This window comes from Myripristis murdjan, chromosome 4 (assembly GCF_902150065.1).
Source record: "Myripristis murdjan chromosome 4, fMyrMur1.1, whole genome shotgun sequence".
NCBI classification, from domain to species: Eukaryota; Metazoa; Chordata; class Actinopteri; order Holocentriformes; family Holocentridae; genus Myripristis; species Myripristis murdjan.
Genome location: NC_043983.1, coordinates 4120996 through 4192196, shown reverse-complemented (window position 1 = coordinate 4192196; position 71201 = coordinate 4120996). Strand labels below are relative to the sequence as shown.

The 71201-nt window shown below is 41.5% G+C and overlaps 5 protein-coding genes across 7 annotated transcripts; 2 read left to right on the top strand and 3 right to left on the bottom strand.

The window, feature by feature from the left end:
- Positions 1-26273: 26273 nt before the first annotated feature.
- LOC115357960 (prostaglandin E2 receptor EP4 subtype-like) lies at positions 26274-28216 on the top strand. Its single transcript, XM_030049722.1, has 2 exons — positions 26274-27086; positions 27881-28216. Exons 1-2 carry the CDS (start codon positions 26274-26276, stop codon positions 28214-28216), a joined length of 1149 nt encoding a protein of 382 aa, XP_029905582.1.
- Positions 28217-33130: 4914 nt separating this feature from the next.
- On the bottom strand, positions 33131-45685 carry slc35e1 (solute carrier family 35 member E1). Its single transcript, XM_030049163.1, has 6 exons — positions 45294-45685; positions 43460-43530; positions 40469-40606; positions 39235-39360; positions 37823-38068; positions 33131-37479 (listed from the first exon to the last, which is right to left on the bottom strand). Exons 1-6 carry the CDS (start codon positions 45619-45621, stop codon positions 37252-37254), a joined length of 1137 nt encoding a protein of 378 aa, XP_029905023.1. The 5' UTR covers positions 45622-45685; the 3' UTR covers positions 33131-37251.
- Positions 45686-47642: 1957 nt separating this feature from the next.
- On the bottom strand, positions 47643-53394 carry LOC115357605 (mediator of RNA polymerase II transcription subunit 26). 2 transcript variants are annotated; one of them, XM_030049161.1, is made up of 3 exons: positions 53071-53142; positions 51193-51270; positions 47643-51097 (listed from the first exon to the last, which is right to left on the bottom strand). In XM_030049161.1, the coding sequence occupies exons 1-3, from the start codon at positions 53140-53142 to the stop codon at positions 49502-49504; spliced, it is 1746 nt and encodes a 581-aa protein (XP_029905021.1). In that variant the 3' UTR covers positions 47643-49501. The 2 variants fall into 2 exon arrangements, with proteins under 2 accessions (XP_029905021.1, XP_029905022.1); XM_030049162.1 differs by having other exon boundaries at positions 49502-51097; positions 51193-51267; positions 53071-53394.
- Positions 53395-56684: 3290 nt separating this feature from the next.
- On the bottom strand, positions 56685-59377 carry smim7 (small integral membrane protein 7). Of its 2 annotated transcripts, none has more exons than XM_030049540.1 (5): positions 59256-59371; positions 58977-59018; positions 58823-58878; positions 58598-58688; positions 56685-57034 (listed from the first exon to the last, which is right to left on the bottom strand). In XM_030049540.1, exons 1-5 carry the CDS (start codon positions 59279-59281, stop codon positions 57019-57021), a joined length of 231 nt encoding a protein of 76 aa, XP_029905400.1. In that variant the 5' UTR covers positions 59282-59371; the 3' UTR covers positions 56685-57018. The 2 variants fall into 2 exon arrangements, with proteins under 2 accessions (XP_029905400.1, XP_029905401.1); XM_030049541.1 differs by lacking the exon at positions 56685-57034 and adding an exon at positions 58441-58483 and having other exon boundaries at positions 58546-58688; positions 59256-59377.
- A 1367-nt stretch (positions 59378-60744) lies between these two features.
- tmem38a (transmembrane protein 38A) lies at positions 60745-70887 on the top strand. The gene is made up of 6 exons (XM_030049539.1): positions 60745-61350; positions 64880-65036; positions 65767-65951; positions 67663-67750; positions 68582-68699; positions 70120-70887. Exons 1-6 carry the CDS (start codon positions 61227-61229, stop codon positions 70324-70326), a joined length of 879 nt encoding a protein of 292 aa, XP_029905399.1. The 5' UTR covers positions 60745-61226; the 3' UTR covers positions 70327-70887.
- Positions 70888-71201: the final 314 nt, after the last annotated feature.

Below are 71201 nucleotides of genomic sequence, written 5' to 3'. Positions count from 1 at the left end.
GGGAGCAACCTACAACCACTGAAACAGTCGAATAAACTCCAGTTTCTAGATCGCCTGCACTGCAAGTAACCAACAAATATCATGTTAATTAACCAACAGTAAGGAGGGGGCAGATTGGTGTTTTAATGCTACACACACAGGTGCACAGGCACAAGTTAGCAAACCAGAGAGGCAAAGATAGATCTGCGGCCAAAGTATCAGTGAGAAAGCACTAAGTGGAGAGCATTCCTCTGCCAACACTATGAGACTGTCAAGATATGCCAATCCCACATGTTGGATAGTCAGCAAACACACACTCAGTCAGCATGAAAAGCTAATGTGCACTTCCCTGCCACATGACCAACCTTTCCACAAAGTTTCATTTTATGTGAATCAGACGCTTGGAATTCAGATTTACATGCGCTTTCATGTGAAGCTTTTATGTGCCACATCCCACTTTGGCCGATTGGTGTGAAAAGTTAATCAGTTCTTCCTTTCCCCGTGGCCAACCTTTCCAGTTTCATGCAAATCCATTCCTAACTTTTTTAGATATCCTGCTAAGAAGCAAAGGCAGAAATATGCCCCCTGTCCAACTCTATTGGAGGATATAATAAACAAGCATGTTGTTTTGAAAGCAGATGCCCTCCTGGTGGTGCTAGAAGGAAGGTCACAGAACGAACAAAATCTGTACGGTTTCATCCACAAAACAAGAAGAATGCTGTCACAGAATTTCATGTCAATTCACCAAATAGATTTGGAGATATGCCTTTTAAAAATCAAACTGCTGACCCCCAACTGACACAGTGACGTGCAGACCTTTTTGAATAAATTCCTCCCCCTAACATTTACAGTGTCACGGTTAGGGGTTCAACTCCCACTGATACCATCTAACTGTACATGTATACCATCATAGTGCTGTGAGGCACCTCAGACAAAAACTCCAAACTCCACTAAATTGCAGCTATTGTGTAAATATGAACATTACCTGTTTTGTCTGCTCTGATGAGCTCGGCACTGGACTGAATATGTCCAGGTCACCCGGGACCTTGAAGAGAAAAAGTGACATAGTAACCGTTTTGTTCCAAACATTTACAACAAACATAACTGAGCAAAAAGACCATCACAAGACAAAGGTGCACATATACACACAAGTAATATACAGCCATACATATTAATATAGAATGCAAATCATTTCATGAGTCGTTGCAGGGGTGGGCAAGAGAGGACCCGTGGGTCTTAAGACACCTTTTAAAAGAGTCAAGAGTTTCTGCTACTCTTATATTCTCAGGCAGACTGCTCCAGCATCTTGGTGCAGCTACTGAGGCGGCTCCACTTTTGATGAGTTGGAAGGAAAACAAAATTAGCAAAAAATTACTGGGTAAATATTAAATATTATATTAGTATTGGATTAGTATTTTAACAAAATTTTAACTTTGGCTAATGATCTTGTGGGTTTTTTCTTTCTTTTTTCAAAATAGTTATATAACATTTTGTACTACAATAATGAATAGTTTTTAAATCTTTGATTAATTTTTAAATACATATTTCATTTATTTAAGGAAGGCAAAATAAGCATGAATACTTTACCACCCCCTAATACTTAACAGGGGACGAATAAAGTATGTCTGTCTCTCTCTCTATGTCTGTGTGTCACATAATTGATAACAGTGATAACAGAAAGATATTTTGGTAATTTAACAAATCAGTGCAGTGAGTAGACTTCTCTCTGTCCTTACCTTTGGCAGAGAGGCTGAGGTGTCATCCAGAAGCAGCAGGGAGCTGTCCTGGAAATGAATAAAATAATAAAAAAAAGAAACAGGAGGGGAAGTACTGCAAGTGAACGCCTTGACAAATACAAAAAAAAAAAAAAAAAAAAAAATAGACACTGAAACAGATCATTCTTCATACTTGTGCTGGCTCCTCTGCGGGTTCCTGTGCCGTCTCCACGTCCAGACTCTGGCAGACCTCCTTGATGTCATCCAGGACAGGATCTGCCTAGCGAACAGAGAGGGACACCCAGAGCATACAGTCCACACCGCCTCCACTCACAGTCTGAGAGCTACATGGAGCTACCTGGTACCACAACAGCCTGTTTCCAACCAGCAGGTTAGAACACAGTCACTGTGATTAACAACTTTCTATCTGTTCATCATCCAGATTTTTTTCTCTTCCCTCTGCACAGCATGTATCTCCTGTCTTCCTGTTTTGCCCCCAAATGATGAAATCAGGATGGGTGAACTATGGAACACAGCTGACAAGAAGGTAACACGTTTGCAATATCCAGGGTGGAACTGCATTATTCGCCGGGGACGCCATGTTTACTGTGGACTTTGTCAAATAATATAACAAAAAAAAAAAAAATGTGCTGTGTTGTTACCAGGTTGGCCATCCTGATGTAGAAGAGGCTGTAGGTGTCCTGCTCCTTGTAGATGTAGGCCAGAGCTCTGGGGTCCGACTCGTCCTTCGTCAGAGAGCTGATCCTGCTGCCCTCGTGCTCATGCTGCACAACCTGATCAGAGAAACATTCACACATTACTGACATACAGCTGCTGCTCATCCTGTTTGCACGCATCTTAACCCAGTTGAAGTTGAATGCAGAATGTGTGATTTTTTTTTTTTTTTTTTTTCCTGTTGGCAGTCTTTGTTCGCTCAGGGTGACAAGGGCAAGGTTAGCTGAGGCTCTGAGAAAGTTCTGGAATGTTAGAAATTTAGATGTTGGAAAGCAAACATCAGGACCAAATCTTCCTGCTCCTTTTTTGGAGGTTTCTTGGGGCAAACATTTCCGTCATTGCAGCCAACACTTGTTGTTTGATACTCTGGTGTACTTTCGTTCGACATGAAATATTGGGTGCATTCTAGTCTGTATGTATTTGATAGATCATCTGTAACATATTATAGATCACTGGGGACAGCTGACAGATATCATGTTGTTCAGCCATTCACACACTACATATGAAACAGTCTCAGTGTCTGACAGGCCATCTCTCCAATGGTGCAGTCTTGCCTAAAGTGAAAAAAAAAAGACCACAACAGCTATGGGCAAAACTCTGACTGTGTGTTCAGACCAAATGAAAAGCAAGTTTTTCATGCTGTGAGATTACTCACTAAGTCGATGCAAAGACACAAATAGATGCAAATTCGTGCCAGTTGATGCAAGTTTATGCATTGTGAATGATGCAAATATGTGAAATGCACATGATTCAGGGGAGTTGAACATTTTCAACTCAAGGCAAAAATCTGCAGCCATATTTGCGAGAATCGGCAAGGCACAAATTCCGTTTCCGCCTGAACTTTCCAGGCCGATGATTTAAATGCATTTGTCTGTCTGTCAGGAGGATGTCAGAAAAACCTTTGGCCTGACCTGCGAGAAATTTAGTTGACAGATTCTTCGTAATCCTCAGGTTCTGTTTAGAGGGTCAAGGAATTGACTTCACCTAAAAACTAGAAGATTGCACTCAAAAACAACAACAACAAAAAAAAAAAACATACCAAATAAAAAATGTTTTGTCTGTCAGTCTATGGATGCAAGAGAGCAGTGGTGGTCAAGCAAGCTAGACAGTGAATTAAGAGAGAGAGAGTGGTGGTAGTGAGAAGAACCGTTTTTCAGAGGTCACACAGGTCTTGATCACACAGTCATAACTATGCACAAAAACTCCTGTCTCCTAGGCCCAGCAGTATGTGACATTAGCTGCTGACAGATACAAATACAGACACAGACACACACACACATATGACTAAAATCCAAGAGCCCCTTTAGGCTGCCACCAGGCAGACCCATGACTTTACAGGAATGATGCCTTCAGATGCAACAGCAACATGGAGAACTGTTCAGTGTTGGCAGTAGTTTTCACACTCCAGCGCCTTCTTGTGTCACTGCAGCCGACACTTGAACCAGAAATTGGTCCAGAACAGGGGCAGATAAGGCACCAAAACTTATAAATCCCAAGCATCCGCTGCTTTTGAATAAAAAACACAGAGGAAAGATTACGCAAATGCCTTTACTACAGTCACAGTTCATGTTTTTCTTAGATTACTTTATTTATTTATTGTCATTTCTGCTTTATTCTGCGGTCACAGTAGAGAGAGGGGATTACATGCAGCAAATGACCTGAGGTCAGATTTGAGCCCAGGATGCTGCGGTCAGGACTCGGCCTTCACATGTGACTCGCTCTCTTATCTGCTGAGCTACTGGGGGTCATGTTTTTCTCTGCTCAACAGATCAACGCTGCAGTGCCGCGGGATGAAAATGTTGAAGTGAATGCCAAAAACAATGCTTTCCAGGGAATGAAAACAGAATATTTATTTCTTAATTGAGGCCTTGGTGTTTGGGAAATTTCGGAATAGGTTTTCAACGGCTTCCATGAAGTCTCAGGTCATGGCGGGTGACCAAGACAAACTAAAGCAAGAAAAACATCAACATCGGAATTAATTAAGTTGCTCTCCAACAGTGCAAGGCGGTGCTACCTCTATGAGGCAAAATAATAGCTTTTTTTCCCGTAATGCATTGAACTGGTGTGCAAAACTCTTCTTTTCACCAGAAAACAAGACACTGAAGGCCAAAGACAACATTCTGAGCAACAGAGTGCAGTTTTGTGTCAACGATTCAGGTCAGCTGTATACATGCTCCCCTGTCCTTCCCAAAGGAATCATGAGAAACTTCTTATTTTTGGCAGTGAAACTCTAAGGAATGCAAAGAGCCTGAACCTCTGTGGCTTTTCAGTAAGGCAGTGCTGTTGTCTGACATCAGCGTGGTGATTAGGGCAGGAAAGTGACTTTTTGTCCTTCCAAAAATTGTGGTACACATGTCACAAAATTCACCTGCTACTTTCACCTGTTTGGTCAAATCGGACTTTAAAATGATGGCTGGCAGACAAACAGGCTGCAGAATGGGCGAAAAAGCTAAATTAAATTAGTTATAATTCACTTTCCCACTTCTTGATCCAATTCCATGGCACATTATGGTGTTTTGGGGAGGACATTTATTGAGCTATTTGCACTGGATATTAGAAAATACAAGGTTTCTATCACTAAGACTTAACTGCTGGAAACTGGCAGCTGGCCTTATAGAAGACTGTCCACAACCAGTGCTTCCTCCAGGGTCGTTTCTTAACATATTGGTGATTTTAATTTGCATTTGTGCTATGTGTTAGAGTAAGCCACCAGGAGTCTATGCAATAGTCACAGAATTTAGTCCGGTTTTTATAGATTTGTGTCCATAGACATGAATTGTCCATTTTTTTTCAAGCATATGCATCGGTAACAAAATGCTGCTGCACATGGCAGTACTGAATGTCAGGGTCGTTTCATGTCTTCTTACATGTATCTACTTTTCTCTCGTTAAAAACTCCTTCAAACTTTTTAATGCTTCTTCCATAGCAGCTTTTGGGCATTTTTTTCCCTAGCATGTTAGCAAACCAAGATCACAAGGAGACACACAGTATAAAGTCAAAGGAGAGGGACTTCTTTGTGCGCTGTCTCTATGCATACACATGGAGAGAGCAAACAGCGTTGGTGATGATGCAGCCCACACAACGGCTCTGGCATTTTCTGGAAATGATGCTGCCTCGCACAGGAAGTGTAGTCTGCTTCCTTGTGATTCCTCAGCACTGTGTGACACATGTGGGAGTGTGCTGGAAGAACTTGGAGAGAGAGAGAGAGAGAGAGAGAGCACCACTCACCCCGGATCTCTCATCAACAATCTTTAGGCCACTGGTGGAAACTTTCAGCCACACTCTCTGCTTGTGTTTCCCCTGACTTCTGGCTGCTGCCTCCAGGCCCTTAGAGTACGCACACACACACAGACACACACACACACACACACACACACACACACACACATTGAAATCATTAGGGTTATAGTGAAGGTCATTGGTATTGACCCTAAACTACATTTGTGTGTGTTTCTTTGGAAGGAGGTTTTTCTCTGTTGAATGGAAGCTCTGAGGGGTTAGGGTTAACTTTTTTTTTTTTTATGGTCACAGGGAATCAAACCTTGCATCCTCAAGTTACTGGACAGCCTCTCAAACTAACTGAATGTCTTCAAATTTACAGGTCATATCAATAACTACATTTTTCCATAATTGTTCTTCAAATATGTAATTTATCATTAAAATAATTTTACTGTCATCATAGGGTATAAAAACCACAAAACTGTTAGAATCTGGAGTCCTTTCTAAGCAGAGGCCTATCAGCTGATTTCTTCTCAGTCAGTCCACTGGTTTAAAATCTACCTTCACATGCCAGATTGGAGCCATCCAATCAGATCACTGCCTCAGTTTTTACTCATCAGAATCAAAGATGGCAGCCTCAACTTCTTTGTCAGTAATTCCAAGCAGTGCACATGCTGCTGTGTAAATGGTGACACTTCGCATTTTCTCATCTCTATGGAGGAAATATATTTATGAAACACACAAAGTAACACAGGTAGTGAGCATATTTCTTGGATGTACTGCACCGACTAAGAAGGCGAGGCTGCCATCTTTGATACTGTAACAGGATGAATAGGAAGCGAGTTTGCATTTCCTAGTACAGTGATGGAATTTCTAATTGACTGCACCTGATGTTAGCCATAACCAACTTATGCCTAACCCTAACCTTACCTAACCCAATAAGCCAACATGACCACCCAAAATGTAAAACACTTCTGTCACTGTACTAGGAAATGCACATTAGCTATTAGGAATGAATTGTGACCGAGAAGATTAAATGAGTACCTGAAGAATTCACTTCAACAATGCCATACAGTCATTTGCCTCTTCAATCAAGATCCTAAGACAGTTGCTATTTTGTCCTAAAATGGCCTGAAAATGCAATAAGTCACTTTTGGCATTAAGAGAAAAAGTAAATGGATATTCTACATTATCAGTTTGGGTGCCAAATATATGGGTCATTCTATAATTTTGGGACATTTTGAATTTCAAAATTTTTGAAAAAAAAAAAAAGGTTAATGTTTTCCAATATAAATATTTTTCCCTGACAAAGAAGTGTTTAAATGTTATGTTTTTAGTAATTGGCAAGCTCCAGCATTATTAATTTCAGATATTTATTAAATAAAAGGAGATATTAACTTATTATTTCATCTATGTTACGGACAAAAACTGTCAAATTGTAACTTTGGATAAATGTCAGATATTAAAACAACCACTATTCCTGGTAGAATATGTGTCCATTTACCAATATTTTAAATTTTAATTGTCAATTAAAAAAGAAATCAAACTTTTTTTTTTTTTTTGCTTTTAAACCCCCAATTTCACAGAATGCAATCAATGGTGTGGTATCATAGTTGACTAAAGTAATAGACTTGACTGGACATACAAAAAAATGATGAAACATATTCCATTACATATACCATTTGGAATCATTGTGACAACACATACCAACCAGACTAGTTAAAAGGTTAAACAAAAGTGTGTTGATTTCTTATTATATGTTACAAATTAATAGAATTTATTTTAAAATTAACTCCTGAAAACTACAAGAACATATGGTGTCAAGTGTCAACTACTGTATGTCACCCTTAGTCAACTCAGTTACTTTTCTAGGGTAACGTAGTTGACATTATTGGCGTTTTCAGGCATTAAATCAACATGGCTGCCTCCAACCAAATACCACATGGCATTTTTGAGAAGGATTTTCTTAAACTATTAGAGAAATAATTAAGTAAAATATTATTAAACATAATTTAATAATGATATTGGAGTAACACTGTTGACATTTGCTAAAGTCTTCCTGGACTCAGACACTACTTCATAAGAAATATTTAAGAAAAGGCAGAAAGAACATATCATGCAGCCTGCTGAGTATCTTCTTGAGGATGAAATGACATCACAAGGTGAAGGTCATCGGATTTGGGTAAACCAGACCTAATTGGGAGGGTTTTTTTAATGGGTAACTTAGTTGACAATGATTTCGGGGACACACATAAAAATGTTATTTTGCATGTTATTTTATAATATTTTATATATTGACACAAAATTTTTATCTGTCATCATTATCTCTACTTAATGAATGGGCAATTATCAAAATAAAAAGTAAATAATTTTGGCTAATTACAAGTTGGTGGTGATTAAAAAAGGACAGAGGGAAAATGTAGATTGTAGTGATATGCAGCCATTTTTTAATTAATAAATGGCTGTTTCTACAATAAATAATCACTGTATTTGTGAAAACATGATCAACTGTCAATATAAAAATGATTTTTTTTAAGTTTTACTAAAAATTCATGCAAGATATATCCCATGGACGTAAGATGTTCCAAAACTATAGAATGACCCATATCACTTTTCCATGAAATTGGCTCTTCAACAATGTTGGAACATTTTGAGGCATTTAGCATCTGCTGTGGGTGCATCGTCTTCTCCATGGTCTCCTTTGTGTACACAAAAGATGGCTTCTATTACTGAAAATTATAAACAGAGCACCTTTTGGGGATTTGTGGGATCATGGGATCCTGGGATAATGGAGGGACTGTGCCTGCAGTCCTGGCCTCTGAAAGTGAATCCTGCCTTATTCGAAGCCATGACAGGCACCGATGACAGAATTTAATCTTGCATATCTTTTGATAATATGCAGAGATGTTTCCTTAAAAAATATTTTTTCTCTCTGATTATATGACTGGGTTGAAAATGAGAGCGACATCTTATCAAGTGCTTTCGTCAAGAGAAGAGAGGAGGAGGTTTACTTTGGCTGGGAGCTGGCTTTGTACGTTTTATTGTACCTTGAGTTTCATCATGGAGTCTAAACACATCTTGTCTCCCTGGGCGTCGGGCACCGGGTCCACGCCGATGAGCTTGGCCTTGTAGCGAACACCGTCTCCATGGAAACGGGAGATGGTGTCACCAGAGGTCTTAGTGGCAGTGGCGGCTGTTCCTGGGAAACATGGACACAGGGCTAATGGACCATAATGGACAGGACATAAGAATTAACTAGAATGGTAAACTAGAAGCCACAGTTATGACTAGTGTGTGTGTGTGTGTGTGTGTGTGTGTGTGTGTGATGAATGTGTTTGTGTGCGTGTGTTTATATGTGCATGCGCACTTGTGTCTTTGCATACAGCGTGTGAGCATACATTTGTGTTTGTGCAACTGTACATGCAGGCAAGGTTGTTTGTGAATGCTTGAGTGTGTGTGTGTGTGTGTGTGTGTGTAAATAAAAATGCAGTAAATGTTTTGTGTTTTGTGCATCTACATGATGTGAGTACATATTGTGTGAAAATCTAGTGAAAATCTACATGGACACATGTGTGTTTGAGCCTCCTGTCTGCACTCTGTGTTCATTTTGTCTATACTTGGGCCCATGTTCAGAAAGCCTACGGACACACATGAAACGGAGCAGTACCATCCAAAATCCTGGGGGCAGTGTAGCCAGTAGTTCAAGTGAGATCGGTCTATGAGCAAGACACGAAGATGAAATCTTAAAAATTTCTAATATTTGAGAAAAGAATTGTCCGTCCTCCTGTAGTGATGTGTTTAACCCTCTACTGCACACAATTTGATGGTACATGATAAAAATGATTCCACATTATTTCTTGGTTCATTTTGGGACACTTTATTGATAAAACTAATTTTTTTTTTTTTATGACCCCCTCATTCCAAAATATTTTTTCGTTGCCTGAGGGCAACGTCGTGCAACAATGGTACAAAATCACAGAGAAAACTGTGATCTCATTTGTTGTAAAACAATGCTTAGAGAACAATACAACACCAAAAAATCTTTTTGAAATGTCAACAAATAACTAAACAAAATGCAAAAAAACCCAATTAAAACATACTGACATATTTCATTTGATACAGCCGTAGGTTTCATGTATCATCATTTCATGTATATTTTGTGTCACATGAAATTCTCCAAAAGAAATTTTTTGATGGCTTCCCAGTGTGCAAGAGGCATTACATCAGCAACATGTGAACTGTGGCTGCTGCTGCTCCAAAACATGCGGGTATAATGACATATGGAGCACAGTGCCAAAGAACTGTTCAAGTTCTTGAACAGTAAGGTTGAGTGGCTTGGCAGCATTGCATTGCATGCTGTACAGGTTTGACTCATCAACAATAAGTTCCAAGAGGTCATCAGAGAGAAGACCTTTGAAATATTGGTATGAAGATAGAATTTCATTGGCAGAAGAAGGGATGTGTAACCATTAAGACTGTACTGGAGAAACAGTGGTGTGACATGTTTTCCATTGAGGTGTCTTGGAAGAACTACTTTTGCCTAACATGCCGATCCTGTTCTTTTCTTCCATAGAAAAATACTGTGTCCATTTTCTGTCAAAATGTGTTAAAAGAAGTAAAATTTAAGACATATAAATATATTTAGATCTCATACTGTGCATGTGGTATGTAATTACATCCAAATACATAGTCAGCAAAGACATCTATTAAAAAGTACCCCTTATCGCACAACGTTGCCCTGAGGCAACGTTAAGAAAAACTGATATTCTGAACAAGCTAAATAAAAAAAACTTCATAAAACCTGACAAAAGTCTTCTCTACACCTTCATGCACACACACATATTTTTTATTTACAGTTTTTGTCATTTTAAATAAGATTAAAAAAGCAAATAATCTTGCCTTCTTCTCACACCATGTGCGCCTGTGGCCATGTGTCAGAAAAGGAAGTCCCACCCTCAAATGATGCTTGATAGAGAATCCCAAACTTTACTGGACTATTATTTGATACCTTTTCTGTCATTATAGCTGGCTACAATTATTTAAAGTGACATACATTGGTCACAGGGCTTAAGAAAACTTTACGTTGCCTGAGGGCAACGCTGTGCTGTAGAGGGTTAAAGACCTCACAGCCCACCACTGTCTACAACGCCTCCTCTTCCTCTGCCTTGTTGTAGCAGCTCCATTATTACCACATCCTCCACCATCGCCATGTTTGCTGTTTGCAACTTTGGACTCCGAGCTGCCCCCTAGTGGATTTACTGCTGAACATCCAGGCCAAAGGACAGTGACGGTCACATTGTTTGAAACGGACATCTTTATTTTCACAGGAAAAAGGGAGTATAAATGAGCTTTTAGAGGGTTGGAACAAAGGACATGTGGTCATATGGATTGGAGGACATGTTGGTTCTGAGTTTGTGTGTGTGTGTGTGTGTGTGTGTGTGTGTGTGTGTGTGTGTGTGGGTGGGTGCGTGCGCATGTTTGTGTGGATTGCTGAACCAGGATTTTTTACCGTTTCTTAGTCAATGTTTCATCCCATTTTCTGCAATGGAGTCGGTAGTTAGTGTTTATGGAAACGTTAGTGTGCACTGCTGTGACAAAGGTTGGCTCTTTAACAGCACCACTTGGGTTTTGTAATTCACTTTAATGGCTTACATCCGCTGTTTTATTCAGTGTTGAACACATGCAGTCAACACACATTTGTGTCACTTTTCAATGCCATGCAGCATAAATAAAACGGTTAGTGAACTCTGTCATCTAAGAAATGATCATCATAAATCAAACAGCCACTGATAGAAAGAGAAAACTAAAGAGCTCTGTTTCATGAGCTTTGGCACTCTGTTCCTCTTATGACTGGTATTTTTACAGTTTCAGCATTTGGAATTCACACTCATCAAAAGTCATCAAATTCCTATAAAAAGAGAATTGATCTTGATGGCAAATGGTTAACTTGTCAAAAAAGATTTCCACACTGATGTTTTCTCTGACTATCTGTCTCTGCTGTTTATGAAAATGGGAACACCTGACAGGTGTTGCTTTGGAAGCAGTACGAGGCCAATCAGACACAGAAAAGCAGACGTCTTTCCACTTCACAGAAAAGCTTAGGATACTGGAAGTGTCTTCAAGGGTTTTCCAGCAACACTCTAATGTATAACTAAACAGTGTTTCTAAGCCAAAAAAGCTGGACATTATTCAGTGGTAGAAGACGGAATAACTAACACAATTAAACAGTCTGACAGTTTGCCCTGCAACACTCCTATTTTCAGTCATAACTAAAACATAAGCCTCATCCCTGAACGTCAAACATTTTTATTTATCACCAGATAAACATGCATATTTTGTAATGGAATCTTCATAGGGACAGTCAAATCGAAGTGAGAAAGTCAGAGGGCCACTAAAGTAGCACCAGCAGCTCTTTGCCTGTAAGATGTGTTGCAGAGGACAAATTGTTTTTGGATGCAAACCTGAAATCAATTTTCTGAACTTTGTCATTTCTAGATTTGGGGATAATCAAATTTCATTGAAGAGGGAATATATGTGTGCATCAATTATTCTGACATAACACTGTCAAAACGTAGATGTACTTTATGTCAAAAATTTTATGTACTTTCTTTATAAATTTTTTTACACGATCAGGTAACTCGTCAATATGCAGATGACACTGCACTTTTCTTTACTTTGAAAAAGTCAAATAGAACAGAGTATAAGTCTAAGCTTTGTCACTTTTTCCTCCACTGTGTCAAATTCACTGAAAGTAAGTCTGGATTACAATTACAATTTTGATTAGAATTTTGATCAAGTGACTTGTAACTGTAATGGAAGACATTTTCAAAGCAGTTACACCTAATCCTGCCAGAAAAGGTGCAGGGGTTTTACCCTATCCACCGTGTGCATTTGAGTTTATAGCTTTTGAGCACCAAGGGTCACAGCCTGAGCAACAGATGGTGCAAACACACAACCTTTTTTTTTTGTTTGATTATTGTGTTTGGCTGACAGTGAACCTTACAGGTTTGCAGCAGCCAAGCTACTCTTCTCACCTCTCCTGCTAGAGGGCAGCCAGGTCCTGATGGCAGCCTGGCCCGGGGCAGGGCGGGTCCCGACCGCAGCTGATGCCTCCTGGTCCACCTCTATCATGATGTGCTGCTGCCTGGCGAAACCTGTGTGGGAATGCAGTGCGAAAAAGGCAGCAGCCTGAGAAACTCAATCAATCAACCAGCTTGAGAAAAATCCACTGTTAGAGATGACTGCTTGTAATGATGGATTCAAAACCAAACAATGAGAGACATTATATAATCATCAGAGTAGACAAAGAAAAGGCATTTGAAATAGTGGGAGGAATCTGTAATGTCCTCAAGTGTCTGAAAAAGTTTTCTCCCTCTCACCTGCTGGGAATGTCTGTGCGCTGTGAGCTCCGTGCTTGGCTTTGCTCAACTCACAGCCGCATGAAACTTTGTCAGAGCCAAAGGTCAAGCTGAAGACTCGCTGGTGATATATTAACATCCGCTGGGAGGTCCAGATACATGGGAAACACTTGTAGAGAGCTGAAGTGCTTCTGATACGATGTGCTTATGGGTGGTAGTTTCCTAAAATACCATGCAGACATGAATGTGAGCGTCTGCCAGCAGAAAACTGGATCTCACTGACCGCCACATAAAGACAGCAGGACGAGCAGCCGAGCAGCTCGAGGATGACCAGGATGATTAAAGATGATTTATCAACCTTTGAAAGCAAAGCTAAACTTTCTTAATATAGCAAAAATCACAAAAATATATTTAATATCATGTCATTAACTGTACAGCTGCCTCATAAAGTATTCAGACTCCTACATTTTTTCCACTTCTTCTGTTTATTATTCCATGTTCTGATTATTGGGATAATCATGAATTCAGAAAGTGTTTATAGTGCCCTTATACTGCCTTATGAGCACCACTTCAATTACATCTGAAACACAGCGTGTTGCACTGCTCTTACAGTTATATTGTGTGATTACTGTCATAATTCATGTACCATTTCATTTTAAAATGCCACTGACTGCTGCAGGTCTCTAATCATGATTCTCAACATCAAGAACAGACTGTTTTTTTTTTTTTATTTAGGGGATCATGCATTCATTTGTGTGTGTGTGTGTGTGTGTGTGTGTGTGTGTGTCTGCAGCTAAATGTGCAAACTATTGGGCCTACCACCCTACATTTTTTATGCAGTTATGACTATATGATGAGGAATCTCTTGTGGTTTTGGTGATTGAAAACTTTTGAACAACCTTTGTTCTCGCTACTTGCGCTCCCTGTCTTCATTCATTGTCTGGCTCACTCGACCATCCTCTCTCTCTTCACATCATGCTGGTTTATCAGCCATTTTTTCCCCCTGTTGTGACTGTGTTCACTGTGATCGCAGGGGAAAAAATCCAGGCCGTGCATGGTGGGCTTTGTGGCGAGTTTATAAAACACACTGCTGACGAAGAAAGTCAACAGAACACAGAGCAGACACACAGGGACGGAGACAGAGAGAGGTGAGGGGGGCAAACAGGTGTGTGTGTGCAGTGAGAGACCGAGTGAAGTGTGTGCTGTGTGTGTGTGAGAGTGTGAGAGAGGGAGAGAGAAAGAATGAGAGAAAGTGACATACAGTATTTATATATATGTATATATACACATAGAGAGATAGATAGATAGAGAGATAGATAGATAGAGAGATAGTTAGATAGAGAGAGAGAGAGAGAGAAAGAGAGAGTAAGAGAGAGAGAGATAGAGAGAGATAGAGAGAGAGAGATAGAGAGAGATAGAGAGAGAGAGCTTTGTACTCATTTTGAATTTTGCTTTTATAATTTGTGCTCTTTTTGAAACATGGTTTCTGTTGAAAGCCATATGACTTCTGACAAAGAGCTAGAAATCAGCCACAGGTCCCAGTTTTATATTGTGTGTAATAAACTGAAACACACACACACACACACACACACACACACACACACACACACACACAGATATGCCTGGTAGAGATGTGCACTCTTGTAGTTTAAAAATAAATTTCATTTTTCGACTAACATTGAGGGCCTTTAAATCTTATATTGTGAGGCATGTTGCAAACAAATAACAGAGAGAGTGAAAAAAGTAATAAAAAGTCTGTGTGGGAGAGACAAGGAAGCTCTTGGGGGCAAATTTCCTGTAGAGCAAGATGAGCTGATAAGAGGACCGCAGCTACAAATAAAGAGACAGCGGAAACTCTGAACAGTGAGGCACTGGGACTGCTGCTAATACTGCTGTTTATTTTGGTAGTAATATGTGCATTTAGCTGCTCTCTATCTTCTATCTATGACTGCATCTTTTAAAAATTCATTTATGCATACGGATGTGCTTAGGGTTCAGGAAATTCATTAAAAAAACATATATTATTTTTTTTATTTGAGTTTTATGAGTTTTCATTTTGTTTATTGAACACAAATGCATATTGAAAAAATGGGGTGATAGATTGCTTGATCTTCCAAAAGATATATTCAGTGCTTTAACTTATCTGATGTATCATTTATTTTGTGGGGGAACAAATGAAACCAAACATCCCATATTTACATCTGCACTCTGGTGTAGTACTGCCAGCTGAATAGAACATACTCAGGACCCTTCTGTGGGGTTGCTGAGAGGCATTCTGGGAAATGTAGTAAATCACCAACTGAGGCTGATAGAAATTGGATTAAAAAAAAAAAAAAAAACGAAATTACAGCCTTTCCTCACAAAGTCATGGCTGGAAGGTATCGAACATCAGAGACTGATTATATAACAGTGGAAAGGGGACTGAAGAGGAATTTTACTTTTAAAGGGATAGTTCACCCATTTGATATTTTGATACTATTATTTGATATTATTTAACTTCACTCCAGCTGTTCTGTAGGACAGTAGTGGTGCTATCTTGCTCTCATTGTTACTGAGTGCTGGATACTGGCTGGATGCTCCAAATGCTAACTGTTAGCCTCCTGCCATTGAGGTGGACTTCCCCCCAGCTAACATTCCTAACGTAACCATCGGGGATGCATTGTCAGTTCTGGGAAGCATAGTTGTGAAGTTCCTCGTGGCTGGTGGGAAGGACTAAAATGCCCTCAATAAATATTTATGAACCAGTAAGACTTCGCACCAGGTGATGAGTAATATTTGGTTAAGAGAAGAAGCTTCTCTGCATTTTTCTCAGGAGAGCCAAACAATTTTGTACAAATTCCCCAGAAGCAGGAAGAGGGTTTTATCTTAGATTAGCCACTGCTCTCCCACAAATCTCCTCTAAATGAGAGGGATTTTTTTCTAAGTTGGAATAATATAGAAAACCCAGAATATTTAGGTCAGTTGACGGAGAGTTCCTCAGTAACCTGAGGAAAATGAAATACAAGAGGCTAATCCACTTTTTGGGCTGATCGGTGGAAGACACCAAACCCTGGAAAAGGGCATGTATATTAGAGGCTTCATTTCTAGAACTGAGGGGGTTTCAAGTTTTCTTTTTAATAAGCTGTAAATGTCAAATAGCGGTCAGTCACATTTCCCAGCAGTGACATTGGAAAGTCATTACTATATGACGGATGTCACCCTCCTCCCCCGCCCCCACTTCTGCCCCATATCTGTCATCCTCCTCTGCTTCCTCCAGTATGCCCCTGCCTTGTACCTCCAAAAGATTTTACTGTTGCTCTGCACAAGTCACACCCTCATACTTCTTACAGCTTCTTACCTGTAATGTTTGATTTCTTGTCTTGGTCTCTGACCCTCGACCTAAAAACACATTGGCTTGTAATCAGCGCTGTAATGTAGTTTCAATTTCAAAATTCCACCTTATAATTCATGGAATTTCATTTGAAGATTCTGAGTATTTATTTGATGATTTTGAAGCTGAAAATTCTTCAGGCAATAGGGTTACTGACAAATTACTGACAAATGTCTGAAAAAACAAAGAGAATACATAGGTTTGTAAACCATTTTTTCCACACATTTTTTTTTTGGTTAAATTTTCAAATTAATCAACACCTGCATGTTGTCATTTCTCCCCTCCACACATTTCCATGCTGAGAAATGTTGGTAATCTAGGAAGCGGAGTTCATTTCACTGTGTCACAGTGTTGCATCAGCCGAGTTCCTACACTGTGACATGGAATCTAAAGAAATGATGTTCATATCTCTGGTGAACGTATTATCTGTAAAGTGACACATGGATGATGATATTAAATGCACTGGCTGCTCTCCAGCCTGCTGATCTGAGAAGGACTCAGCCAGATTACTCAGACGGACACGGCCAAGTGTTTCCCACATCCACCGTCAAAAAAACAAACAAACGGGGGAACAAATCGCGGCTGTCATGTGGAAACCAATAAACTTCAGATTTGTTGATTTACATGATTGAAGCCCAGATTGAAGGATTACATGCTCCTCTGCCGGCTGAGAAAGTTACGTGACCCTTGGTCTCGTGAAACCTGTTCAAAGCTCTGCTGGATCAGCTGAAAAATGCCTACGCGTCAGACCGGAAAGAGGCTGACTTTGTTCCTGAGAAGCTGAGACTTTGGGGATACACAGTTTTTCCCTGACACTGACAAAATGTAGAATTTAGATGCAACCAGTTTGTCAGCTCTGTCCTTTCAAAGAGGATTGAAAGACAAAGATGTAACAATTTAATACCAAAGATTTGAACATTTTTGTTCCAGTAAATGGCTTAGATTATTAAGATTATTTAAGATATTAAACTATTATTAAGATTATTTTTCAGAATGATTGTGTAGTTTACTGACCATAGTGCTGCATGTACCTCTGCACTGCATGCGAGTTTCAGTTCTCTCTGTTATACAGTCTGTTGTTGATATGTTTCTGAGCCGATTCCACCCAGATAAACTTATGTTCATCATAGCTGGAGACTGGGACTGTAATTAATTGTCATCGCTGCATGGCCGAGCTCTGCCCAAAGCCACAAATCTTTACTTTAAATTCCAGTGGAGATCCCAATGTTTCCAAAGATCCAAAACATGTGCTGCTGAACTCCAGGGAAATGTGTATAAAATGATGCACAAGACGTGTAGATCTTTTCTATTTGATGTGATGCTGAGGCCATAAAGCAATGGCATCTTGGCTTTGAATGCAGGATTTGATATAAGCAGCTTCGATGAAGTGATGCTGTTGTTGTACAGGATGGGAGATGCTTTTTCTAACTTGGGGACAGCGTGGCTCAGGAGGCAGAGCGGTCGTCTGGTTCCTGGTTCGATCTCCGGCTCCTCCAGAGTGTGTCGAAGTGTCCTTGAGCAAGACACTGAACACCTCACCGCTCCTGATAGACAGCTAGGCACCTTGCATGGCAGCCTAGGCCATCAGTGCGTGAATGGGCGAATGTGAGTGCTCAGTAGACTAGAAAAGCACTATAGAAATGCAGTCCATTCTAACTTTGTGGCTACTTAAGAGGACATTCAGGGGACATCCATTCCATGAGCAAGCTGCCACAGTTGGAACAGCTGACTAACAGTAAAACATTTCCAGATTCACAGGCCAAACAATCACAAAAGCAGCAAGGTGGAACAAGGTGGCCTGTAACACACAGTGGCTGGATGCCAAATGCCAGCATGTCCTTGCAAACAGAAACGCAGCCTTATACGGGGAGATGTTATCCTGTATAAACCACCGAGGTCTGATGTTACCCTCCAAAGTGTTCCGAGTTGAATATTCTGGATCTGATAGTATCCCTCTGTTTAATACCATTGTCCTTTTGAACTACGACGTCCTGTAATTGACACAAGCAGTAAAACAGAGCTCCGACGAATCGAGTGAGGCAGTGATATATCATCCTGCTGCTGAACGCCAGGACAATAAAACTGCTGTGCTGTTTTGGCAGGAGGACGCGGCTCGTCAGCCTGAGCCGAGCTCAGATGTGCTGCAACATCGATCTTGAAGCTCCGGCGCGTTGGGAGTTTTTGTTCCAACACGGAAAAACACGGCCAGAGAGTGAATTTTGAAAGCCAGAAATGTCAGCAGCTGGTGAAGTTATCACCGAGTATCCATGGGTCAGATGCGTTATGGTCATTTTGGGACACGGGACTGTAAAACTCTTTCTTACTGCACCATATCTCTTTAAAACCCAGGGGGCCGATGGGTCAGCTGTTTTTCTTTTTTGGAAAGGTTTTATGTTACCCTTTAACCAAATTCCACTATATATCTCTTTTTATTTAATGTTGTTTTTCAGGGATATTTTTGGAGATTGTTTTCTTGATATGTTTTGAAATTTTTTTTTTGGTAATTTTCTGTTTTTTTCATTGTTATTTTTTAAAAAAATGATAACCTTGTCTTCCTTTTCTTTTCTTTCTTTCTCTTTATTTTTCTACTTTTGTCTGAGCATTGATCTTAAATTCTTGGTTCTTAATTTTTTCAGTCTTTTGGAGTAATGTGGTTGTAATTTGAGGGTGATTTCCATGTAATTTAATTTTAAATATGTAATGTGGTTGAGGGAACTCAAATGAATTTGCTCAGGTTAAAATTATTTTGGGGATGTTTTTGGAGATCATTTTCTCGTTACTTTTCTTTTTGAAACAATTTTTATGGTCATTTGAAAAATATTCCCTTGTCTTTCTTTCTTTCTTTTCTAAATTGTTGGTAATTTTCTAGTCATTTTCCTTTCATTCTTGCTTCTTACGTTTTTCAGTTTTTGGGGGTAATTTGGTCATAATTTTACAGTAATTTTGTTGTAATTTATTTTCACATATTTGTGATATTGTTTTTGAAGGAACCCAAATGAATTTGCTCAGATTTCAAAAGGTCAGTGATCATCTTAATAATGGAAAAACCATGGAAACTTACCTGTTTTACTTGCGATGTTTGTCACATTTCCAGATAGCAATTCTGTATCAGGATGGCTCTCTCTGTTACACTCTGTCCCTCGGCCAACCACAGCACAGTGCTTAGACTGTTGGAACTGAAGGTCATGGGTTCAGTCCCCATCACAGCCATGCGTCCGCTCAAAGGAAAACACTGGACCTTTACCTGCTCACTCACTGAGTGTAAGCTACATGCCTGAGATGTAAATGATACCTTCTGTTGAACAATCCCAGCAGTAGGATTTACAAACACAGCGGCAGGGTTTATTTCATTTACTGCAGCTTTATACAGTGTAGTTTACATTTGTAGCACAGTAACTTATACAGAGCAGATAGGATACTGTGCTGTCTCACTGGCAGAGCATCTTCTCACAAATCATGCCACTCAATTGATTATTTTATTATAACTTGTCACATGCATGAATGTTCGTGTACAGCAGCAGTGAAATGTGGTGGCAACTACTCAGCACTGTGCAAGTAAAATAGATCAATTTAAAGATAAAAAATAATTTAAAAATAATTTAAAAATAAAGATAAGATAGAAAATATATATACACTCCTATATACAATATAAACATTAAGTATAAACAGTAAGTGTAATGTACTAAATATTTTAACCACAATAACACTTACTGTGCACCACTTTCCCTATGACCTTTTGCTGATAAGGAGTTTTGAAAGTATTGAAACAGTATCAGAGGAACAGACATATACTGCATTTACATCTGAGTTCCAGTTAAATACAGCATGTTATAAGGAGCTAGAATTGGTTAAAGTTTCTGAAGAAACTTTAAATGTGCTTGCCTCTGTTGCTAAATGTATGACCATGTGTTACACTGCCATCCCTCGCCCTCCGTTTGTAGGTTTTGGTGTGTTTGGTTTGTAGTTATTTTGCTAAATAGTGGCTGTGGTATGCAGAGTGGTTGCTTGGGCATTGGTAGGCGGTCACTATGGTGTTCCAGGTGGTTGCTAGGCGGTTGCTATGGTCTTGTGAGTGGTTGCTGTGGTGTTCTTGGTGGTTGCTAGGGTGTTAATAGATTGGTAGCTCGTTGCTATAATGTCTGAGGGTGCTGCTATGTGGTTGCTGTGGTGCTTTTTTGCTCTAAATTAGCAAAAAAGCTGGTAGAAATATACAAGAAAATTATCAGGAAATTAGCAAAACAATAGAAAAAAAATGCAAGAAATTATTAGAAAAAAAAGAAAAAAAAACATATTTAAATTATTATTAAATAAGCAATTAAATGATTATATTTTTACAATTAAATGACAAGGAAAATACAGTAAAATTGCCTGGAAAAAAAGAAAAGACATCACAATCACAGGCGATTTCTGGGAGGTCCACTGCAGAAACAGCAGAGCAAGGAGCACTCAGCACCACAGACGGAGACAAAAATTAAACAAAAAGTGCAGGCATCCACTGGAACAACATGCACTCATTCACAGACAGTGGATTCCTCCAGCTGTACACTGAAAAAAAAAAAAACAGGTAGGTCTAGCAGTTGCTGGGAGATGAATGGATGAACAGAAAACTCAGATGGAAAGATGTGGGAAGTTCCCTCCCCCTGGACGTACGTCCTTACCATGAACCACGTCACTTCTCCATCTGGGACTTATTGGGACACCAGTGGGAATCATTCCAGGGAGATGGTGGGTGTCTGTGATAACTCCCACAGAGCAGCATATATTGTAGCTTGACATGCAAAATGAAACATAAGAAGGCCATTCACTGAATTTGCAGCGGATAGAAAAAGTCTTAGACTCAGCATTCATCAATCCTCCTGAATATCTCAGTGGGGTCATGTCCAGGTCAGAGCCTGCTAGTAAGGGGGAAGCAATCCACATAAATCAGAATAAAAAATAAAAATAGCAATTTCAGAAGTCCAGAAGTCATCACAACCAGACAGCACATGTTACATAATATCTGTGTGACCCTTGAATGCTCTTAGAGAACAGGTAAGGAAATATGAGCTGCACAGAGAAGCTGCAGTCTAAAGGATTTCTCCATTAGATGGCTGCATTACAGGAGATCAGAGAAAGCAGAGAGGGGGGGCATTGAAGAAGGGGATGGGAATATTTCTTGAAGTGAAAGATCTTCAGGTTTAGACAGATGAAAGGGAGTTGCTCGGCAGAAAACAGTTTTATGGTTTGTTTCAGTTTTCAGTGGTTTCCTGGATTTTACCAGCAACTCTGAGAGCTGCAGCAGTACTTGGTATCATGACCTATTTTCCAGAGAGAGAGAGAAAAAAAATAGCATGTCATTGTAATACTGCAGTAAAATGAAGGAATAATCCTAAATCTAAATTACAAATTGTGATGCTTCTGCAGAGGGATGGATTAAGATGTAGTGTTATACGGCCAAATGGTCAGTGATCAATAGCACTGAATGGCTAGTTTGAATTTGGACGGTCAGCTAGTTTAATAGAGCTTTTTGAGACACTTTTTAAAATTAGAGGAGACCCTGCACTCCATGTTTACAATGCAAAAACTCGAAATGCTAAAGGTGGCAGCACCATCAACAAGAATGTTAGCTGGGGGGAAGTCCACCTCAATGTTAGGAGGCTAACAGCTAGCATTTGGAGCATCCAGCCAGTATCCAGCACTCAGTAACAATGAGAGGAACATAGCACCACTACTGTCCTACAGAACAGCTGGGGGGAAGAGAAATAATATCACATTTTTCAAAATGGGTGAAGTATCCCTTTAAATATAAATTGTAAACAATAATAGATATGACAAAATGTTAAATACAGACAACTATCCATTCTTGTCTTGTTGGTTGTGATTCTGCTGAGCAGGTGTGTTTAAAAGGTGGCACCTGAGTGTTTGATTATTCCTGTCTCCAGAAATGTTTTTCACACTAACATGTAGTCTGCACAGCGCGGTGCATAGAAACCACCCTCAGGATCACAATAAGAACTGTCTAGGCATCGTCTCCCCTCGTGCTTACATGCTATTCATAGGACTGTCTACTAGCTGTGAGTCACTGGCTGACTTCTTCTGCTGATGTAACTCTTGGGCCTCTTGTCTTCAGAAGCGACTTTGTGTTTCCTGAAGCCGCTGGGGACCCAGGAAATCCTCTTGACTCACTTCCTGCAGTGGAGCTGTGTTTCTCTCTTTTCACAGCTCTCTTAACTCCTGATCTGTCCTCCTCACACCCCTGTCCAGCTGTCCATGGGTGGCCTGGGAAACAGCGACTGCTGTTTCATTTTTTTAATGCTCGCTGATGCAAAATTCCCTCTACTTTTCCTCTCTTCTGGGTTCAGAGGGTTTTTTTTCACTCCGTGTTGCATGTCCACTTAAGTGTATGATTACGCAAATAGTTTCCAGTAACATTAAGGCTAAGATAGGTTTACAATGACCTTTTAGGTGCAAATTATGATAAGTTACTGTGTAGTGACTTTGTTACGTACCATAAATATCTTCTTGCCTTGTGTAATTCTAGCCTACTACTACAAATTAAACATCTGAAGTACATTTGTGACGGCTGAATTACCTTCAAGAAAAGACGATAAAACAGGCAGAGACAGCTTGTACATCCTGTGATTCCCCATGATTCCTCACTACCAAGAATCCAGGACAATGCGGTCGGTGATGAAGGGAGAGAACATTGGCATCGCTGAAGCGGTTTGTTGATGTTTATGGGATCTGGAGCAGAGAGAGCAGCGGTTTACCTCTCAGCGAGGTGTTGTGTTTTGTCTTTTAAGGCTGGCTGCAGACAGAGACCCCTGACTGCTGCACGCCAGTGTAAACATTAGTCATCCTATAATGGATGTGTGATGGGTAAAAAGTCACTAAGTGCACTGACGTCCCATCTCTTCTCTCAATCCATCAGGCGGCTCCTGTTTCTCACAACCATTTACAGTCATCTCTGTTTGGGACGGAGCTCTGGACTGTGCTTTGGATACACCGTCCTTGTCACTGGGAAAATACCAGATGTACCAATACACCGGCTCATGTCACCGACTTTGTTGTGTTGCATGTTTCTCTGATTTCACCTCCAACAGTAGCATTTAAAGCAATACTATCCAACTTTTTCAAATGGGTAATTGCTCATTTAGCTGCTTTCTTATGCTACTGACAAAATCAATTTACATGTAGTCCATTAAAGACTGTAGATGTGCTGTTTTGAAAATGTACAAATGTCCTGGGAAAAATCCTCTTGTGCACAGAAAATGCCAGTTTGTTTGGAAGAAAAAGGACAATAACTGGGTCATCAGCATAAGCTTGCCACCATAGGCCTCAAAAGTCAGAGAGAGCATCGAGCACAAAGCTTTGCCCCAATATGGAACTCTAGATATAACACATTTTCTCGATGGAGAAACTCCATGGGGTTTTCAAATGATCATTCCTTTCCCAGTCAGTGAATTCAGTTGACATTTAAAACTGTGGTATTTTAATCTGTACGTTTCTCTCTTAAATGGGACTTGAGTTGCTTTCCAACCCAAATCATTATTCTGCAAACCAAAAGCAAACACTGTGGCGCACATTTCAAATGTGTCTGTGTCTTTGCGGGTACACAGCATGATTTTATGGAGATCGGTATCTCGTTCCCACGCTGTAATGTGCACTTTGAAAGTGGTGATAAACTGATTCTAATTCTGATTATAAACATAGCCGGCTGTTCTGGCTTTCCCTGATAAACTTACCACAACAATCATTAAAAAAAATAGCTGGTTAGCTGGCAAGCATGGCTATGACTTTGACTGAGAAGAGTAGAATTACTGTATCTCTGCTTGTGTGCCACGGCTTAGCCAGCCAAATTGTTTGTTGTTCACGTTTTAAAAAAGGCAGTTAAAAAAAAATTATGTACAAGCATCCAAATTGAAGAGGCAAAAGCACGACATTAAGTAGTGCAGATTTGGCTTTTTCTTTTGGACTGCTAGGTTTGGTTATCAGCCACAGTCTTCCCTGAGAGCCTCTCTGCCTAATGATGCGTGCCCTCAGGATCACTCGTTTCCATGCTTCCCATTCAAAGCCAGTGTAATCATCTGTACATTGCATTCTGGTAGTATTGCGTTGTGTTTCGAGAGACAGGATGGCATGTTGGCCAAAACCCCAAGAGGTACAGCATACGGAGTCTTAATAAATAATACACTGAAAGAGCTGTTACAGTAGGTGTAGAATTTCATAATCATTGAAAATGGTTTTCAGTGAACTGCTCTCCATAAACCGAGAGCGAGGGACAGTCACCCGTTTTCAAAAACAGTCTCGATTTTTTTGTTGCTGGGTGAAAACCTCTGCCATGTCAACGTTTCAGTAGCTACAAGAACAGCTTTGTTGTTTCTATCTTGACCGCAGTGACTTGAAGGGGTTTATCCCATGGGATTTAAAAGGTTTCATATTGCAGAGTTTCCTCCATCCTAACATGGACTCCTTCAACTGCAAGTAAAACATGACAGTCACCATAGATGGTACAAGGTTAACTGCAGCAATATACCAGAGGTGCCAGCGTCTCTCCTCCCTATACCACACAGTCCACTCTCCAGTATTAACGAATGCAGATTTTTCAGTGACACTTATTTTGAGCTGACAGGTGATTTGAGAGCTTGTGGCCACATGCAGCAGCTGCTCAAAACCACAACAAGACATTAAATTAAAGGGAGAAAAAAAAAAACGGTGTCTAACTACTTCTGTCACAAGTTGAAAATTTCGCTTGATCATTCTGCAGTTTTGTCAGATACTGCAGTTGATTGACTGATATAATTAACAATTTTGGTGCAAAAAGGTCATTTTTAATTTTCACTGAGAAAAAAATTAAAATATTGATGTGATTTTTGCTGCGGACTGTACCACACATTTTCTTACATCAGGAAAATACAATTTGTAGGCCAGGGCATCTCTATAGCACCATAATATTTAATTGTAGTGATATTTTGTCACATTTTTTTTTTTTCCATCTTTATCATAAAAATTACAGCTCCTGTGATTTGGATATTGCATTTGACACATTGAGATTTAGATGATATTTGAATTAATTATCCAGCCCTCTACATTTTTTTCATGTATCTTTTATATAAGTTATTGATAAGTATATTTCTATATAGATGGATAATTTGGAACACAGATGCCCCAACTGGGCCTGCTCGTGGCGCTAGAGGGAGGGTCATCTGGTCAATGTGCAGGTCTCATCCTCAAGGCATCATGAACATTAGCAGGAAATGTCATGGTGATCCAGCCAACAGAACTGAAGACATGATGCTCTGAACCGAACAGCTGATTGACCAATAAGCGGGCCCCCGTTTCCCAGCAGGGCAAAAAATGTGTGAGTGTTGCATTAAGCACCCAGCCACACGCACACACACAGACTGAAAATATTATCAGAAGAATGCTTAAGGGATCTCTCTCTCTCTCTCTCTCTCTCTCTCTCTCTCTCTCTCTCTCTCTCTGCCTGTCTTTTCTCAAGAGCCTCATAAAAGCTGATCTCCATCCAGCGGCGGCTGCAAAACTTACGCACGTGTTTGGTGACGCCAACACTTTCTGGGGAGTTACAGAGAGGTTAAGAAAAAAAGAGTCTGTTTTCGTTATCCCCCTCACAGAGCATCCATCCAGCCTGACAGAGCCCCGGTGGCCGGAGAGCGGTGCACTATATTACTGCGTCTATTACGCAGCTCATCTGTTGGAGCTGTCAGAGCTGCGCGTAACGGCCTCTGCGCTTGGCGAATCGTGGGCCGCTAGAAAGCAGAAGTTGATGAGATTATATTGGTGAAAATGCCTCTGTTGTTTACTCTTTCTTTTTCGAGAAATTCAAAAGGGAAAAGACTCTGAGTTCCACAAGTGGAAGATTACACTGACAAACACCGGGCAGCTGATGCAGCTGGGATGGAAACGCCGAACTTTACGCACGGATCCATTCCCATCAATGACACGCGGATTGTGCCCTCGCATGGGGGGGACGTCAAGAAGGTAATCGCTTTACCGATTTTAATGTTTGCTGGCGGCGCTGTTGGGAATTTAATCGCGATAGTTGTTCTTTCAATATCGAGGCAGGAGCGAAAGTCGTCCGCTTTCTACACTCTGGTGTGCGGCCTGGCGGTCACGGACCTGCTGGGCACCTGCCTGGCCAGCCCGATCACTATCGCCAACTACCTGGACCAACAGGTGCTGGAGGACAGGCATCTGTGCGAGTTCCACTCCTTTCTGCTGCTGTTCTTCGGCGTGGCGGGACTCAGCATCATATGCGCCATGTCCGCAGAGCGCTACCTGGCGATATGCTGCCCGTACACCTACCAGCGATGGGGGGTGGACAGACGCTTTGCGCAGAAGTTTCTGTTCGGTATTTACATCAGTCACATTTTGTTCTGCTGCCTGCCAATGATGGGCCTGGCCAGCAGCGAGCTGCAGCCGTCTCTCACCTGGTGTTTCATCGACTGGAGGACACGGGACGCTCCGGCCGCCGCATACTCCTTCCTGTACGGCATCGTGAGCCTGCTGCTGATCCTGGGCACCATCGTGCTGAACCTGGCGGTGTGCGGCGCTCTGCTGGTGATGCGCCAGCGCACCGTGCAGCGGCGCGTCTCCAGAGCCAGCGTGCGGGAGCGGTGGCGGGCGCTGTCCTCCGCCGCAGAGACGCAGATGATCGCGGTGCTGGTGATGACCTCCGCGGTGGTTTTGGCCTGCTCGGCACCGTTAGTGGTGAGTCACATATTAAAGGTATAGCTCAGCGGTTACTGGATGACAGTTATGGTTATTGCCTCTTACCTGTGAGGCACAACCTCAATGAAACAGCAGCGACACGCTGTAATTCTAAAGAACACAACATCAATAATGCTATGTTTTCATATAGCAGGATTTAATATTTTTTCTGCCTATATTATAGGTATTTAGTTTTTGTTTTGGAGTGATTGCTAAGTATCAGGAGACTTGGGAGATGCTGATAGCTTAGTAGCCTATTTTTTATTTATTTATTTATTTTTTTATCTAATTATTGTAGTTACAGGTGTGTCTATAGATGTGGTCACCATGTAACCAATAGTCTTTAATTGTTTAAATAAACTTTTGTGGTAACAGCTGCTAACATGAGCCCTTATCATTAATTATGCAGTCAAAACTGTGTCACTCAAGTGTTTTAGAATGGCTTAATAACTGTTAGGCTGTAATACCTCAGTCATTCCAATGGAAGAACTGTGTTTTAGAAAACCCCTTTTCATCTGAACATCAGAATTATCATGGAAAAGAAAAGAAAAGAAATTAATCTTTGAGTAATTTAATTTATTTGCGACTAGATTTAACATAGGATTACAATAGCTCCATGCCATTGTTAGGCCCATTTTGGAATTAAATTCTTGATTGTATTCAATATTGAAAATACCAGATAAAATATGAAAAAGAATTCATGCATATGACCACAGAGAGACAGTGTGTGGATTATGTGACCTGTGGGAACCACAGTTGTTAAGTTGCTGTTTTGTTCTGTTTCTCTATTTAAGGTGCGCATGTTTGCCAATCAGATTATGCAGGAGAACGACTACAAAGCTGATCTGGCAGCTATCCGGATTGCCGCCGTCAACCCCATCCTCGACCCCTGGATATACATCCTGCTGAGGCGGTCTCTGTTTCGGCGGATGCTGACTTTGTCCAAAAGACTCAGGAAGACTCATAAAAGTACCTCCCCTGCCCCAGCGCAGAGGAATCTGCTGTATCCTGACATCATGAAGGACGGCCATGTGTTCACTCAGCTGCTGTGCAACACCAGCATCATCACTCACCTTCCTGCCACGGTCAAATTCACCCCTTATGATACAGAGAGCCTCCACCAGACATAGACCCTGGAGACTCAGGGCATGTCCAGCATGTGTGACACTAATGGCTCGCTGCTTGTTCACACTTGACTTGGCTGTGAGACACAGAATTTTGACCAACTGAGTTCTTCCAGAGGCTCACACCACATTTGTGTACAAGACTCTTGCAGCTTTTGACCAAGAAAAATAAGCTATAACTTCCTATTAAATTATTTTGACTATCACTGACTGCAACTTTGGATTTTAAGTGTTGTCTGGGCATCATTTTGAGGCGCTTGTTAGTCTCTCAAATAAAAGTTATAAAGATGCTTTAAATGGCTCAGATCCAGTTGTATTCACCAGGTGGAGCTATGCATGAAATGCAGTTATTTTCTGGGAAACAGCAAAGCCAGATTGCCTGATGAAGGCCACAAGGCAAAATGTGTTGGTCTAACAATAAAGTTGTTCGATACACTACAAGTGTTGCTGGAGCTTTGACTTCGGTTCTCCCTTCTCCATGCACCTCGGTGGCAGGTGAAGCTGTGCCAGAGACCCATACTCTGCAAATAACACAATATGGAAATCTGATTGGCTGTTAACAGCTGATGACAAACTGTCCAAATATCAGCCCACTCTCCTGTGTTGCTCAGGTCCACTGGAAACTAGAACAGCCATGGCTGTGTTTGCCAGATCCCATCCCTAGCAATATCTAATGTCACCACTAGAAGGCTCCATTGGATTAATTCTACTCTGTCTCTAGCATTATTTGTCTGACAAGAAACTTGAATGACCTACTGACTTTTTTCAGATTTAACCTAATCCAGCCTCCTGGTGGCAACAATATTACAAGGGATGGATCCTGACATAGAAAAGAGTCTGGTGGGACTGGACACAAAGGCCTGCAAAGCTCTGAGAACACACCTTTTGATCCACAACCACACCAAATTATTATTTACCGGACCGCATTACCAGAGGTGGGCGTGGTCAGAGGTGGGCCTGGCTGGAGGTCTTTGTGTCCACCGCCAGACTAGCAGCGTTTTGCTGTCACCACTAAGAGGTTCAACTGTCTTATTTCTAATAAAGGTCAGTACGTCAGTGGTTGGGATACCAGTTTCTAAGCGTTGCACCCAAGTGGGGGTCTGGCACTAAATGGACTCGTGGTGACTTGATGTTGTTGCTCGGGGGGTGGAAACACAATTTTGATGTTCTGCATATGAAGACTGGAGGAATGAACCTTTTACACAGCAACTTTAGAAATGAATTACATTTAAAACATGTTCTATTTCATATGGCTTTTCTCCACATTTGGAGTGAAAGATATTTTTAATGGAATGACAGCATTGTTTGAGGCCAAAGCTAATATGCATTTGTATGTGGATTTTGAACAAAAATGCAGGTGCACAGTAGGTTACACAGTAGACAAAAAAGGTGGCAAGTTTCTATTGATTTTTAAAGCTAATATCAGCCTCTATCAATAATCTGTTGATATATCAGCTCATCCCCAGCTTTTGATGTGACTAACAAAGACTGCAGTGCTTTGATTCAGGTTTCAGTCTCCACTCATCTGACTTGTTGGCCTTTACTTGGTCTTCAGTCTGTTGTGACATGACATTACTGGATGGACTTTTCCACAGTGAATGTTTTCCTCCGTTTGGTCCACTTTTTATTGCCCCCTCTCTCCTCCACCAGCACTACAAACTATTTAAAGAGTTTCATCCTTTGTTTAATGTATAATGGTCGTCCAGCCTGTGTGCACACATCAGCTGGACGTTGAAGGGTTTGGACCAGAGCTTCTGCAGAGCGATCTCCACCTCTGTTCATCAAGTATCATTTTTACCATTTTGTGCTTGATCTTTAATATGACTTGCTGTGGTCTTGACCTTCCTGGACTTGGTCTTGACACTATCTCAACTGGATTTGGTCTTGGAAATGATCTGAATCTGAGTAAGGTGGTCTTGACTTACATCTGTGATGAACTATTAACGCATGGACATTTGCACACTCCCTCTTGATGAAGTCAAGAACTCTGGCCTGTCAGGGTAGTAGGGCTTTCATTATAACCACTTTACTGCAGTCATGTGATGCTTACCGCAGGGTTGAGCTCATTACTGTCATCACCTGCAGTGTTTTTTTTTCTGCCAGAATTTTATATTTCCAGAACAGAAGGTCGTAGAGACACGGGACCAAGACCAGTGTGTTCAGAGTCTCTGAAAACACTGTTAGGAGGCTTGTTCTGGAGATACGGGCCAAAAGCCAATTTGAGAAATGAGAAATTTTTCATTGTGTGGCTTGGCCTGCAGTACCACCTGGATATTAAAGCAATAAGCGGCTCCAAATCCTGGGAAGACGTTGCATTTTCATTGCGGTAAGAGAAAACCCACACCATGACAGCCCTAAGTGTAAATGTTTCAAATTCCTAATAAATATTTCATGACACTACCTGTGTGTGTTAATTAGCTTTTTTTTCCACCTCAAGATGTAGGTGAGCAGTTTTACTCTGAAATAACTTAATTCAAATCTTTTGTATCCTGATGATCCAAGAAGTTGTTCACTGCAAAAACGCAAAATCTTACCAAGATTATTTGTCTTATTTCAAGTCAAAAATGTCTTATTTCTAGTCAAAATATCTCATTACACTTAAAATAAGACATGATCACCTCAGAAGTAAATTGTTTTTAGACAATTTTCAAGTGAAAATTCACTTGAAACAAGTGAAAATTTGCTTGTTTCATTGGCAAAATTTGCCAGTGGAAAAAGTGAAAATTCACTTGAAATAAGTGAAAATTAGCTAGAAACAAGAAACAAATTTTGCCAATGAAACAAGCAAATTTTCACTTGTTTCAAGCAAATTTTCACTTGAAACAAGAGACAATTGTCTAAAAACAAGTTACTTCTGAGGTGATCATGTCTTATTTTAAGTGTAATGAGATATTTTGACTAGGAATAAGACATTTTTGACTTGAAATAAGACAAATAATCTTGGTAAGATTTTGAGTTTTTGCAGTGTTCTGTCTGGTGGCTCTTCTGTACAGCTTTTCACAGCTCGGCCTGTCTTTCCCCTGAGTGTTCCTGAGAAACACTGAGCAAGTCGAGTCCTGTTTGTGTTCGAGAGCAGCAGATAACATCATGTAACCCTCCTGGCACCCCCTTTGAAAGCAGGCCAATATGAAAACGTTTTTTTGAGTGCCTCATCACGACATTTGTGGCATCCCATACTTAATCAATAGCATGCATAACACCTTGGTTAAACCCACAGCACTGTGCAGTGTGGGAACACCATGGTACACTTAGGCAGGCAAAAATACCTCCCCTCATAAGTAGAAAAGGCACAGAAGCTGAACCAGCGTCTGCAAGACTTTTTCATCTTCCAATCAGTGAGTTATGTTTCCAGAGGACACGTCTAAAGTGCCTTCAGGCTTAATGCAATTAATGTCTTTCTGTCTTTGAAAAGGGTTGCAGAATGAGGCAATACATGGGTTTAGAAACCGAATAGAGCAATGCAACTGTTTGTGTCGAGTTCGAGAAGGGGAAGCTAAATTGACTAAGGAGGATCAGTTTATGCCTCACGTAGACACTGCCTGCAGAAAAAAAAAAAAAACATGAAGGATTTTGTTCCTTTTGTAGCTTATGCATTCCATTGGAAGTCCTCAGAATGGACTGACATTCATTTCAAAACACGTTACTGCTCTCACCTGAACAGCAGCACTCTCTTGCAAATACAGTTCAGGGAAGTAGACTTCTGGCTGAAGAAAAGTGAAAGTATGAAGCTATTAAGTGGCTGAACCGGTCCACTAAACCAGTGGTTCTCATCCTGGAAGTCAGGAGGTCATTTTTGAGGGTTTCAAGATGACTAATGCATAGGAGGAAGAAAAACTTTTGTTTTTCTTTCTTCCTCCTTTTGAAAAGGTTGACATGTTTTAGATGCACTGTTCTGGATACGCAGCCTGAGACAGGTTTGCAAATAGGCACTGGTTTGTTCAAAGGGCTCATGAGCAGAAAAGCTTGAGAACCACTGCACTACCTGCTTACTGTGTAATAACTCATTTTTCAGGAGGTGAAAAAAGTCTAAATATTACCTTTAAATGTATTAATCAAGCTTGAAGCGAGAACTATCTGAAATTGGAGCACATGGTTTGCAGGGATGCAGTTTGAAGCATAACTTGACCTCCTGCTTGAATACTAAGAGTAAACCCTGTTTGAAAAATCTTTAAACACAAAAAGATGTTTGTGGTGCCATAAGCAAGATTTCTACCCCACTGGGCTTAATGACTGTAATATTGTGCTTTGAAATACCTTTGATTGCAGTTGCTTTTGAAATTTACCATCTTACCTGCCTCCGACTGCTGCCTAATCATAGCAGCCCTCAGTCTCCTCTCATAGTTTTAGTGACTCCGCAGCATGAAGACAAAAAGCAGTTCAACATATTTGGTATTCCACAATGCATTTATTCTTTCCTGACATTTAAAAATAGCGTTTACTAAACATAAGCAGACAAGACTGTGCATGGCTGCACCTCTGTACAACATTTTCGTACCTTGACACCATAAATAAAAATCTATAAACATTGGTTCAGTAAAAATTCTGTCTCTCAAGATTCTTTAAACACACACAAAATAACTGAATTTGTACAACTTTTACAAAGTGACCTCCCCCCGCCCCATCGCATGAACATTTACATTCCAGTATTTCCATTCAAGAGCTTTAGAGCTAAAAGCCAACATCCCAAATCTATCAAGAACCAGTTTGTGAATTAGGAGTGCTGCCAGTTAGCGGACTGTACACATGACACACCCCCAGCATGACGCTGAAAAACCAGACCGGATCCTGCTACTGTATACAAGGCCTCCATCCCGTGCTGCAGTGTGAAGCCCCCGTGGGGTCAGCTGAGAAGACAAAGAGCCATGTGCAAATCTGTACTCGCAGTTTAGAAAACTGTGCACGCAGTTTCCCACGATTTACAAATCCATGGGCACAGATTAGAGGACAGACTTATACATGGCTTTTTTTTTTTTTTTTTCCTTTTTAAATCATCTGACCGTGGGGGGTCTCCACACATTAAGTGACAGGAAGATTCAAATCTTGTTTTCATTTGGCAACATGAGGAAGGACATGATAAACAGACAGGCAGGAAGAAATCGGAAAGAAAAAAAAATTCTAATGGCGGTACTGGACAATGTGATTAATTAAACTGGCTAAAATGAGACTTCTTATACCAGCAAAGCCTCACATAGGTCCAAAAACATCTCCAGGGTTCAATAAGATTCATCCTAAAAAAGAAGAGAAAAACATCACCTATTTTTCTCATGTATTAGTTGTTGAAAAGATAAACAGAAAGGAAAAAAAAAAAACAACAACAGAGGGGGGAATCAAATTTATGCCCACTCGCTATGGCAGCTGCTGCGCCCCAAAATGACAACACAATGTCCACGACGTAAATGTACTTTAGTGAAGTAAGCGTTAGTGTTGAAATGCTGATGACACCATGTGAAGATTGCATTCCTCCGCCAGGAAAGGATTAGCTGACCTTTCAGAGTATTCAGTTCAGAAAAACCACTAAACACTCTGAGGACCGCTATTTTTCAATATACAGGTTTACATATTCTAACACTCTGCAGTTGAGACATCGGTCTATTTGTTGATTTTAAAATCAAACTGGCAAAATCTGGTGCTAAAGAACTTTGGTTTGAAAGTCAAGGATTTGGTAGTATAAGAAAAACTTATGTTTTCATATGAAATATGAAAACAACTCTCTCATCCCATCTCCTACCACTGTTATTACTAAGTGTATGTTTTATATCTTATTGTATCTTTCTGTATTCTTTCCTTTTCTCTACTTGTTTTATTACTTTAATCTCGTATGTTCACACAAGCCCTTCCAGACACAGGTGCTGCGAATTGGCATGGGCTCTGAACACTGACACTTGCATCAGATCACTGTTTTCCACCACAAAATGAGGGGGAAAAAAAACTCTTAATGTTGCAAAATGTTGAAATACTTTTCAGACGTATCTCTGCATAATCCATTCCTGCTGAGGAAACACATTCCTCTTACTGTTCATGCAGCGTATGCATTAGCACCGACTTCACAAATCTTCATAATTCCAGGCTGTAAAATGGCCCGGGTCAGAATCAGAATCAACATTGGCCTGGTGCTTCATTTCCCTCCTTGCTGGAGCCTCCATGTTTGCAGCTGAACAGAACAGCTGCAGGTGCCTGGGTCTCCACAAACCATCTCAGCAATAACATAACTTAACATATTACTTGATCCACTGATTCAGGATGAAGTCAGCAGATGATTTATGGAAAGCCTTGACCCATAGCAGACCTGGAGAGCTCCTTGCTCGACTACATCTCCAGACCCAATGCCATCCATGTGTTTGAAACTGCCAGACGATCACTGAGCAAACATGATGTAGGCTAGTAGATGATGAAAAGCCCAGCCAGGTGAAAATTCCCCCTCTCTTACCATCTTTACCTAAATCATATCTTCTTAAACATCTAATAAACCATTTCTTAACACCCATACCAGGGTCTGAAATGAACATCAGTTGCATCAACTGCCAAAGGCTATAAAAATGATAGTGGATAAATCAATAAACAAAACTGTCACACTGGCCATTTTTTAGATAACATTTGAATACCATCTTAATTTACATAGGGTATTTGATCATTTAAGCTGAACTCAAATGTACTTAATGATAAATTACAATGTTGATACATTGTATAAGTCAGTAAGTTTTAAATCAAATACCTACATTTGCTCTAGTGCAGTCAGTGTTTCACACAGTACTAGATTCCACATAGGAAACACATAGGAAACAGCTCTTGGCAGTCGAGCCAGCAAGTTCAATCCAGACGCTGATCACACAAAAGAAATGTTTTCAAACAACTGTATATAACGCAGATAGCATAATATACTGTTTGAAACCTGATTTGTACTTGATATTGCTGCAGCGTGACGGGGAGACGCTTGGTGTGCATCAAAGTCAGCTTAAGCTCTAGGAAATGACAACAATCAAATAACTCCACACGCAGTACAACACCACCCTTTACAGATCAAATCAATACAGCATCTTGTGACAACTCTTATGATTGCCAATTTTGTTCAAATAATAAATCAATAATTATAACGAAGCCTCTAGTCCTTCTGAAATTAGAGTTTGACTTGTAATTGCACGAACCATACCGCCTGATATCCTGCATGCCTCTTTCTCAGTCACACTAACAATGTGAACTCCTGGGTCTCTAGACTTTAAATGAAATACTCGCCTCTACAAAGTCACTTGAGAGAGTCACAGTCGCATGTGCATATCAAATTAAGTTGTTTTAGGATGTGCAAACTTCAAATGTAAAGGCCTAAAGTCACCTGGAAGGGGAGAATATCGCTCTCTGCCCGTTGCAAGGTGAAGATAACAAATCAACTACTCATGAAATAGTCTGACAAACAGAACTGATAAAGGATAAAAATCTGAATTGTTCAAGTTAATGCCCCACCTCTGAACTAATTTACATCATAGCTTAACTCATTTGAACAACTCCCACCTTCACTATCACGCACATTTTCCATCATTAGACTCCATAAGAAAAAACAAACAAGAGCGTCTACTAGGCAGATGACTTATTGCATACAAGATAGATTTTTTCTTATTTATTTTGGTGAACCCCATTTGAAGTCAACTTTTTTTTTTTTTTACATTTAGACTCTACAGTAATGAAAGAAAACCCTTTGCTTCCTTGCTCATAACCTCACAGGGGGCAGGTCTTTGGGCAGGTCACTGACTGCTCTGGGTAACAGAGCGAGTCTCGCTGTCAACGCCTCCGACAAGGTTGTGGTTTGTGGCGGCTCCAAGACCCGGACCCTGTCTTCCTGGAGCTTTCATGTTATTGGAGAAGCGTCTTCATTATCATGGCAGTTTAAGACGCTTGCTGATAACAGGTTTTGCTCAGACATCAATTAAATCAATATGAAGCTTGATTTCTCCAACTAATAAGAGCAGCAGCTTTATGAAATCCAAGTGACAGCTTCTTAAAGGATACAATGAATTTTTACATTATGGGGGAAACTTTCAACATTAAGTCCAGGTTGACAAATGAAAAGTTTTCTCCACAGTCCATAAGTGGCAAATGTACACATAAATTTCACCGAGTTCATGTACATTTTAGTGGGCAAATTCAGATTCAGATTCACATTTTGGAGACTTCAAAACCAGTTCCCCAGAAGCTGGTGGAGTCCAAAAAACTTGAGACATCAGACCAAATTTTCAAATGCAACAAATTTCCCATCTTAACCGTTTTCTCTTACCTGATATTCCAGTTTTTGAGCATCAGTAGCATTCTTACTGAAACAATCAGAATCCACAAGCCTAAAGCTAGCTAGCTTGTAATGCAACAGACCAGTGAGGTCAACAATTTCGAAAATTTGTTTTCAGAGAAGCTGGAGGACAAATACATACAATTTCTTCCCACATTATGACAAGTGTTGTTTCAAGAAAACAATAATTCATTTAAACCAACATCCAAAATACCTGCACTAAGCTTTGTTCATTAGAAGATGAACCACTACAGACACTGAGTGCTCCTAGTCAATAATTAGAGCTGATATCCTTTCCTCTGAAAGTAAACAAAATACCCTCCAACAAGTCATGGCTGGTTGGGAAAACAAAACTCAGTCAGATGGTTCCAGATGGTAAGGTGCCATTTCTTCAACCAGCATCCCTCCCAACCTCGTCATGAATCCGACACATGGCGGAGTTGAGATTACATGGCTTCATCAATCAACCATGGGTGTTTTGTTTTGGCTCAAACCATCCCACAAAGTCTGTACCAAAGTAATAAATAACAACGACAGGTGGCAAAGCTGCTAGAAAGTGATGTTTAGAGCAGGCGGGGCACAGGAGAGGTCAAGACACTGGCCCTTTCACGACTGACTCGTCTCATTCCCCCCTCCCCCACAGACAGCACTTGCCTTCGGTCACTTGTTTGGAGTTTGGCTTTAGAAAGCCCACAATAGGTGGGGGGGGGGGCAGCTACATACAGTTAAGTCTGCGGCAGATGCCCTGGGGCAGGACGGACACTCCAGCCTACACCACGTACTGGTGGTTGCCGCTGTAGTTCATCGAGTAGGCCTGCCGGCTGTACTGGAAGTGGTCGGTCAGCACGTTGTTCCAGCTGTGCTGAGGCTCCGAGCCGTGGGACAAAGGCACTGACCCGTTGGCCTGGATCTTCTCCAGTCCTGGGTTGTCGAAGGAAATCAGGTCCTGCTTGGTGCTGGGCAGCAGCTTCTTCTCTCTGTTGGCGTCATACTTGGCCTGATGGCAGGAGAGAAGGACAAATGCATTTAGGAGACCACATGGAATTCGCCCTCCTAGGGTGCATTCATGTTGTTGTGTTTCATTTAAAAGAGTTTAGTCCTCCATATCTACATGTCTACATTGCTCTGGCTGACATGGCCTATGAACCCCATCAACAGAAAACGGCAAAAAGACAAGTTCCATTTTGAAGGAACAATAAATATAAAGATGTCTTCATCATTCAACTTTTCTCTCTCTTCCTCTCTCCATCTGAATTAACCCTTTTGTTGTCCCTTCCCTCCTTCCCTCCTCCCTCCTTACCCCTCTGATTACCTAACATCCAGCGACCAGGCTGGCTCACCTTGTTGTAGAGGAAGACCCCGACTATGGCCGTCATCATGCCCAGGACGTTGGTGGTGGTGACAGGGTTGCGCAGCATCAGCAGTGAGATGCTGATGACCATGATCCTCTTGGTGGCGTTGGCCACAGCGTAGCTCAGGGGGCTGACCAGGTTGAGCACACTGAAGGCGATGACGTTCTGGGCAAAGTTGCAGAAGCCGCTCACCAGCAGCAGGAGGAAGGTGCTGGTCCAGCCAGACACGTCCGACTGGCAGGACGGCAGCGAGGACACGCGGTTAGGTCACATTCAGGCTGGAAAACTACCAGCAGCCACAAACCAAAATACAATACATTGACCTTGGCTGTTTTTCTACCTGAAGCTGTCACATCGTCCTGCGAGCCACTTAGTTAATGGGTTGCTCCATTGTGGCTGATGGTGGGGGTGTAGCTGCAACTATGCATTGCTTTTCATTATTGAATCTCTCTGTGATGAGCTAGCAAAGTTAGCTAGGAAGCACTAATTAGATAGCATTAATAGATAATCATAAATCAATTACTTCAGAGTGTGAGCATTTTCTCAGCACTGTTTGTGATGATTATTTCAGTAATCTATCAAATAAAATCTGTGGTAAATTATCCTTTGGGCATTTCCACAGCAACAGCAGAGAGAGACAGGAGAGGCGGGGAGAGAGTGAGGACAAAATGCAGCAAAGAGCCTGGGCCAGACTCAAACCCAGGCCACTGTGTTTAAGACTTAGCCCTGATACATGGTAAGGCTCTACCAGGTGAGCAACCAAGGAGCCCCGAGGGAAAACTATTGTTCATGAAACAGTCACATCACTACACTGCAAAAAGTCAAAATCCTACCAAGATTATTTGTCTTGTTTCAAGTAAAAATGTCTTATTTCTAGTCAAAATATCTCATTACACTTAAAATAAGACATGATCAGCTCAGAAATAACTTGTCAATTTTCACTTTTGCCACAATTTTGCCAATGAAACAAGCAATTTACTTGTTTCAAGTAAATTTTCACTTGAAACAAGTGAAAATTGTCTAAAGACAAGACTAAGCTGATCATGTCTTATTTTAAGTGTAATGAGATATTTTGACTAGAAATAAGACATTTTTACTTGAAATAAGACAAATAATCTTGGTAAGATTTTGACTTTTTGCAGTGTAGAAGGACAAAGAAGTATAGAAATCTGATTGGCTGATGATGGTACAACGCTCAACCATGGCAAACTTTGCTGAGCTGGCAGTTTTGTTTCCTGTCCACATATCAGTCACTCAGCTCTACAGGAAGTGAGCTGACATCTGGTGACATCTGGTTACAAGCCACTGTAGCCCGCTGACAAAAGACTTAGTTTGCTGTCCTGTTGCTAACAGTTGGTATTGGTGTCCACCTCTCTTCAAAGACTCATGTTGCTACTCACCAGGTCTCCTTCTACCAGAAACACTGAGAGGTCCACCAACACCCAGGTGGGCACCATGAAGATCACAGCGTTGAAGCCCAGGGTGTTGAGCAGCCTCAGGTGGTGGATCCGCGTGTCCCGCAGCACCTTGACACAAACAGCACATACAGGCTCTGAAATTAACACCCAGCATGTGCAATTCATCTAAAAGTCACACGTCACAACAAGCCAGTACGTTTGAGACCACACATATCAGTTCCTTGATTAAAGGCAGTCCATGGTCTTTGTCTGTTTTGCTGGCAATCATACACACTGAATATGAGCCAATCAAATCAAAGTGAATCAATAGCTCTCTATCAAAGAGGCTCCTGATTGGCACAAAGAAGTGATGTCTAAATTTAAAGTTCTCTGCTGTGTCAATCGTGTTAATTTGCATTTTGATGTTTTTACCTAATTGACCTGAGAATCCACGGTGCATGTGAGTGGTCACGTTTGGAAAAGATAACAGAACGAGACTCAAAACATTAAATCAAATCTCTGTTTAGGCCTATCGCTTCACCCATATGCTTCCCCACTGCTCAAATAAACTCATTTCAGGAAGAGAGAGAAAAAATCCCAGCACAAGCACTGGTTTAACGGAGACAAGCACCTCATAACCAGGAAAAGTAGGCCAGCAGCACAGGTATGTTACCATGAGAACAGCACAAGTGCATTTGAAACATTTCTGGAGCTCGTTCAAAATGCTGCCTCCCACTATCGTCCCTCAGTGGGCTAATCTATCATTTGTCACAAGTAATACCCATATTAAATGAAGTTTTACATGGATGCTTTTATCTTAAGTGCTTTGCAGTATCATAAGCCGCAGTGGGATTTGCACCCTTAAAGGACAATTCCGCTAGTTTTCAACCTAGGCCCTATTTTTCCACCTTTTGGTGGTTAATGACTGACAGGGACAAAGTGTTTTGGTGGTTAAAGGTGTCAGACACTTCGAATAACAATCTGAGCCGATCAGCAGCAAAACCAGCACCTTTAGTGGATGTAATCTGACTGGCAAACTTTTGTTCTCATCAGTCATTTGGACCCCAAAGGGAGAGAAATAGGGTCCATGTTGAAAAATACCAGAACTGTCCATTATCCTTAGACTGTTAGTGCTTGCCTGCAAACTGAGGTACACCGCTAGGATAATGCAGCTACCGACAATTAAAACACAACACTTGCGAGGTCATGTGATGCATGGCGGTGCGAGGACACTTACCTTTTTAGAGAAGATGTTCTGCAGGGAGAAGCAGAGTGTGGCGGCCAGAGCGCTGATCAAACCCGAAACATCGAAGGACAGCTCAGTCACCGTGGCCAGCAGCACTCCTCCAATGATGGGGATGAGAGATATGTACACCTAAGATGAGCACGGAGGCAGAAATGGCCAAAGTCGGCGTCAGCAGGAGCAGCAGTAACAACACTACCAACATTTCCAAGTAAAGATGTTTAAATCTAATGCATACACCATTGTAGCAAAACAATAAAATGCCTGTTTGTTACTTGGCAGCAGTTCTGAACCTGCGGTCCATGTTGGGAACCGCCTTCACAAAGCATTTTACACTCTTCAGCTGCAGGAGGCATCTGGAGGGAAATCTGCTGGATCGCTTTACGGCACAAAACAGCAAGAAGGCGTTTTTCTACCAAAGCAATGGGGCTGAAGCTTTCAAGTTTTCTGTCTGTGCAAGGAGAGAAAGGCCGATGGAAAACTCATCTCCAACATACTCTTCCTCTTCAGGGAAGAGGAGCTGGAAGCACTGGGGCTTATGGGAAAGGTGGAGCAACACTAATACTGACAGTACCACTGCTGGGACAGTGAGGCTGTTAAGTGTTTCACCATGAGGTCAGACGTTTATAGGAATTATTTATTCCAGTTTCTTGTTTAAAAAAATCATTTTTATCTGCCAAGTGAAATATTTAGGAGATAGGTGTTTTTAGTTAAAGAAACCATTGTATAAATAGTATATCAAAATCTTTTAGAAAATAAGCACATGGACATCTTTTGGACAGATTTCACTGGTGTGTGTGTGTGTCTGTGTCTATGTGTCGGGGGATGTAAGACTTGCATTAATCCCTTAAAAGAGTCTCTTGCTCTATCTAGAAAATATATTTCCCTTATTCAGAAAGAAGTGTAAACAACCGAGGTTTGCATAGGCAACCTGCCAACCACAGGATGCCAAGAGGGTGTTCAAAAATCAAGTAATTCTTGCACATGAAGGAAAACTACATCCAGCACTGCCTTTTATGCCCACATCCCAACACAAAGCACACAGTCCTGAGCTCTGTCACCTGGATCAGATGCTGCTGCTGACTCTTCCAGCACAGCTCCTCCAGTTACAGGCGTGCAGATGAGCCCAACCAAATGTTACGCGAAAGCTTTTGTGTGTCTCATCTTTACTGCTTGCTATTTACAACAGAAATGAAAATGTAATGTAAAAATGTATGGTTTTGTAAGCAAAGGGGCTTCAGTAATGTTCAGTGGTGAGTTTCACCTTCGAGCAGGCATCTGTTTCATCAGGGTAGGTGTCGCGTGTTTCCAATAGCAGCTATCTCATTTTGGAATTAGAAAAGTTCCACTGGCTGCCTGGCTCGTTGGTTCATGATTAAACGCTGCAACAGGATGCAAGATAAGGAAGCTGAGCAGCTCTCAGAAACAACTGGCTCAACACTGAAAGGCCAATACAGGAGAGCAGGCAAAACAAACAGTGCAGGTGCTTGGTGACGTGTGGGATTTGCCAGCCTGTTTGAGACGCCGTGTCTGTTTTAGCATGACACCTGATTTCTGTCCTATTTCAGCTGTTCTGGTATATTCTGAAAATTCATATTAAAAGCTTTCTGCACGGTACAATGTACTCACAGGCATTCTCTTCTTAAGTTAATCAAAATAGTTGTTGTGTAGTCTATGATATCTGGCCCTTTTCGTGCCGACATTTAAAGCAGATTCTGGATCAACTCTAGTCTGGAGTGCTGTCACGATGAACTTATTTTCATAAATTCACTCATTATTCTATATAGTCATTCACTCCGATGATGTAATGGCTTTCTGATACAACTGACATTTCTCAGTCTAGCTCTGGTGGCTGCTCCGCACACAGGCGGTCCACACATACAGGACAGCATTAACTCTGACCAGCCTCTATCCATCCCCCCTCCTATGACTGGACCTGGACACACAGTCAACTGTGGGCTCTTAACTAAACATGACAAGCTGATGTTAGACTCGGCCTCAACTTCAAGTGTCCCAACACCTGGATGGGAAATCATGCAGTGTTCAAGAAATGTCAAAAACTTTTAAAAAAGGCTGTGAAAGAGCCCTTAAAATAAAAAAAAAATTCCAGGTAGGAAATTCAGGCAAGATTTCTTGGCTCTGACTCTCGCCTGTGGCATTTATCTGACATCATGTCAGCATGGAGGTAAACTCCGTAAGTGTTTATGATCCCCAAAACACACTTTCAGCACTGCGTCACCCTAAGCCTCTTCCAACACGGCTGTTACATGGGAAACAGAAATTTTAAGTTTCTCCTCTGGTTTCCCCAGAACCTCCACCGGAACACAAGGAGACTGTAGCTCCTAAAAACTGGGTATTTCCTAACTTTGAACAAAACACTCTAACAGCCACTCAGTACCACTTCAAACAACACAGCGTTTAGTCTGAAGTCTGATGTGACCATGTCAGCAAATTATTTCCTGGTGTGTGGATGTGCGGCACAGGAACCTGTGTTTTGTCTTTAAAGTTGGCTCTGGTTAGGGTTAGGGTTAGGAAGTGTTGCCTTCTAGGGATCTTTTAGGACAAGAAAAGTACCATGACCACAACACGGCAGCATGCAGTTAAGTGATGCGTGTGTGAACCGTCCCGAGCTGACTGAACGCACTGGATTCCCCTCTTGTGGCTCGTTGTGGCCAAAAGAGTACAAACCCTTCGGCAACATGTGTTTCAAACTAAAGAATGAACAAAAATAATCTAGCTGGCTTGTAAAAATCTGACAGAAGCAAGAGAATATTGTGCTTTACAAGCAACCCTGTGGAAATGAAACCCAGTTTGTGCTTTGAGCGCCCTCCCCCAGAGGGTCTGGTCATGTGGGGACAAAAGGCTGTGCAGGTGGCAGAAACATGAGATGCAGCACAGGTTCAGCTTGTGCCACATCACCACTGCTGCGTCTCAAACACTAACACAGAGCCAGCCTTATGCCTTTACTGTGCTGGACCTACTCACCTTTGTCGTCTGCTTCTCCCGCATGATAAGTCTCGACAGCAGCACAACCCATATCGGCATTGTGGCTTTAACTGTGGAAAAACAGGTGAGAGGGACAACGTCAGGATGAAATGTGCAACAATTTTTTTTTATTATTGACTACATGCCTCAGCCAACGATCAGTGATGGCCACAGATAAGGAAAACTGAATCATAATTCAAAGTACAACAGGAACACCAGTAATATTTAAACTTACGCAACAAAGTCATTATTTGGAAGCTGTAACTGTTACGTCCAAGACAGACACATCCTTGTCAAACAATCAACGTGCGTCACTCTGAACTTCACACACCTCTATGGTCCTACTTTACTTGTGTAGCAAGATGCCAGTAGTTTGTTCCTTGGTGGGCGTGTGTGTGTGAGTAACCAACAGCACAATATACAGTAGCGTTAATAAGCAGTGGAGTCATTTAAAATAAAACTGATCGAAGCATAAAAGGTCAGACTATCTTTAGGTTAACTATCAGCAACTGACTTTTAGCAGCAGTGGTTCCGCAGCTGGGATGCAGGGGTGTATGGGGTCCAAACATTTGATAATATAAACAAAAGCTTCTTTTAGCCTAGGTTAAATTTTAATTTTATCTGTATAGAAGAGAGTGAGGGGTGATTACTGTCTACACAGCATTCAATGTACAGCACTGAGACTGTACAATTAATTCAACAATTGGCCTAATTTCCAAAAAACCAGTATGCACCCACGTGAAGAAACCTACTAAAGAGGCTAAGTGGTCTAATGTGTATTTTTCATATGGCCATTTACATTAGGGTAGGGCTGTGACAACATGTTTATCTCCTGAGGCCATACTATCACGGTACTTGGGTGCTGATTCAATATTTAATGCAATTAAGCATTAAAATTCAATATTACTATTTATTGTGATAGCTGTTTTTGAATTCTCCTCTAATTTGTGGTTGTAAAGTTTCATGAGGCTGTGATTCTCCTAGAGGTCACTATAGGTCATTTTAGACAGTGATGTCAAGTTTGAAAAAATGGTCTGACTCCAGTGAAATGGCTGCTATGGGGGCTAACATCATCACACATTAATCTACAAGAGTCTCAGCTTTCCAGTCAAAGCCAACTGATGCAGCTCCAAGACTGTTTAGGCCCCAGTCTGCACAAACACACCATTTTACAACAGGCCACAAGAACACATGGGGACTGCAGGGTTTGTGGCCCAAACTGCATGGCATTAGCATGAGGTGGGCATGTCTGCAAAGGGGAGAGCCGTGGCTGCCCAGAGAACCCATTTTCATTCAGAGAGCTGGAGGTCAGAGGTCAAGGGAGCCCGCTGGAAAAATGGACAATATTTCTCAACTTTGGAGCAACGCTTCGTCCCCTTACCGACAACCAAGCAAGACACGCTTGGTACCAATGGTTTCAAATCGATTCGGTAATCTAAAAACAAACGCAAAATGAATCGTGTTACCTAAGTGGCTCGAGCCGCTGCAACACAGGACCAAGTTGGGAGACACGGACCCTCCCCCCTCCAAATAACATTAGCGTTACTTCAGCTAGCTAACTAACGGTGCGCAACTTGACCTAGTCATCCTTAAACGTAGTCACAAGCTGTCCAGCGGGAAGCTAATTGAAGTCCACGCAGAGGAAATAAGTCGCATCAAAGCATGTCTCTGTTGACCACGGACAAGACACGGAAAGCCACTAAATCAAGTCGCGGCTGCCGAGCAAACGTCAGCAGGCGGACGCGGCTAGCTGGACTCCTTCACCTAGCTAGCTGCCACCAGCCGGCCGGCCTCGCGTTACACAAGATTGAGCCCCAAAACCCGCTCCACTTACCCGTGTGTGCGTATGAAACCGGAACTTTCCATATGCTGAAGTGAGCCGACACAGATGCAAAGTATTTTCCGAAAGCTAAAGGGACGATGTACCAGCGGTAGTATCTGCTCGGCAGTTCTGTTTGAGGGACTCCCCAAGCCCGCAGTAACGGAGGGAGGAAGACGACGATTGACATTATGTGGAAGAGAGAAACAGTGACAGGATATGGGAATCCATTGAGGATGATTTTGTTTACGATGTTGCCTCCGGAGCTGACTGTGTACCAGCACACGCACAGGAAAAATATCCGGATCCCTTCCTTGACTGGGGGACGCTCCACCGCAGCCATCTTCCAGCTCGGAGTGACCGGCGGTGTGCGGTGGCACCGAGCCTAGCACGGTTCTCCTGGCTCGCGTCAAGATACCTACAGTTAACACCGCTGTTTCCGGTTAGGGTCTTCAAAGTAAAGGCCTCTTCGAGAAGCTACTTTTCAGATGAAGTCGTACATGCTGCCATTTCAGAATCAGAAACACTTTATTGATCTTCGAGAGGAAATTGGGTCAGTGGCAGTTGCTCAAATTCCCAAGAGAAGAATTCATTTATAAGGAATAGAAGAACAAATATAAATAGATGTGCTTTATGAATTTTGTTTAAAAAATAGATGTGCATTATTTATAAATATATGCATTAATCTCTCATTAATCATAGTTGTAAAAAAGTATGCACATTATGTCTTAATATGTGCATTAGTCCAAACACATGTTACAACAATAAATGCAGAAACAAGTAATTGAACATATGTAAATAGTCTACCCATACAGACCATATACACACAGGGATATTGTACTTTTGAATTGTTGTCCTACAAGTATAAATTACTGCACACTTATATGGTTAAATAAACAGTTTAATTTTTTAAATAGTTCCTTCACATTGGGAGAAATTTAACCATAGAAAAGCTACTCTCAAAGAAATATAGTTACAAGACAAACGTTGCATTAATTACTTCTCAATAACGATAGTAATAATGAGCAGCAAAGCTGCCATCAAGCAGCTGGAAAATGCCATATAACTTCTTAAGAATGAATAAAACCACTGCGACTAACAACAAGAAATGCTTTTAATGAAGACTTTGTAATAAATAAATGACTGATAAAAGGCTAGTGCATCGGTACACTCTTATCATAAGTTTTATGCCTTTATTTCGAAGGGAAAATCTTTCATTTCCGGGCGTGTTGTTGCTAACTATAAGCAACTTGACAACAACTGTAAAAAGTGAGACGTGGAGACAGCGCTACGTCACTTCCGCTATCCAGCTACGCAACGCTGCTGTGGTATCCTAGCTGTTTTAAAACATCTTGTCAACAATATTGATTCCCTCGTATAACTTAATACATTCACACGGAGTGTTTCACATTTTCCCCAAACCAATTACTGCTTTTTTTAAATCACTTTTTCATGTAAGTTGTATCAGTTTGATATGATGTTTAGACATATCATGCTTAACCCATTAATGGTAGACTGCACATTAATTAATAGTTCGTAAAATTTAGTCTTACAGGAGGGGACGCAATAGTACAACACGGACAGTATGTAAATCTCTCTCTCCCTCTTTATTAATATATCTGTGTTTATACACAGATATATTAATAAAGATATATCTGTTTATACACATATTATGTGTTTAAACACAATCACACGTTTGAATGTGCATTTGAATACACAAGCTGCTGCCTAGAGGCTGTGATGTGATACAGGCTATGCAAAACAAGTGGAAATGATTGCAGAGGGCTCCCAGTTCCCACCGCAGCTCTAATGCAAACCTCCAGAGGCTGTCAAGGACTTTCCAAGACAAAATCAAAGTGCCTCAAAAGAGATTCCCTTTTCTTTTCTTAGTACTGTTTTCAGCTCAAAAGTTCAGGAGGAATGAAGAGACAGGGCTGCAATCAGTGCATGGAACAAGATGGAAAACACATTCTGCAATATTCCTGTGAAGCAATCTGTTTACGAGACTACCTGATATTCCCTGACTTCAAACCATTTCTTGATATGAAATAAATTCTTAAAGTTCTCCAATATGTAGGATTTGTTATCAGCTGACTTTTGGTAGGAAAAGTCTCAAAGATATTTGTACCTAAATACAACAAAGCGCTTATAAATAATAATAATAATCGTTATTTATAAGCACTTTAATAATACCTTAAAAACAAAACAAACACACAACAGGAGTTTCCTCATAGAATTTGTGTAAAAAAGTATGAATATCTGAGAAAAGAGGCAAAAATAAACTGCACTGAGGGAAGTCATTTATCAGAGGTTGATGTGAGAAAATGTAGCTGTATGCACAGCGAAAGTGAGCAAAAAAAAAAATCACAATTTCTGCATTTTTTTATTAACACATATCAACATGTCCACTTAAAAGGACTAAGTAGCAAATATGTTTCTCTTCTGCATTCGACTGAATACAAAAGGCTAAATTCTGTACATTCACTAAGGCTCTGTTTTTAGGGAAAACACAGGTTTCCATAAGGCAAACAATATCTAAAGGAATGGTATTAAGTACATTTTCCAGCATGTTAATTCGTTTTTCAGTCCCTCCTCACAGTACCAAGATGCAAGTTTGTTTCAAAAACTGCTTTGCCATTTCAATTCATATTTTACAACCTAATACACAGGAACAAGAAAAAGGCAGGTATAACATTTAAAAAAAAAAAAAAAAAAAAAAAGTTAATTCACATTATCAAAATGTGTCATTTTGGAGAGTTTCCCTGTGTAAGTTAGGTTGGTGTCAACAAGGGAAGAGTTTGGAATGTCGCTGCTGCATCATCTAACTAAATCTGAATGCATGACAGGTTTAAGAAATGTAACACACAGAAATGACTTGAATGTAGTATGAACTCAGAAATGAGTATCCTATGCAAAGTTAAATAAATTCATACATGAAAGCCAAACTTCTGTACTGTCACCAGCTTGGATTGTTCCAGCCTGATCAGATACAAGCCTTTCTTTCCTCTGCATGTGAGTGTGTCACCTCAAACTGCATTGTTACTCTGTCACTTTACTCACACAAACATTCAAACCTCTCAGAATGTGACCTAAAGACATTTGCCTGAACCTTTAGGGTTCACTCATGATTTTGGTGCACATGTGGCACTGAATTTTAACATTTCAAAACTGATTTGCAAAGTATTTCCTCTGGCAAATGTCACAGTGGGGAGTGGTAGTGAGTGGCTGGAACAGTGTTTTTTCCTTCCTGTCCCATGGCACTAAATGACCATCATGTATTCGTGGAGGGGTTGATTGGGTTGTTGATCAATACCAATGGCTAAAGAATTACTTTGGCCTTGTGCTGAGATTTCCAGCTTTAAGAACTTTAAGAGCTTTAAGAACTGCATGTGCTGTTTTGAAACAAAAACTTCAGAGTTTCAAGACTCTTCCAACCCCCTCCCACATACTGTCATTTTCAACTGCTGCTCCAGGCAAGCCTTCATTTAGGCTCTTAAGACTAAAAACCTCATTCTCAAGACAAAAAAAAAAGCAAATGCCAATGTAGCTTTATTATTCCAGCATTTTGTAGGGTGATGTGTTGTTTCTCACATGATGCTTCTCGTGAATGTGTTTAATTAGCTAGCTCAGCTGCGTCACTGTGATAATGTGTCCTTGTTTTAATAAAACAGGCCATTGGAGACCACTGGAATTTTTAAAAATGCTGCTTGGTGGATTCGATGTATGTATGAGTGTGTTTGTGTGAATCTTGACTAGGCAGCAAGGTCACGTTCTATGAGGCATGTGTTTACCAATAAGCATGGAAGAATTTCATTTTAAATCGGGCATGCAGTTTGATGTGATGTTCTCTCTCATTCAGAAAAAATGGCATGTATAGGGACTAGTGTTGTTCCTGCCTGATAATCTCATTCCATATAGTTATTGGACATCTTCTCTTGAATTGGCAGATTGTGCATAGCCTTTTCACTTTACGTTCACCTCACAGAATGTTCCAGAAAGTCAGCGATGGTGCAGCAAAGTTTTCCTCACATGAAACACTGATCATTGACTCCCCCTTCGTGATCAGGCAGCACATCAACTCAGGCCATTTTTGCATGACCGTGCAAAGCAGCAGCATAGGCTTTGACGCCCTGCCCTCACTCGTCCCAGCCTTGCTCCCTCATGGAAATATGCAAGGCCAGGACTGCTTGTGCCTTCCCCAAGTGGATACCAGACCTTGCTTCTCAGTCCAGACAGACGTATGGCAGTATGTTCAACTTGCTTTCATCTCCGTGTGGGTCTAAGGATATGCACTCTGTCCAGTCATACCAGTTGTCCTTGGTGTCATAGCAGCCGTTAACCCCAGGCCAGTGCTTTGTGTGTAACCGGTCGAGATCGTCCTTGGTGACCTCTCTGCAAACCCCTGGCAAGTCTGTGGCTGGCACACTTGATGCCAGCACATGCGTTTTCCTGGCCTCTTTGAGACGGTGATCCTCTTGTTTCAAGTACTCGTTCATGAAAAAGTGTGCCCCAGAGGTGTGCGCCCCCGACGACGTCAGCACACTGCTTTGCTGGCTCAGGTACGACTGGATGATTTCATTCCTCGACAGTTCCTTCCAGTTTGTCTGCTGGAAGGGACACGGAGGAACAGGGGGATTCTGCTTCAGCAGTTCTGTCCGTTGAAGATCAGGTCCATGGCCTAGCCTGACCTCCACCTCCTGGCCAGACTCCTTGTGGAAGGAGGGTTTAATCTGCCCAGTTACCGGGTCAAAGGTTAGTCTCCTGTCTTTTAACCTAACTGGTTTAGTGCTGTCTTCTACAGTCTGTCCGTCTAATTTCACCATATAGTCCTTAGGTCTGTACTTCTGTCTTTTCTTTTTCCCTGTATTGCTAACAGCACCATCTTCATCCAAACTGACCCCCTCGGCAAAGGAGGAGGCATTTGAGTTGTGTAGGGAAGTACTGGGAGGCTTGGATAACCAGCTGCTCTGAGAGTCCAAATCTGCAGACCATGAGCCAGCAGTGTGCAAACCCTGAACGCAAACATTTAAAGGCTGTGGGGAAGGCAAAGGGGAGGCCCCCAGCCCAGAGCCATCCAGAGACCTGGGACTCCTGGCGGGGCTTGAAAGACTTGATCCTTTTGGTGCTTTTGGAGTTCGAGGACTGTGTGAGGAGCAGCGAGGGCTTCTAGGCTGATACTGCCCTCCAGAGGAAGCCTGCTCCAGCCTGGCATGCTGCTGCAACACGGATGTTTTCAGCAACGAAGAAGTGCTGGGGGGTTTGCTGTATCCTGGGGAACTTGGGTGAGGTTTCACAGCGTTGACAGGGATTTTATTGACCCTGTCATTGTCCAGATGCTCAGAAATCTCCTTGTCTGAAGGCTGATGCACCCGAGAATCCATCACATCGGTATAAACGTCAGGACCACCACTGATTCCATTTGTTGGCGGCCGCGTGGTGTTTTGGGTTTTATCATAGGCAGTCATTTTGGATATTTTGGCTGGTAAGTGCTGTCCTTTCTGCTCGCCTTTTCGTTTTCGGTTGCCAGTTGTCTCCACCCTGGGTGAGTAGCAGTTGTTAAAATCATTTCTGTTCTTTAACTCTGGAACTGTTTTACCTGATGGTGTGGTGGCAGCTGGAGCAGAGAGGTCAGCTCTGCAAGGATGAGCACCACCATTGGATGACCCTGATGTGCCCATGTGCCCCTTGGACAACAACTCATTCTGCCCCGGTTCAATCAACTTCTGCCAGTTTCTCAGGAGCTTCTTGGCCCTCTTGGCCAGGTCCTCATTCTTGGTCTTCTTCCTTACATCATTGATCAGCTTGCCAAGGCGGGTTTCCTTCATGGAGATAAATGTGGTGTTCAAGAGCAGCTGTGACTTAATTTTGAAAAGCTACAATACAATTTAACTTCAGAATTTTCAACATAACCTACCTCCAGTGCCTCTTTGGTGATAGGATATTTCTCCAAAAGAGTAATCACCTCCATAACTGCCACCATATTGCATATCTGCTGAAATATAACACATGGAGATATGCACATCAAGTTATCAACACATCAACAAGTCCAGAGGCTTTTGCATGAATACTTGCATATCTACATGTAAGCTGAGATCACCCTAATTCTTGCAGTCTTACTATGCACAAATTCTGCAACCAAATGAGGACAGTGATCACTCGAAGGGCAATAATTTGAATAGACTTTCAAAAGTGCACCTGCACATCAAGAAGCACTTCACCACAACTGGTTTCATGGTCAAAATGACAAACTGGAATTACATGCAAATGCACCCTTTTTACTCACAAGCAGACGTGCAGCCCACCCAGTAACGATACTAACTATTACATCCAAATGAGACCATTAGTTATTTAAAACCCAAAAGAAAAGAGATGTGACCAGTGTCTGCTCATTTTGGTCTGGGTTTTGCAAACTTCACTATACTGGAAACAGAGCATTTCCTGGCTTGAAGGCCAAGATTACACAGGAAACTTTTTGCTAAGAATATGAGTACAACTCCACAATATGGTTTGCTTGTTTACCCATGCATGTTGGCAAGTAGCATCCACAGTGACTAAAGCTTGAGTTTTCACTAGTACATCATTGTTCCAAGAGTGAGTGGGAGTACCCTGGGAGCACCATACCTGAAACTAGGGATGGTTGATGATGATATATGATTTTTATTTTTTTTTTTCTTTCTATTACTAAGGTATAACTAAAGTAAAGCTATTAGTTCATATAGACGATCTAAGGAATCTTTTGGCACTAGGTATGACATGCTAGGTTGTCAGCAAGGGGTCTAATCTTACTCCAAATTTAGGCTAAATTTTGGTGGAGCAAAAACTGACATCTGACCTCTCACCTCCAGATGTCTGCATGAAAATGGGCTCTCTGGGCACCCACAGGTCTCCCCTTTGTAGACATGCCCACCTTATGCTAATCTCATGCAATATGGGGCACAAACCATGCAGGTTTTTGCATGCAGTCCAAATGTGTTCTTGTGGCCTGTTGTAAAATGGTGTATTTGTGCACACTGGGGCCTAAACAGTCTTGGAGTTGCATCAGTTGGCTCTGACTGGAAAGCTGAGACTCTTGTGGATTCAATGAGCCACATTTGATTCATGTGTGATTATGTTAGCCCCCATAGTAGCCATTTCATTGTAGTCACACCATTTTTGAAACTTCGACTGTATAACATGGCCAATTCTGACCTTTAGGATAATCACAGCTTCATGAAACTATAATCCACAAACTACATGATCATTTGGGGAAAAAAAAAAAAAAAAAACTGCAATAAATCGTAATATATAATTGCAGTACTAAAGAATCGACACCCGAGTATTACTACAGTATTGAATCAGGACAAACATATCACCCCAGCCCTAGTAGAGACCATCTGGAAAAAGTTTGCCAGTAATCTGTCAGCAACCTTAAGATACCTTAACCCAGCTAACTTTACAGTAAACAACAGTAATTGCATTTGAAGCTAACTGCGTCCAGCTTTTGGCTTCTCGTCTTGTGGGTCACGTAAGGAAGTCTGCATTCTACATCTCAATATCGGCAAAGTAGTCAACTTAGCTAGCTACCTAATTAGCCAGCAATAGCTAGTTAGCCAAGTAGTGGAGTGTGTGACATTACTAGTGCTCACAGAGCTACAGGCGAGCTACACAGCTAACAACTACTGTTTATTCACTTGTTGCCACCCGTTTTGTCAGTGTTGCTGGGTGACTTGGGGTCGGTGTGGCCTCGTTTTCAGCCTCTCCGTGCCCGTTACGTTCCGGTTGTTGTTGGGAAGACAACCAGCGGGTTACTCACATTGCTCTGACCGTCGACGGCCTGCAGCAGCCGGTCTCTCAGCAGCTGCGGAGTCGCCGCTGCCGCTGTCATCGCCTGGCGGTGTCGCGGGTCTAGACAGGAGAATCCCCCGAAGAGGCGGCGGTGGCGAACCTGCCGACACTCACAGGCCCAGCAGAAGATGTTCTCTGAGAATAAGCATCATGTTGTATGACGCTTATTCCTTTGTTTTCGACGCCGCCGTCGCGTATTTTGGTTATTCAAATGTCGTCAATACGAAAATCCTCTTTGAGTACGGCTACCTCTCCGACGGTAGCCTCCTCTCCGGCCTTCTTGGCATCGGGCTTTTCTGAAGCGCTCGGGAAAAGCATGATGGGAAATTTAACTTAAAGCGTCGGCTTCGCCGTGCGTGCGCAACCGTGACGCATACGTGTGCGCGCGGCTGTCAGGAGCCTCGCGGAAATAATGGAAACCATATAATAAAGCTATATTGTTTACCTTTACATTCTGAGTTGGTAATTCTTTCATTTACATAACGGAACCACCAACAGCAAAATCGCTCAAAGCCGACCCTCCTGTTATCTTTTATTATCTACAGGGTTTAACGTCTCACAATACATGATTAACACCTTTTTTCTTCATGCTTAATAAAGAAAAATCTCTTAATGGTGGCACCTGGGTAAACATAAAATTAAGATGCTGATGATTTTATTGAAGAAGCCATTTAGATCATCAACAACACATAAAATACCTGACCCATAAACTTGAGTAACGATTTTAATTAGAATCATTTTCCGGGGGTTTAAATTATCCATTGGAGTCTAATTGACCCCAATACAATTACCAGTGGCAGGTACATGTGCCTCTGGCGTTTTCCTTTTTTCTGTTGAAGATCTGTTTGCCCTGTTTGTTCTTTTCATAATATGATGTGTGTAGATGTTTATTTGTTCAGTAAGGAGAAATCAGTTCTGTATAATCCTATGAAAAACTGTCACATAGTTTGTTGTTTCCAGTATTAGTGCATTTGACGACTGAATAATGTCAGTATTGTAGTCTAATAAAAATGGATTACTGAAAGCACATTACAGCTGTGGGACCAGGGGTCAAGGTGACTGGCATCCTCCTGAAGAATGAAGTTAAAAAGAGGGATGCCTTCCACAAGACTGTCTGATTAGATTCTTGTGTGTGTGTGTGTGTGTGTGTGCTTGTAGGCTTTTGTGTCACAGTTGTGTCATCTGTCCCCCTTTTATCCTCTTGTACTTTGACAGAGGTGAAGGTCAGTGAGTGAGGCTACATTTTCTCTAAAGATATATGGCAGCCATGACTGATGTAATTTTATACTGTGTGTTTATGTTAGGAAATGTTTCCCTGCAGCAGCCACAGTCAAGGCTCAGCGCCTGGCAGCTGAGCCATGTAACAGACAGCAGTAAATTAGCACAGTAACAGTCTATTACAGCACACTGCAAAATGAGGTCTACAGTCCTCTCCTTGTTTTCAGTAAACCTTTATTATAAAAATGAAGGAGATATAAATTATTGTTCCCGAAATATAGGCCAATATCTCATAAATTTACTTTAAATGCAGGTGGTACTTGAAGTTGAAAAGCGATGAGAAGCCGGACACGGATGTTTCATTCTGACAACAGCACTGAGATCACATGACATGAGCTGTATGACTTCAGACATCCTTTACAGCTGGAACACCTTCAGTTTTAGCGGGCTACTCCTCAGAAAAGCACAAGACTGACGTTACAGTTTGAGGAACAAAAAAAAAGATAAGGACATTTGTCCTTCTTTTTCCAAAAGTGGTATGTCAGGATTTTCTATATTTCTTTCTGCAAGTGAGACAAGAAAAGAGAGAAAGACAGAAGACCAATACTCCAAATGTAAAGGTGTCCCTCAGGGCAGAGAACCAGCTTCCATGTTGCCTGGCCACAGCAGGCGTCAGTTTTCCAGATCAAACTGGACAGCTGAATGAAAGCTGGTCACCTGCTGGGAACTGGTTGGTAGAGTAGACAGCTTATGAGCCACACACAAAATTTCCTACGATTTTACATACACTACTCACAAAAAGTTAGGGATATTTGGCTTTCGGCTGAAATTTAAGTAGAAGCATGCACTGGTGATTTCCTCATCTCAAACAATTTCTTGAAACAAAAGCCAACAACAGTGGTGGATATACCACAACAAAAAATGTCAGTGTCAATAACTTGTCATGCGCCCTTGAGCATCAATTACAGCTTGACAACGATGTCTCATGCTGTTCACAAGTCGACTTATTGTCTGCTGAGGCATGGCATCCCACTCTTCTTGAAGGGCGGCCCTCAGGTCATTGAGGTTCTGGGGTACAGAGCTCCGAGCCTCTACACGGCGACTCAGCTGATCCCATAGGTTTTCTATGGGATTCAGGTCTGGAGAAAGTGCAGGCCACTCCATCTGAGGTACTCCAGTCTCCAGCAGCCGTTCCCTAATGATACGACCTCGATGAGCTGGAGCATTGTCGTCCATGAAGATGAAATCAGGCCTGTGTTGTTCATGCAGGGGCACAATTACTGGATTAATGATGTTATTCAGGTAGTATGGGCTTGTCACTGTACCATTCACAAAGTGTAGGGCAGTTCTGTACTGACTAGACACACCTGCCCACACAGTAACACCACCACCACCAAAGGCTCGTCTGGTGACAACAGTGGCTGATGCATAGCGCTCTCCTTGATGTCTCCAACATTGTTGGCGGCCATCATTTCTGCTCAACATGAATCGGCTTTCATCAGAGAACAGCACTGAGGCCCACTGGTCCCTCGTCCAGCGTAAATGCTCCCTGGCCCATGCAAGACGATGACACCTGTGCCCGGTGATGTCGTCAGGTACCCTTGCAGGTCGTCTAGCACGCAGACCATGCTGATGTAAACGGTTTCGAATGGTCTGACGTGACACTTGGGTGCCTCTCACCTCCCTTAAACGTGCCTGGAGTTGAGTGGCATTCATCATCCGGTTCCACAGGGCACTGCTCACAATGAAGCGGTCATCAGTGTGGGATGTGGCCAAAGGACGTCCACTTCTATGCCTTTCTGTGACTCTTCCAGTCTCGCTGTATCTCTGTTGCAACCTGCTGATGACACTCTGTGACACTCTAAGCTCAGTGGCCACTTCCGTCTGAGAACATCCTGTTTGAAGCCTCGCAATGGCGATTTGCTGCTGATCAACTGTTAGGTGTCGTCTTGGTCTCATGATGTCAAAATCTGAACAGCATAATGAGGAGGACTGTTTAAATACCAATTCTAATTGAACCAGGAAATTTATTGGTCGATTCATAGATCAAACACCTGTTGTGAATTTTGCCATTAAGCTCCTTGTTATAGAACAGCAACTTGTGCAAAAGGTACTGAAACACTGAACAGTTGGACATGTGCATTCAAAAGTTTACAGAAGGTCACATTAAGTTCACCTGTAAAGGTTAGAATGCATTATAGGTTCATCCTGAAATTTCACCCGAAAGCCGAATATCCCTAACGTTTTGTGAGTAGTGTATAACTGGTCACCATTTTCCATCTTGGCATCTCTTTAGAAAATAAACTGATTTAGTGCAGATAAATCTACTCTAAAAAGACATCAAAGAATACAAGACAACACATGTCCAGCAAAAGGCAGAGATGACTGCATATTTACAGCTTACACAAAACACATACTGTATGTCCAAAAGTGACATTTTCATTCCAGGAGTCTGTCTTACAAACATGTAAAACAAAATAAATATATTGAATTTTTTTGTTTTGTTTTGTTTTTGTTTTTTTTAAATGCTAAACTGTCAAAAGCGGGGGAGAGTTTGAGATGGGTGGTGGAGAAAACTGAATATGATTCCTGTTAAAAGAGCCTAGAGGAAAGCACGGGCCTATGAAGGAGAAGTTTCGAACGTCCATCTTGGGAAGTTTCTGTGTGTGTGGGAGAATCCAGCTGACACGCAGGTGGATCAGGAACCAAACAAGCTGCAAAGAGGGAAGACATGGTGTTGTTATCAAACACTTCTAGAGGGAGGAAGCTCTGATACACAGCCTTCTCTATGTCTGTGTCACAGAGAGTGTGATCAGCTATTCAAGGAAAAATCACGCAGTAAACAAAAAGGATTGTGGGAGAACGTTTCGGCTAATGGAGGCAGAAGTGGATGAGGCATATCCCAACACTAGATGGTTGGTGGCTGATATCAATGCCAGTGACAATCTGTAATTCCTGATACCCGATTCAACAGATTTGCATTCACACAGCGGCCTTTTCCCCTGACATCACATTCAGGGTGGAAAGCTCAAACGTTTTCATCAGAACAACAACCATCCCTACAATATTGTCACAATATCATTAACAAGATATTTGATCAAATATATTGTGATATTTTGTCCGCATCGCCCAACAAAATAGTAATTCCAGATTAGAAGAACTGCATGAAATGTCCTGCTGTAACAATAAATAGGATGGCATGATTATGTACTCAAATTTTGATTTCCAGTGCTTAAAATAAGGACTATGGTTTTTATGTATTTCAGCATTTAAACATACAGGCTAAGGCTACATTGGAATAACAATGCTGAGGTACAGAGTGAGGGATCAAGTTACATTGATATTACTGATACTACGAACACTAATACTGGTATTTCAAAAAATTTGGTATCGACTTGGGATCCGAGTAACAATTCTCATTCAATGCCTACAATGCACTGAAAATGTATGCCGACAATGAAGAAAGAGGTGATACTGTCTCCCATACAAACCTGAGAAAAATATAGCAAACATATTCACTATGACATAAAACAAATTCCTAAAGCATCATCATAACTAGGGCTGGTGTGATATGTTTATTTCCCGATTTGATACTAAAGTGATACTTCGGTGCTGATCCAATATGTACTGTATAAGTATTGTGATTAGATATCATGATTTACTGTGATTTTTGTTTTTGAATTCTCCTCCAGTTTGTGGCTGTAAGGTTTCATGAGGCTGTGATTCTCCTAGAGGTCACTATAGGTCATTTTATACAGTGATGTCAAGTTTGAAAAATGGTGTGGCTCCAATGAAATGGCTGCTATGGGGGCTAACATCATCACACATGAATCAAATGTGGCTCATTGAATCCACAAGAGTCTCAGCTTTCCAGTCAAAGCCAACTGATGCAGCTCCAAGACTGTTTAGGCCCCAGTGTGCACAAACACACCATTTTACAACAGGCCACAAGAACACATGTGGACTGCAGGGTTTGTGGCCCAAACTGCATGGCATTAGCATGAGGTGGGCATGTCTGCAAAGCGGAGAGCCGTGGCTGACCAGAGAACCCATTTTCATTCAGAGATCTGGAGGTCAGAGGTCAAGGGAGCCCGCTGACAACAGCCATGCCAGATTTTCCCTCACGAAAACTTAGCCAAACTTTAGAGCAAGATTTAGTCCCTCTTTACTTTAAAATGATTCTGTAATTAAAACAATGATTTATAAAATAGTATATAAAATGAATCTTTTTACCTAATCACAAGCCTTTACACACTTTGAAGCAGTGTCTTACTTACAGGATCATGCAGAACATTATGAAGATGTTCCACAAAGCAATGAAGATCCGGAAGTAGCGCAGGCTGAGCAGGAACTCTCTGATATTGTCACCTGGGAGAAAAACCTATGATGGTTTAACAAGGCACATACCAAGTGCTCAAAGTATAAGCATCTGAAAATCTTTATTTCTCTTTATTGCTCTCTCTCTCTCTCACTCACACTCACACACACACACACTTACACACCTGTTGTCGGTGATCTGGACTCATCTCCAAATCCTTGTTGCGACTCCCTCCTTTTGCTGCAAAACATTTCCCATTAACCTCCTTGTAGCCACACTGTAGTTCTACTTATATTTGCTACAATGACGAAGTTTATTACTATTACGACAATACTCACAGCTTGAAGTTCAGCACAGCTCCTGCGTTCACAAGTAAGGTCCTGAAAAGCAAGCAGAGAGAAATTAGGGCAAAGAGCCACACAGTTTTACCTGCAGTCTTACCTGCTAAGCTAGCTGCTGAGCTGGCATTAGCACAAAGCTAACTCGTTATTCAGCTCGCTAGCTAGTTAATTAGCAAACTGACAGCACACCGGGCGCGAGCAAACACGCCAAACACAACATAACCAAAACTTCAAATGTCTCCGTGTGTAAAGTCAGCCACAGTTCAAACGTTTTACCCGAATATCAAGAGGTCTCCGATCATTTTGTCCACATCACATCACATCACACAAACGATTTGCTTCCGTGTTCACTACGCAATCGGGGAATTTGACCAATAGGAGCATCGCCTGGGATAACCGGAACAGTCAGACCTCAGTCTCTAGCCATTAGCCACAGTGTGCAAAACCTCCGTATGAAAAGTTGGTATTATAATGTAGTTCTGTTTATAGGTATAATAACACTAATATTAGAACACAGTTTAAATGTCATTGAATTTTCAGAGAATATTCTTCAGGTCGGCGTACAACACTGTCGGCTTAGGGTTTCCACACTGCTACAGTGGGAAGACCCGCACTCTTGAAGTTGAAACCCTGTTGAAATAAAATGCAGCATTGTGGAGTGCTCATTTGCCGAATTGATCAGAAAACGCCATCGATTCGTATCATGTCTTAAGCTGCAGTGTTCCTTTGAGTGTATTCACCGATAAGCAAGGAAACATTTCATTGTCATTTTTTCTAAACGGACTGGCTCTAGCGCTCAAACCATACAAGTGAACAGCACATAGGCCTACTGGGTCTAGGTAGTTTCCAAGGTTGTGTGTTAAATGTAAATATAAAACAGAATCAACACCAGTGCCTTTTGTGACAATATAAAAAAGAGACTAGGGTTAAAATTATAGACCTGTATATCCAGTTTACTTACATTTCTTTAGGCTGCAGTCGACTTAATAGGCTATAACATGTAATCCCATAGTCCTAGAACAAAAATGAAGAATGCCAAATGTTAATTAATCATGTAAATGTAAATGACTTCGCATTGATCACAATTTAGCACTAATTTATTTATTTTTTAAGCCTACAAAGTTAAAGGGAGGATTCAAAGACCTGCTGTGTAAGTTTGTTGGCCATGCCTACATTTCCCATAGACCACCACGTCTTTGGTGAAGTGGATCTTGGGAGTTGAAGTAAAACAGATCTATTCCCCCGCTTTTCACGTAAAACCAAACCAAGAGTCAAGTCTCTTTAAAACCAAATAAATATTCATCTGAACTTCAGATTAATAATTGTTATATTAATAATATACTGACTATTATAGATAGGCCTATTTTACAGTGCTTGTTGGATTATCCTAACAGTGTAGGCTAAAAGCCTATCAATGGAATTTCAACAAAGACATTAGGCTCAATACCATTATCACTCAACCCACGGCTGCTGCTGCTGAAGAACCGTTTTACTTTTTGAAAATATATGTTCAAAATCAGAACAAAACATTATGTAGGCTATGCATATATATTTAGCTTTTCATTGATAAAAAAAAAAATACAAATACAAAGAAAAAAGCCTGGGTTGCGATGATTATTATTTTATTTTATTTTTGTTTTCCAATTCATTATTAGGCCTATTTCATTACTGCGCCCGTAATGACGCCGTGTTTACACCATGTGGAGGGATATGTCCTTGATAGTTTATTAGCCTTATCACACATGGATTTGCACATGGGATTATTCCATTACTTGGCCGCGACTCAGCAGCGGCGGAGGAGCTGATCCGGGCGTACTGATGCGGTATTATTAGGTGGCTCTAGCCTTTACATATGAACGCGTCAAAACACGGCCACGTTTGTGCTTTCTTCAGATAAAAACCACCGTCTGACATGACGCCGCGGCCCGTGTGGGGATGCTGATTTGTGGACAAAAAGCCTTTCCTTCCATTTGCGTGTGATCCGAGGCAGCCGACATGGACAGCTCCTGCAGGCGACGCGGAGAGAAAAGACGCGGGCAGATGATGATGGTGATGATGATGATGATGATGAGGCTGTGGAGATGAGGAGTATTAATAGGAAGGCTTGAGTGTCACAGGCTCTTACTGTCAAGACTGGGGGGCTTGGTGGAGAGTCGCCGGACCAGGGGGGGCTTTCCAATTCGAAGTGCGCAGTTGGAATTAAAGAAAGTGCATGCAGTGTAGGGACTCACAGGTGTAACATCTAACATGGAAGTGCTGTCAGTTCTCAATTTGGGCGAATTTGCCCAAATTTTCTCCAAGATGGGAATGTTTCCAGTGTTTGATCTGGCGTATTACATCGTGTCCATACTCTACCTCAAGTATGAGCCAGGTGAGCGCCTTTCTGCTTTGTTTGCTCCTTTTTTTGCCATTTAATGCGACTTATTATTTTATGCGTATTGCCTGTGCCTGTACTGCACATTATTTGGCAGGTAAAGCCACGAGGACGGTCTTCTATGTATCATCCTACCTCATGCATACTGTAATATTCACAAACAGAAAGTAATAATCTCCATATCCTTACACTGTATGTTTTTAAAGTAAGAAATCAAACATTCAGAGATGACCCCGAGGAAACAGGTTCTTTAGTTTTCCTGAAATATTCCTTCAGGAACTTGTACAGCACTCTGTGGTGACTTTATTTCACTTCATTGTATTTCTTATCTCCAAATGTGTTTGTCTAATATTCCTCTAAGGAGTCGCTGATATCTGTATTATAACCTTCTAAAATGTACTACAGTATCGCTGTTGCCCTGTTTGGTAAAGGAATGTTCTTGCAGCAACCTGACCCCATTTTACATTGAGGAAATCACTGGAAACCAGCCACCAGACTAGATTAAACCACCCAGCTTTGGTTAATGCCTGACATTTTCCAACATTTAACTCTTTTCATAGAGCTGGACGAGTATGAAATCTGAGAGAGAGAGCCTGTGCATACCAAAAGCTTAGGCAATAAATAGAAGCTCCTGAAATAGATGTCAGTGGGCCTCTGAAGCCCCTCCGGCTCACAGACACTTGTAGAGTAGAATGGAAGGTTTCACCTCAGTACATTTGAATATCAGCATGCTATTTGCATTGAATCAGCATAGGATAAGCTGTGAGCAAGCACCCATGTGTCAGCTTTTGTTGACTGTGTGGACTGAAGTTCCTCTCTGTAGATCCTATATCCTGAACTAGCTCCCCCCATAATACTGTTTCAGCCATCATTTACTTTCCTCAGTGTCAGTCCTTTAAAGTTTGCTAAGAGCATTATATAGCAGATGAAGCAGCAGCCACCCTTTTCACCTTCAAAAAGCATTCAAATCCTGGATTGTGGGCCCAGAAGTCCAATATTTAATATTTGCCTCATCAACTCAGAGAGATGTGTTGGACTTCTGTTCCCACAATGCAGTCATCTGGCCACAACACAACTGGATTCCGCTGCTTGAGCTGTTTGGAGAAACCTGCTAGGAATTTTATGCTCAAAGCTGTAAAAAGATGGCTGGTGACATAAAGAAATGTATGCACGATGATCCTGCCAACAGTGTTGTTGAAAATTCACTGAAAGCAAGAAATGACTGAATGACTTTCATTTTGAATTTTTGAAATTTTTGCCTATTCAACATTCATAGCTGCTGAGGTTTGCAACTTTGATAAAAAGTCATATGTATACGGCCATGCACAGATACAGTTAGTATTCCAAACATTGTTAGGAATCAATACCAACACCACTGTTTGCAAACTTTTTTCCCCCTGGGAATCCACCTCTTAAAAATGACACTGCAACCCCTTTCACATCCACAGGGAGTTACATCCTACCTTATGCCGTCTCAGTTAAAGTAAATTTTCCCCAATAATGTGAACTGTGAAGAATGTTGTTTTCTCACCGTCAGTTATGTTGAGATCACTGATATCAGACATAACAGGCCTCATCTTCTGCCATCTGAAGCTTATTTTCGAAGTAAGTGCTGCGAAATGGCATTGGTCTTAGTCCCTTTTCCATTTTTATTAACAGGAACATATTCATCATGAATTTAGACTTATTGAAATCAAAATGATCCAAACAACGCAAAGTTATGGATGTGCGGGTCTTGGACTGCTCCTGGTCTCTTGATCACAAAGTGAGGTCAGACATTCTTCAGGTGAATGAGATCAACTTTGTGGCAGTCAGATAACGCATTGGCACAAGTTTCAGTGGTGATAGACCACGTTAATAACAACCAGAGTCAAGGCAATCAAGCACAGTTGCAGCTTTGTTGGAATAAAGAAACAGCACACAGGGATGTCTGGTTAAATTAAGCTTTATTACTTACATCTTTATTTTTTGCACATTAGGACCTGTTACACTGCTAGTACCAAAAACTCTTTGTATATTAGCAATTTGGGAACTTTAAGGTTAGGATTGCCCGACATTCCTCTCATCGCTTTTGTGTTAAAAGCACATACATAATGCAAATTTAAAACAGGTCAAAGTGCATGTTGTGTGCTTGGTATTACCTCCACTGGTGTGAAGGGCTCCCAGTATTCAATATAAAAGGCCTTTATTTCGTCAGGGCTCAGGCACTGAAGTGCGTTCCATCAGGTTGCGATCAGCCATTATGACTTCTGGACATCATGACTTTTTATTTTGGCCTGAATGTTACCAGCATTCAAATGGCCAGCGTGGCTAACATTTGTTCTGCAAGAGGAACTCATATTCACCATTCCTCACACACGTCTGCCTGGAGTTTCCCAGCTCACACGACATGGCGGAAGAGCACATGAATGAGTTTGGGGGTCGGTTATCATGATGGCAGGGTGGGGGGAGCGACAGGAGGCGTGTTGGGGTCGGAGGTTAAGTCAGGCCCGACAGTTGCAAGGCAGGAGAAGCAATCGAGCAGCATGTATTTATAGGGAGGCATTTCTCGGGATCAGATTGCTTTCGAACCGTGCACTAATCGCGCCGCAGCACTGATACCCACCTGTTGTTGGAGATCTCTGCAGCACAGCAGCCAGCCTCCGCTCACTCCCACGTCTACATTTATGTCACACTAGCAGCAGCCTGCACCAAAAGCGTGTCTTTACGTTGGCCAGTCTGTGGGATTTGTTTCGTGCTCTCCTCAGCTCTGTATCCCATAAAGGCCCATGCATGTGTTGGGTTGATGAATTGTCAATTCATAAAATGAGTGCAGAAACACTGAGTCAGTATGGAGCTGTGACAGTGTGGAGTATTATCAGGGTGTGTGCTGCAACCGTCCACTGGGCTTGGAGAAAGATAAAGCATTGGCACACAGTAGGTTTTGACTGATATGGGGTTTCGAAGGGCAATTTGTGCATTAATGCTCCCTCTGTTTTGCACCAGCATTCAATAGCTTTAAATTCACCGTTGAATTTATGGCAAAAGTTCCAAGCGTTCGTTGCTCCCTGTGGTATTTTGTTCGTGTCAGAGTCAGAGACGGCATTAAAAATAATGAAATTCTTCTAGCGTTAGCAGCTCTCTGAAGTAAGAGTGACTCACCCCACTTATTTAGTGGCAGGGAAACCATGGGATACATCAAGTCAAAGTAATTCATTTGCAAATAATTTATTGGTCGAACAAATAATATATATAAAAAAAATGTATTTGCAGGTTTCACAGAAGTAGCTGTGAACATGAAGGATCAATCATACTGGCTATGGATGACATTTTCCTGCTGATGTTCTTCTACTATCACCTAAGACTCCATAACACACACACACACACCTGACACTATCACCAACTCCCCAAACCGTCTTAATACACACGCAACACCAAATTCCTGCACGCTCGGTTCATGTGTGATGGTATTTTGTCTTTAGTTTTGAACAGTTTGACTGAGTGCAAGTGCAGCAGGCTCCCTGACAGGACTGCGTGTGTGTTGCAGGGTCTGTGGAGGTTTCCCGCAGGAGTCCCGTGGCCTCCTGGCTCTGCGCCATGCTCTACTGCTTTGGTAGTTACATCCTGGCAGACATCATGCTCGGAAGCAGCCCCCTCGACTATTTCCAACACAACAGCCACATCCTCCTGGCCTCAGCTGTTTGGTAAGGACGGCCCTCCGAACGGTTTTGGCCTTCACTGAGGGGGAGATGTTTCAAGGTCACGCTTCAGCTAATGGGAGATTTGGCTGGGATGCTTCAGTGGAAGACGCTCAGCTATGCAAGTTGTTTGCTGTGATATTTTCATGCTGGAATAAGCAAATCGCTCAGAATAGGAAGCTCTAAGTGGTGGGTGGTAAAAATTCTCCACTAGTAGAAAAAATTAACTTTCACTGTGGAAGGGACAGAGTGTCAAGAGCACATATTAGTAATCCAATCCAATCCAATCCACTTTATTTATATAGCACAATTTAACAAACACAAGGTTTCCAAAGTGCTGCACAGCAAGATAAAACACCACAAAATAACACAAGAGCAGAATAAAAGGTAAAAAACACAGTAGGATAACACAATAAATAAGATAAGATCAATTAAAATAAAATCAGATAAAGTAAGTAATAATAATGATAATAATAATAATAAAATAATAAAACAGAATAGGATAGAATAAATAAAATATATAAAAATTAAAATAAAATAATAAAATAAAATAAAAATAAAATAATAATACAATTATAATTTTAATAGAATAAAATAATTTAAATTGCAAAAAAAACATGCATTCATAAAATCATAAATCATAAAAAAGTAATGAAAGTAATGAAAGTGACGCTGTGAACCAAGCTGTTTGAGCTCCTCTCTCACTCTGCCCTCTCTGTCTCATACTCAAACACAGGTACCTCATCTTTTACTGTCCGCTGAACCTCTTCTACAAATGTGTGTCTTTCCTGCCCGTCAAGCTGGTGCTGGTCGCCCTGAAGGAGGTCGTCCGCACCCGCAAGATCGCCGCCGGCGTCCACCACGCCCACCACGCCTATCACCATGGCTTCTTCATCATGGTCATCGTCGGCTACGTCAAAGGTCGGTGTCTCCCCTGGCATCCCGGTGGCTCGGTCGGCTAACAGCAGTCACCGCACAGCCCAGATGGGACATCAAGGCAAAATGTTTGTCTCGGTGCAGCGTTAAAATAGATGCTGACATGAACCAGGCCTGTGATAAGATAGGCAAAAGTTGACGAAATTTGATGTTATATAGTTGGACAAAATAGGGGTTTTTGAATTTTCATGGTCTTTGCATTTTCAACTTCATCTTTGATTGGGAGATAGAAGAGAGAATTGTTGTGTCAGGACTCCCCAAATTATGTGATCCATCTCTGTCATGCTGTAAAGATGAAATCATATAATCCATGGAGGGATGTGATAGAGATCGTTTGTCTTCCTGGTTTGGGGATGTTTCCTGAAGTACCGTCTTTACAACTTCAAAGTTTTCACACCTTTTTTTTCTGATCAGCTGTCACAGTTAAAGCAAAGTTGAACTCTGGCAGAGTGTTGGGTCGTATTGTTCCCTGGGTGTGATTGGAGCCCACATGGTGATGAAATCTCCTCATTAGCTGCTCTGGGCTCCCCTGGGCTGCTGATCCACAACACTGGATTTCTGTCTCCCCATTCACTTCCATAGTGCAGCAGATCAGCCCCCACAGTAACATTTTTAGCATGTAACTGAACACAAACAAAGTGGATTCTGCCATTATATATATAAAAAAGTCATGATACCCATTTTTTTTCTGTATAACAATTATTTATCAAAGTGCTGTATTTGTACTAAGCAAAAGTTTCTTGCAGACACTACCAGTCAGATCTACTTTCCACCTCAAACAGGAAAATAACAAGAACCTTTAAATCTCTTCAAAAAATGAGAAGCAGAACTTTTTAAAGGTTTTTTTTTTTTTTTTTTTTTTTTTTTGATATTGACAGTATTGCTCCACTCTGGAAGTGAATGAAGAGATATAAACACAGCATGCTGAATTAGTAACCAAAAGGATATTATTTGAGGATATTTCACCACCATCTTTAATTTTGCTTAAACAACCACACTTATTTACAGGTCAATAGCAAATTGCTAAAACTAATGCTAATGCTATTTTGTCATTGATGAACTGAATCAATGTGTGCAGACACGCTTATACACTGTCAAAGGACCTGATGACCGGAGATGCTGTCAAAATCTTTAGTGTTGATGATGTTGTGTGGCAAAGTGGGAGAAATCATGCGGAAGTAGAAAGCAGAAGTTGTAAATTCAACTAAGGACAAGACATGCACGATTTAAGAGGTTTACACTCACAGCTGTAACGATACGGTGTGAGCGCAGTATGAGATCTGGTCAGCCAACAAGTCATTTATTAGCCAATAGCGCCATCATATCCAAATTATATTATATATTTGCTGGACATAAGATTATGTACTAGGCAAAAGGAGAACCCCCCCCCCCCCCCCCCCCCCCCCCCCCCCCCCCCCCCCCCCCAGCCCCCCACCCCCCCCCCCAACCCCAACCCATTTGTTTTTTTTTTTTCTCTTCACAAAAGTACTCAGTAAAGTCAAAAAGCAGAAAAGCAAAAACAATCCCTCCAAAAAAGTTCTCCCCCGTCGTCCACCTCTGTCCCAGGCAGCAGCAGCGAGGCAGGGCGCTGCAGGCGTCCTCCATGCTGAACAGGGCCAGATAAGAGCAGTGAGGCGAGACACTGACTTTTTGTCCTCAATTTTTTTTTTCCCACTTTCTATTTTTATCCTTGCAGGGTCCGGAGTGGCTCTCATGTCCAATTTTGAGCAGCTGCTGCGTGGTGTGTGGAGGCCCGAGACCAACGAGATCCTCAACATGTCATTGTAAGTGTGTGTTTTCAGCCCCTGGTGGCCAAATATGCTCCACTACCTCCTGGAGCATGTGAGCATTTTTAGATCGATGTGTAACCAAAGCCTACGCCCTGGCTTCAGGCAGATCATAGACAGTGTTTAGTATAGACGTGCTCGCATACTGGTTTTCACAACTCTTATTTTTATCTTAATATATGAGCACCGACTGCAATAGGATACACAACACTTTAGACTACACTGGTGTGAAGTGAAACTAGGTATCTCTCTCTCTCTCACTCTCTCTCTCTCTTTCTCTCTTTCTCTCTCTCTCTAGATAAATAGGTTTAGATATAGATATAGATGTAGATATAGCTATAGTGTACCTAGTCTTACTTCATACCAAGTACAAAATAAATGTATCTTTGAAGTAACAATTGAAAAAACTGATTTCTACTTTTGTAAAATAATTTAATGATTTTTGTAAGAGTGGATAATATTTAACATTTTGGAAATCTTGCACTGTCTCCTGCTGAAAATTGATTCATTAAATTTTTCTCATTTGTATTGTACCACTGCAAACACATTTAAGTCACTGATGGATCTGTAAATCTGTTGTCTTATGATATCATATAACCATCACCAATATCACCCCATCACCTTCACAGCTAATTCATGCTTCCCCCCCGTTTAAAATGCATTGCTGTTGGATAAAAACCTCAAATCTGCAGAATGTCAGCCTTATCTAGGAGGCTGTGAAAATATTTCTTCGGCATGAGAAATCAGAGAACGGTTTAAGCCTTCATCTGGAAATACAACATGAGTGTCTGAGTTGTCTTTGCTGACAGTGTTTTGTTGTCTCTCCAGCCCGACCAAAGCCAGTCTGTACGGAGCCCTTCTCTTCACCCTGCAGGAGGCGCACTGGCTGCCAGTATCTAAGAGCACCCTCATCCTCATCTTCACCCTCTTCATGGCCACATCCAAGGTAAGCTAAGCACTCGTGGCCTGTGTCTGTCAGCCAGGTCCTGAGTTTGGCCACGACTCTCTCAACATACCTTTGCATTTGAGGCATTTTGCTGATATGCCTTTCTGCTTGCTGATGGGGACAAACTGGTCACTGAAATCTACAAAATTCCACTTACAGGGTGATTTCTCTAACCAATAAGAACTACATGTCTACTCTGGTCACCAATCAGTCAGGGAATTGATTTTAAAATTTTGCTACTTGTCTACAAAACACTGAGTGGTTTTGGGCCCAAATATATCTCTGACATGTTTGTGTCAAATAAACCTTCAGGGACCCTTGGGGCATCTGGGACTGGTTTCCTGGCTGTGCCAAGAGTTCAGATACAGCAGCGTTCTGTTACCATGCAGCACAGATGAATAATAACCTCCCAGATGATATTAGACAAGCCAAAACTCTGACAACTTTTAAATCTAAACTTAATTCTTTTTTGCACTGCCTATTCTGTCTTGTAATAGTACTGTTGCATGCTTGCATTTTTCTATATCTTTATTTTGTTTTATTTTTTGTCATTCTGTAAAGTACTTTGAATTGCCTCTGTGTATGGAATGCGCTATATAATCAAAGCCATTGTGCCTTGCCTATGATTTTGTACTTAAAATCTCGTAAAAATTGGGCTGGAAAGGAGAAGGGCATCCCAGCACCGCTAACTGAGACACTGCAGATTCAACACATTTCTCCAAGTGAAAAAAAAAAAAGTGATTGTTCTTCCACAGGAAACGGCACTGAAACTGAAATTTTGGTGCAAAATCCAAACTCAGCAGTGAGCACACTCTTCCCAGAGGAGACTGGTGTCATGAACACACACTGTGTAGCAAGTTACTGTTTAAATCAGATTTTCCACTCAAATACTTAGAATCACGTTTAATTACTAATTTGATCTATTAGTTGCCGAAATTTAGTTTCTGATTAATCTCTAATTAATTTACCAGAGTAGTGCGACTACTTAACATATTATTCCAAAATCACATCTGTTTCTGCTATCTGTGATTCTTTGGTAATTATATTAATTAGAGGTTAAATGAGCAACAATCCAGATAAAATTGGACTCTTTATTTTGAATTAGAGCAAATAAAGGACAGAATATTGAGATACGAGCACACTCATATACAAATACAGATTGCAAGTTCCACCAGGCATTTTCACATGTTCACCACATTAAAAAAGTAAAAAACAACAACAAGGTAGCTCATGTTTAGGCAACCAGATGAAAGCTTCTCCTCTAGTAGAAATCGTGATGCTGGGAATTGATCTAGGCAGGCTGGAGTTGAAAGCAAATGTCAAGTAAATGAACAGATTTTTCTCACTTTTCGTGCTCGTTTCAAGACGAAAGTCTAAAGACAAAATGCCTTTAACAGCAGCCATCTTCCCGTCCTCCTAGGTGGTGATGACTGCCCGCCACTCTCACGGCTCTCCCTTCGCCCTCATTGAGTCCTGGGTTTGCCACCTGCTGTTCGGTTCCCCTCTGGGAGGCAGTGAAGAAGACCACCACCACCACGCAGCCCCAGCCGCCCCGTCCTCCCCAGTCAAAACCAAGGAGGAGCTGAGCGAAGGCACGCGCAAGAGGAAGTCCAAGAAGGCAGAGTAGGACAGTGTGCTCGACCGGTGGCACGGGGCTGACAGATCCACAACATCCACAAACTGTGTCTGAGCTCCCGTCATGGCTTCCACATGGTGGGCTCTCCCATTCCTTGCCAAGGAAAGGGACAGTTTGATGTTTTACCAAATGAGGCCCTTCCTATTCGCGCAAAGCGGTGCTTTCTGCATTTTACATAGTACACAGACTCTGTAAATACCACGGCATCAGTTTCCCACTTCAGACACCAAGCCAGCCAGCACATTTTTACCTACTTATTGATGTGTTTCTTTCTCATCCGTGAAAGCTCTGCATCTGTGTGCAACAGTATGTGGTGATCCACTTTGTAGGAAACACTCAGCTGGTTTAGTATTGACCTTTGTTCTACTGAGTATCAGTGGGTTTTGGTTTCTGTTAGTCCATCAAACCTTATTTTAGTACAGAAAGAAATTGGAAAGATAAACAATCTGATTCCTGATCAGAAATACAAATGTGAATGAAGCAACAGAGCTGCTTTGTACACTGAGATGAAGAGTTCCTTCATGTCTTATAATAAAGTCATGATAAAAGTGGCGTCCTGACTTTTCCTTTTGTTATGCCACATCCCTTTCTTTGTTCTGGTTCCAGCAATGCTACTTCCAGCTTGCCATAGCCAATGTGTAATGGCTGACATAATTCATTGATTAATAATTATAATAAAAGTTTTAGCGCTTAGGGGATTCCTTAAGTAATTTCAGTGAAAATGCCAGAGTCTAGGAGTCAGCTGGATATCAGGTCATGCAAACAGAAAGCTTGCATTACATAACCCCGAAGCTGTTGGGCGGTCACAGGAAAGGACTGAGGTCAACGTGAGGTCATGTCCTGACAAGGTTCAAACACCCCTGCCC

Bases quoted from the DNA above. Each gene is read 5' to 3' on its own strand.
- slc35e1 (XM_030049163.1), bottom strand. From the start codon at position 45,621: ATGGCTGCGGTGGAGCGTCCCCCAGTCAAGGAAGGGATCCGGATATTT. The intron at 40,607-43,459 runs GTGAGTAGGTCC...TGCTCATCTTAG, and splicing joins GGGAGAAGCAGACGACAAAG to GTGTACATATCTCTCATCCC. The intron at 38,069-39,234 runs GTGAGTAGCAAC...CCGTCCTGCCAG, and splicing joins TTCTGGTAGAAGGAGACCTG to TCGGACGTGTCTGGCTGGAC.
- tmem38a (XM_030049539.1), top strand. From the start codon at position 61,227: ATGGAAGTGCTGTCAGTTCTCAATTTGGGCGAATTTGCCCAAATTTTC. The intron at 61,351-64,879 runs GTGAGCGCCTTT...TGTGTGTTGCAG, and splicing joins CTACCTCAAGTATGAGCCAG to GGTCTGTGGAGGTTTCCCGC. The intron at 67,751-68,581 runs GTAAGTGTGTGT...TTGTCTCTCCAG, and splicing joins GAGATCCTCAACATGTCATT to CCCGACCAAAGCCAGTCTGT.
- smim7 (XM_030049540.1), bottom strand. From the start codon at position 59,281: ATGATCGGAGACCTCTTGATATTCGG. The intron at 58,879-58,976 runs GTGAGTATTGTC...AATGTTTTGCAG, and splicing joins GCTGTGCTGAACTTCAAGCT to CAAAAGGAGGGAGTCGCAAC. The intron at 58,689-58,822 runs GTGTGTAAGTGT...TTTTTCTCCCAG, and splicing joins GTCCAGATCACCGACAACAG to GTGACAATATCAGAGAGTTC.
- LOC115357960 (XM_030049722.1), top strand. From the start codon at position 26,274: ATGGAAACGCCGAACTTTACGCACGGATCCATTCCCATCAATGACACG. The intron at 27,087-27,880 runs GTGAGTCACATA...TCTCTATTTAAG, and splicing joins CCTGCTCGGCACCGTTAGTG to GTGCGCATGTTTGCCAATCA.
- LOC115357605 (XM_030049161.1), bottom strand. From the start codon at position 53,142: ATGACAGCGGCAGCGGCGACTCCGCAGCTGCTGAGAGACCGGCTGCTG. The intron at 51,271-53,070 runs GTGAGTAACCCG...GTTATATTTCAG, and splicing joins CCGTCGACGGTCAGAGCAAT to CAGATATGCAATATGGTGGC. The intron at 51,098-51,192 runs GTAGGTTATGTT...ATCTCCATGAAG, and splicing joins TCACCAAAGAGGCACTGGAG to GAAACCCGCCTTGGCAAGCT.